At 44.5% G+C, this 72089-nt stretch overlaps 2 protein-coding genes across 3 annotated transcripts; one reads left to right on the top strand and one right to left on the bottom strand.

Moving 5' to 3' along the window:
* Nucleotides 1-27811: 27811 nt before the first annotated feature.
* Nucleotides 27812-64123, bottom strand: LOC118791296 (RAS guanyl-releasing protein 2-like). Of its 2 annotated transcripts, none has more exons than XM_036548604.1 (17): nt 64100-64123; nt 48371-48532; nt 47737-47839; nt 47083-47139; nt 46809-46940; nt 45749-45899; nt 45036-45209; nt 41652-41768; nt 40895-41176; nt 37706-37786; nt 35758-35877; nt 34027-34142; nt 33027-33168; nt 31407-31443; nt 30100-30258; nt 29651-29713; nt 27812-28786 (listed from the first exon to the last, which is right to left on the bottom strand). In XM_036548604.1, the coding sequence occupies exons 2-16, from the start codon at nt 48438-48440 to the stop codon at nt 29655-29657; spliced, it is 1800 nt and encodes a 599-aa protein (XP_036404497.1). In that variant the 5' UTR covers nt 48441-48532; nt 64100-64123; the 3' UTR covers nt 27812-28786; nt 29651-29654. The 2 variants fall into 2 exon arrangements, with proteins under 2 accessions (XP_036404497.1, XP_036404498.1); XM_036548605.1 differs by lacking the exon at nt 64100-64123 and adding an exon at nt 63629-63992.
* A 3229-nt stretch (nt 64124-67352) lies between these two features.
* On the top strand, nt 67353-71431 carry rbm4.3 (RNA binding motif protein 4.3). Its single transcript, XM_036548055.1, has 4 exons — nt 67353-67428; nt 69148-69575; nt 70073-70771; nt 71280-71431. The coding sequence occupies exons 2-3, from the start codon at nt 69167-69169 to the stop codon at nt 70744-70746; spliced, it is 1083 nt and encodes a 360-aa protein (XP_036403948.1). The 5' UTR covers nt 67353-67428; nt 69148-69166; the 3' UTR covers nt 70747-70771; nt 71280-71431.
* Nucleotides 71432-72089: the final 658 nt, after the last annotated feature.

Below are 72089 nucleotides of genomic sequence, written 5' to 3'. Positions count from 1 at the left end.
GCCTTTGAACATTGCCTTTTAATATGAAAAGTCTTAAGCAGATTTGATATTTTTCAGATTAACTACAATGAATTAATTACAGTGAATAGACTAGTAAAGAGGTTGACAAAGGAGGGGAAACAACACACACAATACAGATCCCAGAAAATGCAACACAACTAGCAACATTTCTAAAAACACTACATAATTAGCACCACACTAAACACGTGGCATCTCCCATAATCCCCTGTGTTCCTTTACAGCAAGCCTACAGGCTAATGGCAATGGCAATCGTTAGACTACGCTTTGAATGAAATCCATTCGTGCATTCACTCCCGAAGCTTCGATGAATAATGAAAACAAACCATGGTCCAAGAAATATAATCGTTTTCTTTGGGTCCACATGCGCATAGAAGCCACTGAAGATTATTTTAAGATTTGACAGATGGATTACACTGGCAACATACTGTTAGAGACTATTTGTTCATAACTCTTTTCTCTCTTATCGTAGATACACTGTTTCGTGTCAGGGATCTGAGAGAAGGATCCAGACGCAGACCAGACTAGTGAAAAGTCTGTGTTTAGTGACAGTCCGGAGCCAAAATTGAGGTCTCAAACAGTCCAAGGGCAAAAGCAAAGAGGGTCGTAACAAACACAACCAATCCAAAAAACACGAGGTAAACATCAGAATCCTGGTACAGGCAGAGTTCATCAACAGGGGAATCAGATAGGTAGACAGGACCAAAGGCTCGAACGAAACAGACAAAAACACTGAGACAATCTGACAAAGAACTGGGAAAACAGGGGGGTTTAAATACACAGACTAATGATGACAAAACTGGAGACAGGTGAATGGAATGAGCTTCGGGTGGTGGGTGTGGCAGGAGGGCAGACCGGCAGGACAGGAGACGGGATGATGGAACACATGACGTCCGTAAATAAAAGCACACGCACGACAACAACAAAAACAGAAACTAAAATACACCCACAAAGGCATAGAACAGGAGGACCTGGCAGTTTAGTCTTTTATTGTGACAGCTTTTCTGGAGAGGTGCTGCATACACCGGGTCAGGTTTGATAAAGTACATATGGAAACCGGGCAGGAACTATGCCTGGAGGTCTGAGTACACCCATCACACTCTTTATCACCTGCCTGCTTAAATGCTGAGAGTCAAAACCACCTTTGGCTAGTGAGCTTATAAGCACTCGCAAACATGTCTTATGTGTACCTTTTTTTCATAGCTCACTAGAAATTTGAGAATGTTAACATTGGATGGGAAAGGCACTGTTTTAGATGTTATCACCTTTATTATTTTGTGGATACAGCCTCTAGATTAAACTAGATTAAAGATTATGCTAATTCTTTAAAAGCACTGGAACACAAATGCCTTCTTTAATAATAATTTATAAATCTCTTTAAGAGAGGAATTTAATATAAAGATTGTCACTGAGAGTAGAACGTGCTACAGGGACCCGCTTTAATAAATTGCTACATGTACATGTGAAAACTTCCACAAAACAGTCGCAACACGTGAAGTAAAATGATGCAGCTTTCTGATTTCAGCTGAGAACAGAAAAAAAATAATTGACAGTGATATGTTTCAGGTTGAAATTAAGTGGTTTTACTTAAGTGGTTTTTGCGAGGGTGTAGACCTGCTAATCGTCACAGATAATAGATTTTTTTGTGGCTGCGAAGGAAAGGAAAAATGAAAGGAAAGGGAAACTTACTCAATTATATGTGTGAATGTAACAGTGAGAATATATGTCTATGTGTTAGCCTTCATTATTCAATCTGAAAACCCTTCTGCACCAGACCAAAGGAGATTTAAGATGATGATTCACTTTAGTCTTTGTGTGGGGAGTGACAATGGGCGTTGTGTTAAACAAAATCGGAGCAGGTTCACCGACCTTTAAATCATCTGAATGAATCATTACACCCACTGCGCCCACTACAGCGGCTGATCCAAGTGCGATAGTGATCAATGAATCACTCCTGGATCTGCACGGCATGACACTCTAAAACACAAAGATTGTGTTTTTTTCTGGATCAATGCTATGTGGATGCAATGCACATTCATTGATCTTATTATGATCTGGGTGGCTCATCCTCTTCACTAAGTGCACTGTATGAACTGAGCTATATGCCACAAAAATCAATGAATTTGTTGTTTATGCTCAGCATCAATCCAAAAAAATCAAGCCTATGACCTGTGTACTGCAGGACTTCAACAGGCCATTGAGTTTTTTGGCCAGCTCTTATTTGTAATTAGACACTGATGAGTGAGAGTATACGCTTCTGGTGATGATGGAAGAAGAAACTCTGCTAGTGTCATGAGACACATTGTATAAAGGGTCTTCATAAGCCTGTATGAGTACCACCTATCACCTTCATAAAAGCAACCCTAAATAACTAAACGCTTATGTCAGTCAATACAGTACAATAGGGTGTTCCCTGCTTATAGCAGCCATAAGTGGCATTGCTGCAAACTACAAAAACAGAATAAAACAGAATATCATGTCAATGCCACTTATGATATTGATGGGGACATAACATGTACCAACGCCCTATAACAGTGTATGTCAGCTAGCATAAGTGTTTATGAATGTTTAGCTGTCATGCAATGCTTAAGAAGGCCTTATGTATTTCCTAAGTAGGACCCTTCAGCCTGAACACTTTTTGTTCCATTTCTTGTGTGACTGCTTGTGACATGCCTGTTTTATTGTTTTTACAACAAATATTAATCCTGTATATATGATCCATTCCAGGTCTTGTTTAAGGAATTATTTTCATCTGCAGAGCTGTTGGCTACAGATTGTGGGACAACGTTATCTGAGTATCTTCCTCCAGTTTTAACATCCGAGGCTGAACTTAACTGACCGCGGAGCTTGTCCGCCTTGTTTGTCCTGTAAGCGTGGATTACTCGCTGGCGTTTGCCTTGTGGGCTCAACACGCTTGGCTCCAGATGAGCCCAATATTGAAATTCCATCAGAGCGAAAAATAAATAAATAAATAAAAAAGAGAAAAATGGAAAAAAGAGATCAATATTTAATTTTCTCCCCAGGTGATGTGTTTGAGAGTTAATCAGCAGAGACTGGGAAGATGACACCTGGAATGTCAATTAGGTGGAGAAATCTTCGTGCGGTTATTAGGTTTTTTTTTTTTGCACGTTTATTTGCTCGATCGTTCCCACACGTCAGTGCGGCATGCGTTGCTACATGTGCACACACAACATGTCCGCGTGCGTGTGCGGGAGCCACAGTGGTGAAATTCCGTTTGAGGTGCACAACGCTCCACCTTCCCACTGGCGGTCCGACTCGTTATCCTCATGTGCTGTGTCAGGGATATCACTCCTTTCACAGAATGAATTCAGCCTCTTCCATATCAATGAGATTGGCAGGTCTCTGAAAGATCGATAGCTCTGGCTAAAAAAATATCCTGACATAAATGGGTCACAGAATGTCTAATTGCATGGGCATGTAGTAAGCAGCTTAACAGCAGAGCAGTGTAGTCTGGAGAAATAAAATAAAGAAGATGACACTAAGAGAAAGTTAACTGCTCATTTTGATCTGTAAACAAATGTAAATGAAAATGGGTATGTATCTGTAAATTTGTCTTTCCCAGAACTAACCCACACTTTGTTGAGAATTCAACATTATCCAAGTATAAAAAGCTACCACATTTGAACCCCTGTATTCAGTTTCTCAGTAACTGCTTTTTAAATCCAAACAGAGCAGTGAAATTCCTATTTCTTTTGGTTCATTTCTAGTCATATATTCAAAACACACACAGAGTGCAGCTCGACCATCTTCTTAAACCTTGCTCGGGAGCCTTTTCAGTGGAACGTTTGGAGGTTTGGATTGGGAGAGAACGCGTGTGTCCAGTTGTGTGGCTCTGACCCCGCAGGCTGGAGAAACACTTTATCTTCCCTCGGCTGCCGTGTCTGCAGGCGCGTGGGTGGTCAGACGGCGGATTGCCATTTCCAGACACCGCGCTTGGCACCTGTCAAAACGCGGCATCCGGCTCGACCCGGGCGGTGACCCCAATTGTCACCGGGCTGTTGCGCGCGCGCGCGCACACACACACACACACACACACACACACACAAGGTAGATGAGAATGCCGGCGGTCCGCAACGTTATAATCTCCACATTATGAATGTGGGCATATTGCATCTGTTTGGATTTAATGCGCTTGACTGTATAATGCAAACTTTTTTTTTTCAAGCCAGTTTGCATTATTCAGAAGAAGGGCATATTTAGGTGAGTTGCCCTACTTTTAATATACTCGGCGATGGGAGAGAGCAGCTGTTTTCTAGCATTGCGGGGGTGTTGACGCGTGTGTTTGTGTTTGTGTGTGTGTGTGTGTGTGTGTGTGTGAGACCGTGTTGACATTGCTGTCCCGTCCTCTCAACACCCCTCCTGACAGGGGTCACGCTGCAGCTGGTACCTGTCTTTCCAGGCTAGGAACCTGCTGCCGACACCTGTGGGACCTGAGGGAATATACAGTCGGAACATCAGCGCCACACAGTGGGGTGGAGGCTAAACAACAATGTTATGATGATATGTACAGGATTGACAATCCCCCCTGTACTGAACAGTTGAGGTTAAGCATCCTGTTACCCTGCTTTCAGAGTGTACGGGTACAGCGGACAGCACCTCTTCACCAAGGCCATTAAGGGCAGCAGTTTTAATTAATACTGACACGTTTTCTGTGGCTGGGATGATGGGACCTAAAATGAGATGCAAAGCCCATGCCTACTCAATGTCACCCACAAAGTTTTAACGAGCCCTCATTAAGCCATTAGCAAACCTGTAACGCTTAGAAAAGATAGTGACTGAGATCGTGGGCGACGGTGGGGGACTGGATGGAGAACAGGTTCAGACCCGGAGCCCGGAGCTGAGGTCTGCCGCCTCCGTTAACATGCCTTTTGAAGGCTCTCGTGCATGCAGCAGTCACACTGGAGGGGCTACCCATAGAGCGCAGAGCTGCCCCCCCCCCCCCCCCCCCCCCCCGTATTAGTCCATACGTGCCCCTGCATTCATCACAACGCTTAGATCGATCTCGCCCCTGCTAGTCCCACCTCCAACACATGAAATAACTGGAGATCACGTTATTTTCTGACTGAAGCACTGCAAACCGCAAAACCAACCTGACGAGTAAATTACGCAGTGGGGCCTGCGGTCACTCACACATCATCATTAGGGATTAGACTGCCATCCTCACCAAAACCCACCATTTTAGACAACACGCCTGACGCTGAAAATAGCAAGTGTGTGTGTGTGTGTGTTTGTAAAAAATATATGTGTGTGTATATTTTTTTCCACATAAATCCTGTGCTTCCACATCAGGAATATGTCAACAGCTGCCTGAGGTTGCTCAGTTATTCTGATAGATCAAAGCAATGCTTGTTTTATCCCTGAATACAGGTGATTAAATTCTACATCATGGGATCCCTGTCATATCATCATTCTCCCTGATGCATGCGCAGCCTCTTGAAATTATGGCTGCTGTTTGTGTTTTTGTGATACGGGAAGCCCCTCCTCATACACATACACACACACACACACACACTCCCTTACATGTCAGCTTGTATCAGACTCTGTTGTAGTACTGTAATCACATGCAAATTAATCTGCTAATTTGGGCTGATTAACACAACTATAATTTACTTCTCATCGTGCCACATCTCTACTTCCAAACACACTGATACTTCATCAACTGCAGCATTGGATTCTGGGAAAGACCTTCCATGTTGGGGAGCCAGCAAGAGGGCTGCAAAATGTACAGAGGCCTCTCTCTCCCTCTCTCCCTGTCTCATCCTCCCCTCTCTCTGTCTCTTTGCCTCACTCTTTTTCCCTCCCTCCCTCTCTCTCTCTCCTCCTCGGACAGAAACATCTGCACAAAGTGATGCGATGGCTTTAATTGGCTGGCCTCGGAGGCATGATGCTGCTGGAAAAAGGCGGGGTGGGAGGGGGGAGGCCGGGGCTGTGGGGGGGGGATTACTGGGGCATTCTGATTGGGGCCACTTTTGGGAGAAAAAGAAATAACAAAGGAAAAGGTTACAAAAAATTAGAACATACTAATTCTGGCCATTCCGGCTAATTTTGCCCACCCCAGAGCTCATCGGCCCTGTGCGTTCACCGAGGCACCCCCCCACTAATGCTCAGCCTCCACATGGGCGCTGGACGCAGGGGGCAGAGAACAAAAGGCGACTGTCTCACGGAAGCACATGGAAGCCGCGTGGCAGTGACCACTCCGGCTCTCTCTCTCTTGCCCCGCATGCCCTTGTCGGACCGTGCGGCTCCGGCCCCTGACTCCGTCGTGACTCAAGTGGCCCGACGCTGTTCTCGGATCAGTGAGCAATCAAGCAAGGCTGTGGGCACAGGGGGTCTCCAATCGCTGAACTGCCGGTCGGGGGGAGACTGGACGACGCTCCTTAATGCAAATTAGGCCCGTACATGTTTCGCTTCTTCATTATTTTGGGGTCATGACGCGTTTCCATTAAAAGGCCTTGGAGAAAAGGAAGGGCCCCCCCAATTAAAGGGACAGAGTGGGAGGAGGCAAGGGCGGGGGGTGGGTGGGGCAGCTTCACACCACAACAGCAGGGCAGAGGATGACGTGGTAAAAAATGTGCAGCTGACAGCACCCTGGAATGGCACACAGCAGCTCCCATAAGGCCGAGGGCCTTAGCCAGTTGTAATGGGAATATTGAATTTTCAGGGTCCTAGCCAATCACAGGCAGACAATGATCAAAATCATGTCAGAAAGGGGAAGCCCAGGTCTTAGGAATGGAGTCTGGAGAAAAACCGTTTGATGGATTCATTCCACGGGCCCTCCTCATCACCGCAGTCCGTCTTCAGACGCCTGCAAGGCTGTATGGACCGATTTATGCGGCAATTACATTAGCACTGACCCATCCATTCCTGAGTGAATTCAAGAGTCAGGCAGGTATTTGATGAGAAATTTTGCCCGACTTCTAATGAGAAACTCGGGTGGCTGTAGTTAAGAGTTACAGAGGCATTGGGGCAAAAGCATCGCGTTCACACTAAATACATTGATGTCTTTGCAGAGACACACATGCTGAAGCTGGCCAGAGTTGTGGTTGTAATGCATGTGGACCATAAGTATCAAAACCCACAGAAAAAAATGATGATTATTTGTCTGTTTTCTTGATGCGTTTGAAACATCCATGTATTTCAAGTTTAATCTGCTGAAGGAATTTGTCTTAAGCATCCTCCCTTAAGGACATAACAGTAGTGCCCGACATGGCATTCAAAACTTCAACCTTTGGATCATTTACATGGAGGTAGGTAGGGGCTGTCCTGTTGATTGCAGAGAGGGCAAGGGTCAGGGTCTTGAATCTGATCCTGGCAGCGACAGGAAGCCAGTGGAGGGATTTAAGCAGCCTTAACACCTTAAGCTGGCCACCATACCCCCATTCTCTCCTCCTTTTCTGCGTTATGCAAACAGGGAGCAGGCCATGGGCCTGGACGGACAAAATGTTAGAGATGAACTGTAAATATATGGCCCCCGTTGCTATTGTGGTGTTTGTGTGTGCACAGTTGAAATAAGCCGCGTTCTTGAAATATTATACATAAATCATGTACGGTACAGCCTATACATTTTGCATGTGAAATAAAAATATCTGCACTGCTATGTATTTTTCAAATATTTGCTTTTGCATTATTAATGCCTTTCAGTGAAATGCTTATTAATGTGCAGCCAAAATCAACAGGTGCAGGCCACATGGGTGCCTGCTAAACTTTTCTCCAGCTATGGATTTCTGTATCTCATGCATTGTGGCCTCCATAGAAGTAGCCCACCTTATTGACTAAGGTTTTGTTTGCCATATGGTGTGCAGTTTGTGAAGTCTGAGTCATTGCAAAAATATTATCATTTAGATGTTATCTCTAAATAACAGGATTTTTTGATAATAATGATTTTCCATATTCTTTCTCCTTGATCAGCAGGCAGGTATTGATCAAGTTACAAGTTGGCAGGGTATACTCCATACCAATACAGCAGCAAGAGTTAAGCTCTTTTTAAAGGCCTACAAACATTGACTTCTGTAAGGTACCTCCATTTAGAGATGAAATTTGGAAACGTCTTGATATGATAATAATAATGATTGTCCATTTCTCTCTTCTTGCCAGGGCGTATCTTACTGCATGAAAAACTGTATTGAATTATGGGGCATATACTGGGTTGGCAGGTATGTATTCATCAAAGTACAAGTTGGCAGGGTATACCCCAAACCAATACCGCTGCCAGAGCTAAGCTCCATCAGTGTGTCTGTGATTGGCTCAGCCTACAGCAACATCTGTTCATTGTAGCCAGTTGCACGTAAGCCTGCTCTTGTGGCACACAGAGGTAGTATCACCTGAGCAGGTAAGTGTGGATGCGATAGTAAGGTCACAATGTACACCATTCTGTCTTTCTTTAATGGGGAAAGACAAGCAGTGAGTCCTTCTGAGGGCGTTGAAATTGAGTATCGTAATCATTAGGCTGGGGCTTACCCAGCTAATCATCATCGATATTTCTCAGTTGTTCAGACTTCTTCATGAATCATAAATACAGCAGTATAATACCTAGTCAATATGGATAGTGTGTGTGCCTCAGCTGCAGTACCATCGTCTGCCAGAAGGAAGCTGGCGCGACTCTTTCATGCTGAAGATCTGTACCATAATTAATTGAGCAGTCAGGGGAGCACCATGCTGGCTGTGTAGGATCTAATTCTCCCTGCACTTTTGCTGCATTGATTACAGAGCCCTGTACAGCGTCCGCCTGCTTTACAGCCGTCGTGGCATGTAAGCTAAAGCCGTCCTTGACGGTAACGCCTCGCTCATATCTGAATCGTAGTCTGAATCGTAGCCCCCCCCCCCCCCCCCCCCCGTGGATTGCAAGTACACTTCTCACGCTTCACGCTTCTCTTATTCCCACTCCCATGAAGTTCACAGTTCACATATATATTTGAATATATGATTTATATGTGTGAGTAACTGTGAGTCATAAGTCATTAGTTGTAATTTTTTTTTATCAATCAGCCATCATTTCAATCAAATTTTAATTATTACCATTTTTACAATCAGATTTTTCACAAAGCATTGATCATGTGACATTTTGTGACAGTGTATTTTTGTACACTGAAATGAATTTTCAGTGGCGTATCCAGTTCTGCAGTTGTGTATACACTGACATACAGAGATTATATGATGTGAAGTTTGTGAACATCAGTAAAGACTGAATGAGCTGTCCCCAGTGGTACAGTCTCTGTAGCTTGTGCCCCTGATAGACGTTTTCTATCCATTACAACTGGTATCAGGATGGAAGAAAACAAGCCTTCTCAGTTTTGCCCTGGTGTGGCACGTCTTTTTCACCGCAAGGCTCTGTCAGATCTCCTCCTTTGCCTCCGTGAAGCCTCACTGACTCATTCCCTGAAGAGGACCCTCTCAGTCCTCACTGTGTCTCCCTGGATGTCAGGACGGCCTGGTCTTTTAAAAAAGGCGCTTGTAATCCAATAATTGATAATCTGCATCTGCTAAATATTTTTAAGAAACACACACACACACATACACACACACGCACACACAGCCATGAGAATGTCCGCCTCGTGCATGTTGAGTGCATTGACCTTTCCCCTGTCTGGGATGGCAGGCGAGGCAAGGCGACTCACTTATAAGGATTTAATTAGTTATGCTGGAGGGTAGAGGAAGAAGCAGAGGGAGAGAGGGAGAGACAGAGAGAGAGGGAGAGACAGACAGAGAGAGAGAGAGAGCAGCAGACACGATACCGCCGGCTGACGTAAGGCGTTTCTCTTTTCCTCTCAACCGCATCAGAGACAAGATGATGTTCTTCTGCTCCCCGATGTTAAATTTATCGCACACGGCTTTGAGGGAGAAAAAAAATGTAATGTGAAAGTCGGATGACTCTGGGGCTTTACTGTTGTTTTTTCGAGTACAAACTGTGCTGTCTAGTTGGGTCAGAGGTAGACCTTTCTGCTTCAGAAGCGGGGAGCCACGGTGTTCTGTGGGGGTGACTCAGAGCGACTGGCTAATTTATGTACTTCTGCTGTTTCTGCATTGCACCACAAAAAAGCTCCTAAAGTGACATTTGGGTACAGAAGACCGTACGCCCTTCAGAAAAATAAATTCTCAATTTGCTTCTTAAACTTTGTTGAGGTCAATTGTTTGAACTGTGTATCTGTCACAAGGCTGCATCAGTGGCCAAGTTGGAGGTTTGGGGAAATGAACCACCTCTACACAGCCAGTGTTGCAACTCAGGCACTGATCCAGGGTCAGTGAAAAACTTGTTACATGAAACAAAAGGCAAGGACAGGTCAGTTGGCCGCGGCAGAGTACCTATAACTATTTGTTATAGGTTCTGGTTTGTATCAGCAAGTCATTTTGCCAGGAACTTTCACAACCAACCAAAAAGAATGGATGTCCAAACATTCAGATCTTACACATCTTGGATGCAAACAGTGAAAAGGTAATACAAGTGGTGGAAAATGCTGGCAATCCAGGAAGTCTGGCCGTGAAAACGCTCATCCCAAAATACATCCGGCATACATATACTTCCTACCATCCTCCCTGCAGTCGGTAAAAGTGTAACAACGCAACCAATCACACAACAGCAAATAGTGTCCATGTGCATTTTCATAAATGAGTAATTAACAAACTGATCCCAAATGAAGTGGCATTTTAACGAGAGAGTACACTGCCATCATGTTGGTGATTCCACAGAATATACCGGTACTAACCACGGTCCCTGCTCCTCTCAGGGACCTTTTATCATACCAGACTGTTATGTACTCCTCGTTATTGTAGATATAGTTATTACACCCCATAAATACACTGTATTGCCTGCACAATTAATACATCTTTTCATTACATGACACTGATAATCAGTACATCATTATGTTACATTACTTTGCAATAAACAATCATGATTTCCACAGGCATCACAGTATATTACTCAGGAATGCTACACAACAATTACGTCTTTAATAGACTCATAAAGTCGCGCTGTCACTAACAATTATCTTTCCTCTCCTCATGCGGACTTGGCCCTCTTCAGATCTAATCACTCCTCGACGACTAAGTGAGTGCAGATGTTAACTTTTTTTCTCCCTTCGCTGACACTAACTTCCTTTTATGAGCCATGTCAAAAAGGGCATGACAGGGGTGGTGCCGGTGTCACACTGTTGGGCCTGGTTTTAACCAATCAGAGCTGCCAATGTGTGAAGGCAGTGAGTAGCACTCCACTAGGGATTCACGGGCTTAAATCAGAGGTGGCAAACTGCACCCCTGAGCAAAGTACTTTTGACCGCAATCATTGCACTGAAAGTACAGCGGTAGAAATGAACAGCAGAATGTGTCGGCTGAAGAATGCACCCGTCAAATTGCAGTAAAGTTCAGCACCTCCTCCATAATCTTAAGAGAGTATTCACAGCACCGTGCTTTGACAGGGGAAAAATTACATTTATTATTTTCATGGCAGCCACCTTTGTGGAAGATAACATATACAGCTTCCATTTATACATATCTGTACATCTAAATACATTTACTGGGGCAGTCTAAATTGAGTATCTTACCAAGGGACGTGACGGCTGTGACACTGCTAGGATTTGAACCGGCAAGCCCCTGATTGAAAATTCAGTTCCGATGTGCTGTGTCACAGTGCCACCCAGAGTGGGACGCGCCTCCAGCGTGGCACTGCTCTGTGCTGTTGAGCAGATGGAATCTCATCAGGAGGCCTTAGCCAAAACCCAACCACCCCCCCGTCACCCCCGATTCATGGCTGGAAAAACGCCGGCGTATTTATGCAGCCTGCTCCCCCATTCGTTTGTTCCCGGGCAGCCGTCTGTGACAGATCAATGGGGATCAATTACCTGTACATGCGGCCCGCTCTCTACCTCCGCGCTATCAGAGCAAACGTTAGCGCAGGCAATTTGCTCACCTGTTTTACCTCTCTTAGCCCTCGCACGTCTGGGGTATACCACTTCCTGCACCCCCCGTCCCCCACCCCCCGTCCCCCACAATGCATAATCCTTGTCCTCCGTTGCTTAACCTCGGCTGCCTCTTCTGCTGTGTTGCATCCTTACTTTATCAAATATCCTCAACCTCATATCGCAGAAACGCAGTTTGCAGACCTGACCTGGCCGCCAGCTAATGCTTAAAATAGGGTGGTAACAGCGGCCGCAGTACAGATTTTGCTAAAGTTTCAAAAAGATTTCCACCTCGAACTGGATACTTTTTTTAAAAACATTAGCAGATCTGAGCTGCTGTAGCTTCCACCCACGTTTTTCTTTCCGCTGGCTTTGGCCCAAGTCAGAAGGCAGCGACTTGCCAATACCTTAAAGCATGGGGGCCATCCTGGGTCAGCGTTTGCCACTAGACATGAGTACTCACTTTAACACTCGGCTGTGCCTCTCGTTACCCCCGCCCCTGGGCTCATATCTGAGGAGGTTTTTTTTTCTGTCCCAATTTACCTCGGGTGGGGGGATGGGGGGTGGGGGGAGGGCTCAACCCCTTCTATTTTTCTACATCCAAACTCACAGTCTGGAGGAACAAAATTTTTACAATTTGAATAAAATCTTGGATTAGCTATTTTCATTACATCCTAATTTTTCTTACCAATATTCAATAATAGGGTCTCAATTTTCTTATTAATAATCAATAATTACATGTTGTTTCTGTCTATTTATTAATATGATTAGGCCATGATTGTCAAGGACTTATTACATTATTTCTGTAGGTGAACTGACTGCAGATAATTAGCACTGACTGCTGATGGTGATGTCATAGGTGAAACAGGGTCAGCAAACAGCAATGGGTCCCCACCACTCTGACAGATATCATGCAGGAAATCAGCGTAAAGTTATGTATGCAAATTTGGGTGAAGCACCATTTTTGCAGTACAAGTGGAACCAAGAGTGGAAGCTTGTGAAGAACGGGCGTTTGTTTCAATGGCTCCGTGCGAGCGCTGAAACCTTACCGTCGTTGCAAAAATAACAAAGCCTCCAAATTAATTCGTAACGGCTCCTTCATATATGAGGGAAGGAGCAGGTAGATAATGATCAGCTAATTCCCACAAGCACTCTGAATCACAGTAATCTGCAGAGCTCGGAAAATTAAAACTTCTCCAGTTTGAAAAAAAATTGTGCAAGTACACCTTTTGATTCAGCTCAGAGGGAAAATTAGTCCAAATCATGTTTCAGAAGACGAAAGATTGCATTTTACTTCTCTCCCACACTGTGTAATTAAGCAAGGTTCTAAACTAATCAGTACACCATTTCAGACAGAAACCTACAAAGACTCTAAGATTTATTGCACACAATAGCCCCCAACCACCACCCCCCGCCAAAAAAAGGGTTTCATATTTGATTCCGAGAGTACAAAGGGAACCCATTTTTACCTGGTCTTCATCAGTGCATGAAAAGCATCTGATCCAGGATCAGCTGGTTTACCCCTTAGCATGACCCTATTGACTTTTTCATGAAAAAAGTCTGATCCAGGATCAACACTTGAGGACAGAGTTCATCTACACCATGCACTGAGGTTGCTGGGATCCTCCTCGTCTCTCAGAGGGGTCAGAGAGAGAGTGAGGAATCAATAGATCGATGGTTGGAGAGTGTCATTCACACATTAGGCTCAAAAAACAGGGAGATCACATCATCAGGGTCCTTTTGCTGTCGCTCTGGATAAGAGCATCTGTAAAATGACGATAATGCAATGTGATGTAATGTACTGTCTTCCTCTCTTTCCCTCCCACTCTCCCACCCACACTTCCTGCCCAGCTCCCTCTGCTTGCCTTTTCCCTTCTTTTCTTCATTCACCCCACTTTTCCTCTCCCCTCCCTCCGCCTCTCTTTCCACTCCCTCCTTCCTCTCCTGCCTCGCTCCACCTCTCCCCTCTCCTCCTCTCCTTTTGTTCTTCTCTGTTGCAGTACCACAGGGCACCAGCAGGGGGCTCCGTCAGCGCTCAGTCTTCTCTTTACATGCAGGCTCGCCATAGGTCCACGGCAATGGTTTTCTCTGTAGCCCGGGGCGGAGAGCGGCGCTCTGTGCTCGCACCCCGACGCTCAGCAGGCTGTTGGCGCGGCGGTTTGTGTGTGCATGTGTTTGTGCGCGTCAGTAAACCGGTCAGAGGCGGCGCTACGCGCTAGCGACAACACGTTTCACCGCCGCGTGAATTACCACCTGTTCGCAGTCGGTCTTCCGCTCAGTGTGTGTGTGCATGTGTGTCTGTGTCTGTGTGTTTGAGTGATGGTTGGCGTGCTGGTGAGTCACCAAAGCCCCCCGACCGAGAAAAGATGCTGTATGGTTTTTAGTATCATCTTTCCCATGCAGTTTCATACTTACCCACAGACAGATCGAATGTGTCTGCTGTAATCACAGTGTCCCTGGGGCTACCGTTCATGGCATAAATATTTAATACTCCTGCCCCACTCTCTACTCATACGATACTGCCAGACTGCGCACACCGGCTCCTGGACGGTCAACACTGCCCTGTAATCCCCACCACTAATAACTTAATTCACTCAATTTGTGGAGCTCACAGCTCTAAAGAACCACATATCCAAGGTGCCGTGTGACTTCAGATCACGTGACTCTGCAGGAATAAGTCTTATCTGCTTTTGATTAAGTTTCATGCGGGAAGTCACCAGTGCTAGAAGATTCATATTCTGTCCTTCCTACTGATAGTGGCATCACAGGTCAAATAGGGGTGAGTTCCATAAGGAAGTGTACAAGACAGATTTAGGTCACAAATTCTTTATATATGTATATATATATATATATATATATATGTATATGTGACATGTGACATGTGTACATATATATCTACAGTATAGTCACATGTCATATTAAAAATCCTATCTCTGCTGTCGTTAACATTAAAGTGTTCTGGATTGCTGGCTCATTATGAACACTCTTGAAAGGGCAAATGTGATGTCAGCAGGGGCGGAGCCTCCGGGACAGCAGCGGCTTCACAGACAGGTACCTGTGCAGCCGGAGCCGATAGCTCATCAGTCCAGGTGTAGCTTGTTGTCTTCGTTCGGCCTGTGATAAATCCAGCCTGGAAGCAGCATGAGGTGCTGGTAGTTGGGGGGTGTTCGCCTGTTTGTGAACGTACACTGAGCCAGATGTGGTGACTTTGTTTCATTTGTATTAAGTCTTTTTCTTCTTTTAGTTATTTTTTGGTAACACCTTACATCTTACAGGCAAACCGACTCGGTGGTAATAGGGTTTTTAAGTCTCAGCACTCTGCCACAGCATGGTCTAAAACAGAACATCTGTAGCTAACAGAGGAATGCACACAGCGTAGGAACCTCCTGTTACTAAGGGGAACCTCCCAGATGGGGGATGGAAGGAATAATGGTCAAAATAGAACATCTGTGTTTGGAATTTGGTTTTATCCAAATGATTGACCTTTGACTTCAGATGTATTGCATGACAGGTTCTAGAACTCACAGTAATCCTTCACGTCAAGGGGCTGTCACCCAGCAAGCTCTGTAATACATGCAGGATCCTGGGGCAGGGTGATGGGAGCGACCACCATGCCAAGCACGGATTGGACAAAACTTAACTACCAAAGCCGTAGAGTTGGCCAGCAGCCATTTAATTTTCCCCTCTCTGGGGCAACAGAAAACATTAACAAAAATGGCAGAAACAGCGCCAGAATAGGTAGGGTGAAACCAAGCAAAATCAGCACAGGGCTCATAACAGGATACAAGAAAAGGCCCCCATCTAGTGATGAGAGAGTTGTCCTCAAGGTTCAGATCAGTGCCAAATCTATCAAAGCTGGAGGTTCGAGCAATAAAGCACATTATTTATATTATGTTTTAGCATGCATTCTTTAGCATGTTTTAGCACGTATCCCGTATGCAAGTTTGCCATATCTCAGCACTGGGAATTTCTGAGTGTCACCTGACTAAATGATGTGATTGAAACTGCTGACTGCTTTGCCAGCTTAGCCAGGGCATGCCAAATGAACTTTACATTTTACATGTGCAAAATTGTGATAGAGTAAATTAACCAGCTAACAAAAAGAGTGACGTTATTACTGCCCAACATTGCCCTTCCAAATATTTGAAATTTCCCCAAGACTGTCTTTTATCTCCAGCTACGAGGTAATAAAGTCATTGCTGTGCTGTTATTAAGAGAAACGCACAAACAAAAAACATCACTCCCAGGTTAGCATATAAATACATTACCTTGACACTTTCCTGGCAATTTCCTGAAAGAGAGAGTTTCACATTAGTAGAGAACAATGCATTAATATTAAATCTACATGTTTAAAATAATTTATATAGTTGAGAGCTGTTTGTATCACATCTGTTTCTTGTTTTATGAGCATTAGTAGGATCAATACTAAATGCACTGTTATTTTCCCAGATAGTCATTCATTTTCTTTGTCATCAGTCATTACTGTACTGTCTTCCTTGAATCTTCTTATGATCAGATCACATCAGCATTAAAGACAAGCGCAGTCTCATTTGTGGTCACTAGGTCAGAGGGCATTTTGCACACTCATAATTCACAATGCTAATGTGCTTCCCTCCTTTATGAGAGGAGTCGTTATTCATGACAAACATGATCGGGCGCAATCAATTCCTCTATTATTTAGGGCTCTGATCTATCACCACCCCCACCACCACCATCACCACCCCCCCCCCCCCACGCTGTTTTATTCAATCATTACACCCAACCGAGGCACACACAGCCCACATCTACATTTGTGAAGGAGCCTTTATGTAAGTAACAAAGAACTGAAGGAAAAAAAAAAATACCGTGATCTTTTTTTTTCCCCCACAAGTTTCAATTAAAACGGTAATTAGACTTGTCGTTTTGATCATTAGCAATTAAGCGAGAGCGGTCGGGACAGCGTGAAGCCGAGACTGCGGAGTGACAACGGCACCCGGTCAGGTGGCCGGAGTATTCCGGAATGATATGCATTGCACGTTTTTTTGAAAAATTAAGCCTGTTAAAGGTTGAATTGGACTCTACTTAGGCAATTATATTAATTTCATGGATGATATACAGTCTGGCTAAGTGCACTACAAAGGGCATTGAAACTAATGACCTAAACTCTTACTCTTCTCATTACCAGGAAGGTAATAAACTGTTGAATAGCAGGAGAGTGGGTAGATATTGTTTGGTAGAACAAAATCATGTAAAATTCACATAACCAAATTACATACTGTAGATCACTATTATGTGCGACATCCCTACTGTCTGCTGTCTTAGATGTGAACACATACGCTGCTGTGATCGCTCGTGTTTTCTGTGTTAATGGGTTGAAGGACCCATGACTTTCACGTGTGAACAGGTTGATGGAACCATTGCTTTCGAAATGGTCACAGGTGAACTGCTGGAGCGAGGCGTCCATTTTCGCTTTTCGCGCTGGGAAAGGGGTTAAAGCCAGGAAATTGCGCAGAGAAGATTATTTATTTATCAGAGAGCACTAGCAGCCCCGTGAAGCACCATGTGCACCTCTGACAGCAGGCCCTGAGCCTGGGTGGGAGGGGTGGCCATTGGGGGGGTTTACACCTGGGCAGGTAGTACCCAATTAAAACAATGCATGTGAATGCAGGTATATACATTGTACAGTGCCCTCAGAAATTATGCACATTCCTGATTAAGTAGGAACAAAAATATACACATTGATCATTTTTTTCTGCTCATAAAATGTAAAAAAAAGAAATACTTTAATCTTGACATTGTTGCACAGAATAAAGTCATGTCCATTTTTCCCTAAAGACAAGTTTCAAATTTACACACCTGTGTTGTTGGTATTTTGGAAGTCCTCTGGCATGGATTATACCAATTAGATGCTTCCTGTAGTGTTTTATGAGGCGTCACTTCTGTGGGGGGATTGTTGGCCATTTCTTCTGCCTCAGTTGATCTAGCTCCTTCAGATCTTCCTTCAGATTCATTTGCTGATATCATTGTTTTTGCATTGCTTTGTTGAGTTTGAACAAATTTTTGATTGAAGTCTGAAGATTAATATATCGAGCTGAGAGCATTTATTTTGTGCCCAGTTAACCATTTTCTTTTTTAGATGAATGCTTCAGATTGTTGTCCTGCTGGAATGTTCAGTTTTGGCCAAGCTGAGCTTCGCTTCTTGGCAGAGGAAACCAGAACTTTGTATTAAATTTCCTTGTGTGCTTTGGAGTTCATGCCTCCTCTATCTCAACAAAGGCTCCAGGACATGTAGATACAAAAGAGAGATACAAAACAACCGCTAAACATAACCGACCCCTGCTGTGTTTCGCAGAGGGATGCCGTATGTTCTCAATGTACCTTTGAATGGGACTTTCTGACATTTTGTATGCTAAAGATCTCCCACTGTTGCCGTTGAATTTACATTTGTCTCATAGCCCATGGTGGCAACATACACTTCTATGGCAGTATTTTCACTGTGCCACTAGCCTTAATTTAACAATGAACAATGCAGTATAAAGGGGCAAATCTTGCTTTTCCTATAGCCGTCTCCCAAATTGTGGACCTTATATCATTTGTCTGCAGTCTTTGAAGACCCCTCTGACCTTAACCATGATAATCGATGCTACTAATGAACTTTTTCTGTGCATTACCTCCCTTTATACTTCAGGGGAACCAGGAAGCTTGTGGATGCCTCTGTATAGTTTCAGAAGGTTCCACTGAGCTTCAAAAATAGCAGAGTGTGGGTGCTGGCTGCCAAGAAGGGCAACTTATCATAATCAAAGCATCTACCTGGAGGCACACCTGTATGTGGATCTGGCACCTCAGCCAGGATATTCTGCCATTCCTGCCTCACAATAGCTATAGAGAGAGGAGGAGAGCAGGGCAGAATAAGGAGAGGCACATGGGCATGGAGAGGATAGCCTCCAAAATGGATTTAAACCCATTTATTATGGTTTCTTTTAATCAGTATTATGCTACTTCGAACAATCAGTAAAATGTCAAAATTCAAATTGGGTGAGGTATAGCATAGCAGTAAGGAGCAGGACTCCTAACTGAAAGGTTGCTAGTTCGATTCCCTACTGGGGCACTGCTGTGGTACTGTTGGCCAAGGTACTTAACCCAGAATTGCCTTAGTAAATATCCAGCTGTATAAATGGATAACGTGAAAATTGTAACCCATGTAAGTTACTCTGGACAAGAGTATCTCCTAAATGCCAATAATGTAAAGTGTTTTTGAATGAAACATTAGCGGTAATGCATTAAACATACATAATCCCATACCACAAACAGGAAGGCAGGACTGGGAAGAGAATGTTGCAGACTGAGAGTCTCCTCTTCCCTCCACAGAAATCAAATGGGATTTCTCCTTCTCTCTGGCAGAGTGAGAAAAATGAAACCAAGACATACCAATAAGTCAATGCACATACAAAGGGGCTCTTTTCTGTGTCAGTAAATGGGCTTTCAGCGCCGTACAAAGCGGGCCGCGCCGGCTCTGTCTGGGCTCTGCACAATGCCTGTCCCTTCATGGAGCCTGTTTCCGATCTGCACCAGCGGCCCATGCTGATTTGTATGGGTGACGTGATCCACGCTGAGAACTGTTCGGACCAAAGATTATATATAGGCTGACATCTTGGAAAGAAAAAAAAGAAAACAACTCCGCAGTTGTAATTCGAAATAGCGGATGTGTCACAGTTTGCTTTCCGTCACATTCCACCAAACGGCATGTGGCAAAGTGGATTGTGAAATTAAGGTTCGTGATATTTCGTGAATGCTTTCCCCCCCCCCAGCAGCTGGCAACACTTAACAGGCAAGCTCATTCTCCAGACGCCACAACCTTTAATTACACTTGTCAGCGCGGTCAGTGTGTTGTGATGCATCACACGACAGCTAGCGATTACACACGCACTCAACACATGAAGCCCCTCCTCCACCGAGGCTGAGAAAATAAGACATCAGAGATGGAATAAACAAATAATCTCATGTATGCAGAAGTTGACGTTTTCTCTCTCTAATTTTCATAAACAGTGCTCCTGGCATCTGGTCTGAGCACGGTGACTGTAGTAGAGCAGCAAATAGCCGAGTTAGACGTAGTATCTGTAACGCTACGATCCTCCATTCGCTGCGCTCGAACCCAGCCACGTTCACTGGCTCCCTATAGGTTTTTAAGAAGCATTAACCATGCAGGCCGTCCTAGTTGTAGTAGTAGTAGTTGTGTATATCTCTGTGGAGGTCTTATGTGGAAATGTGGGATGGTGCAGGTTTGACTCCAAAGTGAGGCACTGCTGTTGTACCCTTGAGTGTGATACTGAATGCAAAATGGCCACAGTAAATATCCAGTTGCATAGATGGATAGTATGGCGGGGGCTCTGGGTAAGGGTGTCTTCTGAGAATAATATAATATATAGTAATAATATAAGTAAATGTGTGCCTTTCTGTAGAAAAAAAAAATGTACTGTGATATATTGAGAATATAGGTTGTTTAGCCCAAGAATATATTTCAAATGCATGTAAGATACACTCATGCAGGTATATATATATATATATATATATATATATATATATATATATATATATATATTGCAATGTACCAAAATGGCAATAATTTAGATATTTTCTGTACATAGATTGATCTTAAAATTATATTCTCTGAAATATATTTTCAATATATTATTTTTTGAATGGGCTCCTACAGTTCTGGTGTGGCCTTCCCTTTTGTATATTGGGATGAGTCTTAAACCCATGGGCAAAAGGCAGACAGACATGAAGATCAGGCACAGAGTACCTTCCCCAAGATGCCTCTGCTCTGTGCTGCTCTGTTGGGTGGTGGAAAGGCCGTGGCGATCCACAGTGACAGAGCAAGGGGGTGGGCAGAAAACCGGAGCCTGGCTCCGTCCAGTCTTCCCCCCCCCCCCATCTGATCCTCTCCACGGCCTCATCAAATGGGTGCATGTCGCCCAGAGGCCGCCGCAAAGCAAACACACGTGGCCTCGCCATTGTAGCAGCGCCGGGGTGATGCGCTCACCTGGTGTTAATATTTAATCCCCGCGCTCAGCGGGTCTGCGGGTTCAATGGTAGCCGGCGGGCACAATTACGACCCGTTTCACACAGAGGCTTCCTGACAGAGGTTTACGAGACAGTGGAGCGGCGCTTTGAACATCTCAGCAGCCATCTCCCTCACCCTCTGACATCACCACCCAAGGACCCCAGCGCTGTGATCACCAGGGCAGTGCGGACTGTCAGTTTCTTACTCAGTTTTACCTGTCTATAATGCCTTACCTAATTGCTTTGAAGCTACAATCGCAAAGTTGAATTAAAATGATGCGGGGATACACCTTTATATTTGTATGCAAGTCATTATGAGAGATAAGGAATGTAGCTCTAATTATCCTCATTAATTACACCCACTCATGTGAGCCCCTCACTTCACACAAAATGCTGATCACTTAACAGCTGTTTGTAACTTCGCTTGTACAGGTCCACAATGCTCCTCTCCATGCTTCTTTCTGAAGTTCTGAGCTACAGAACATGTAGAAAGGTGACAGAGGATGTGTGTCTGTCCATGAACCTGTTCAGGCACACTGTGAAAAAGTGTGCCTTTTAAAATAAAAACTACATTCAGACACAGTAAAAAAAGAGGCAGAATTCATGCATACACTAGAATGCATACAATAGGATGAATGCAGATCAGTTTTTTTGAGTCTGCCATATTTTAAAAACCCCTCCCCACATTATCTGAAGCATTATTGCAGTACACATCCAGTGTTGCCATTGGAGACCTTTTGCTCTATAATCTTGTTACAAACCAAATCAAGCTCTATGTCAGACCGGAGGAGTCCGGAGAAGATTTCAGAGAAGTGGGACACGCGTGGTAAATGGGTTATGTGGAAGATGCCAGCTATAACTAAAGCCCTTTCCTTTTATCTGTCCATCCCTGCCGAGGCCTCACACAGCCATCGCAGGAAGAGGAAGACTCCAAAATCATTTGGAAAAAAAAAGTAGGAGTTCTCAGCTAGAAGGCATTTTGTATACGCACCAAATATGGTATTGATAATTAGAAGATCTCGTTTTTTTTTTTCAGTCAAAGATTCTGGAATTGGAACAGAAAATTTGTACAATGTATCTGGCAGCTGAAGCCAGATATTCAGTAGGAACTTAAGGTTTGCAGAAATTCTTATTTTAGAAATGTTTTATGAAAACCTATGTAACCTACTGTATAATCTTAAATGGAAGCCATAACATGCTTTGATATTTTTCTGTTTGGCTGAGTAAGTTTTGCATCCAACATTCTGAAAAAAAAATATACTGATATTATTTGTTAACATATATCTTGGATGTTATACCCATGTATTGTATTCATCTGGAGTTTTCTACAGTATTTAAGGCAGAGTGTTCTGACGACAACACCGATATCCCACCAAACACAGCTCTCAAACCAACATCTGCCTGCAAGCGTGTCTATCCTCACATCACATTACAGATACATTATTGTGTCATTTAGCAGATGCTCCAGAGCAACTTACATGCAGTAGGTTACAATTCTATCCATTTACACACCTGGATGATTACTGAGGCAATTGTATCCTTGGGCAAGGTATTTAACCCACAGCAACAGTACAATAGCAGGGAATCGAACCAGCAACCATTCAATTACAAGCCTAGCTCCTTACCACTATGCTACGCCGCTGGTCCACGTTTTACTGCCATTGAAGTGCCCTTACAGCCATGTGTGTGACTAAAAAAATAAGTGTCATACCAGCAAGCTATTTCAGAGGTGGGTGCATGGGTTTGTCCGTAAGCACTAACAGGTTTCCACCCTAGTGAGGCTTAAATTGGCCAGCAGTGATGCAGGTATCAAACGTGGCTGAGCTGTTGTGTGACAGGTAACAAGGAGGAAATGATACGGCAACACTGGTGATGAAAACACCACTGACCTTAATGGAATGCAACTTTTTTTTAAATTAACCCAGTGAAAATCATCCGTTGGTCTGGAAGCTCTGTGAGACTCAAGACAATATTCAGTGCTGTAGGCATCACACTATTCACACCAAATGCACCCCCCCCCCCCGGCCTTCTTCCCCCTTCCCCCTTCCCCAAGCAGCTGTTTTCCAACGCAAAGCGCGTGCTTTGGAGAGCGTAATGGAGCGGCGCCGGGAGGTAAACGCATTAAAGGGGCATTCCTGTCCGTCCGTTACCGGAGCGTCGACGCCGCACGGCCCATTAAAGGCGATCTCATTAATCTTCACTCGCTCACTTCGCAGGGGCAGAGAGGCGAGAGCGCAGACGCGCAGGAGACTGACAAGCTGCCAATGCGGGGATTACCGCGGCTCTGCGGACGGATCTGCCGGCTTTCTTCTCCGGCACACCGGACCTCGAGGAGCCGCACTTCAAGAGCTGGATAACGTCAGTGCCCACGAAGGACAAGGATTCGCCGCGCAGCCGCTGCAGCTGTAATGACATCATTAAAACAGGTGTTTTAGCTCGCCTCGGTCTATCACTGCGAACGCTGCATCTGTGAACCCGAGATAATGTCGCACATTCTGGAAAGCTATATATGTCGTCACTGCGAAGATGTTTTGTTTTTTTTATTGCCCAAAGGGTAGTTGCGAAAATGTGATCTTCAATCCTTTTTTTAATGACTGGTTGTCAATGTTTGCAAAATTGGAATTGAATTGAATTCTTGAACTAAATTATATAGTAATGCTGCTTTCGTTGAACACGATTCCTGTTTGTAAATCAAACAAAGATACAAGATACAACATGTGTAGACTGGGTATTAGTTACATGACAATGTGTAACAACGTGTGTTTTGTTTGCTTTTTCTAAAGGTGAAACTGTACTATAGAATGCAGCGCATTCAACTACCTAATTGCAGTACTCCCGTATGTAATCAGCTTTAGATGAAAAACAGGTGTGTTTACAGGAGTCATGACGTTTACATGGTCACTGTAGTGTAGGAGGAAAAGGAAAGTCTTGATTTGGGTCGTCTCCTGAAATAATTGAGTCTTTCCTGACATGTGTAACCTAACATGAAATAAATATTGTGCGATATTTATATTCTTTTTATATACCTGTATGTATTTATATACCATATACCTCCATTTTTTGACATTAAAAACCATTTTTGATGTGAGGTGAGAATCTAGTTTGCCTTGCACCATGTACCCTCGTCAGTGGCTGATTGTAAACAACTGTGTCCACTAAAGATGACCTTGGGCAAATACATGACAAACACATGAGAAGAATGAATAATGACTTCCAATGCTTGTCAAAACAATGGTGGGTGTTCATGTTCAGTGATTATCTAATTAGTTAGTCACTGCCTGCAAATCACCCGTTACTGCTTAACTGTGCGGGTACTTGAATATTCCTGTCCAGAGGTAGAGGGTAAATGGGCGCATCGTTGTGCTGGTTTCATGGGAGGGTGCAATAAGATGCTGCTTAAGGGTTATTGGCTCTCCTGGCCGATGGTTGAAAGGAGATTGGAAATAGCTCTCAGTCAGACTGCACCAGTTGTCCGGCCCAGAACACAGAAACTGAGTTGTAGACAGGCTCAGTGCCAGGAGAAAATACAGAGGGGTGCAATTGCAATCCGCGGGGGTGCACAGAAATTGGGATATAAGGACACAACTGGGGGTGCACTGAGGTCCATCTGGAGGTTCAATGCATCACCCCAAGCACCCCAATAGCACCGGGACTGATTGTAGGCCAGTGGTGAGTTCATCAGAATATTTGCTCTGGATCACTACAGTGCAGCTTGTGTGTGAATTCACTGATCTTTTCCACCAATCTTGTTAAAGCACTGCCCTGCACCAGCACCACCGCATCTGGTTGGCACATCATTTCCACTGATACCACTATGAGCAGGCCATCATATGCCATATTGTCCAAATTTATGCCATGCCATTTATTTTTTCCATTTATTACTTATTCAGTATGACAGGAAAAACTAACCAGGAGGTAGAGCTCTAAACTGAAATATTTGTGCGAAGCAGCCAAAATCAGTGGGTGATTCACCCATTGCAATCAGTGCGTTGTAGGCATTTCACTTAAGACACAAGTGGGTAACAAGCAGCACACTTAGGGTGCAATTAGGGCCAGTCCACATGTGCTTATCTGCGTTAACTACACGGCTATCACCAGATGTACAGCATGCAAATCTGTCTGAAAGTGCTGTGACTGACAGACACTCACTGTATGGAGCTGGTGACAGCCAGGCACTGCACCACGTGATTCCGCTTATTGAGAGATGGGCAGGTTTACTCTTAAGGGGCCACATTGTCTACTGATTTTAGTTCTGCCTCGGTTATTGTCTAATTGATGCCATTGTTTTCCCAGGAATTAGCCACACCTGGTGCCCCGCATGCTCATTGGTTGCTAATTTAAAGGTAACGGTAAATCCCGCGGAGACCTCCAGGACCGAAGCCGCTGGTTCCTGCACTAATCATTGTCTTCATTCAGCCAGCTCGCTCCCTCCCTCCCTGAGAGCGTCACAGGAGAAAGGAGAGCTGAGGAACTTGCAGGATTGCAGCAGTCAAGAACCAGCTGGACAGCCCTGCTGTTGACAATCCAACAGCGCCATCTAGTGAAACTAGAGATATTTCTGGTGTGCAATTATTTTTTTAAATGCAAGAGGAGCAAGGTTCATTGTGAGTACAGCATAATCACACAGTAGAATATCTAAACTAGACCAGTGATGTCCTATAGGTAGGTAGGTCCTTTAGGTATTTCAGGTGAAGAACAAAAAAAAACCTGGAGGGAAAATCACTAAATGTGACTCGTGATAAAAGGACAAATTAAAACTCTCAAGTGAGAATAATCTACTTTTACTGTAAGTCTTCTAGGTACTTGGTGCTCTTTTGTCTTCTTTACTGACAGTTATGTCCCTGTGGATCAGTTTCACAGGGTTTTCTGGTTCTCTGCGTAGTAGCACAATAAATATGAAAAAATGACATTACATTAAACCTCCCCTAGGTGGCAACATTTCCCCTCTAGAATATAATTAGTCTTCCTGTTTGAGAGTTGGGGAGATCCAGGACCCCTTCCATCTATGAAAGGTTTTTTTTGTTGTTGTTTGTTTTGCTTTTTTACACCAGTGTCTTCATCAGCTGAGGTGATTGAAATGTCTTTAAATGTACATTTAAATTTTGACAGAAAAAAGGTCTCTCTGGCATTTGCATTTTGCCATGGCTTTTTCTTTTCTGAACTTGTGATTCTACCTTCTGTTGTGATTCTACCTATCGCCTTTTGAATCAATCAAGCAAGCAAGCAAGCGAGCAGTGAAGCAGGTGAACTCAGTCTCTCTAGAATGCACCATTTTCCACAGGGCGTTATGTAGAAAATAAATGCATTGGTTGTCTGAGAACTTCCATGACTCCATTAGCAGGCCCTTAAATGACTTGTGAGATATTTACTCTTCACAGCACGCATGGATATTTCTGACATGTAGCCTTAAAGAACACATTTTTATATACGGTAAAGGTGTAAGCCAGATGAGTGACCATCTCATTATAGTGGAGGCTTTGCAATTTAGGTTGGAAACATTCATCAGGTCACACAGAGCAGCCTCAGGTTCGAGTTTGGGGATCCATGCTCACGGAGCACGTAACCACAGGGTTACAGGTAGGAGTCAAACTGCCAATCGGCTCCAAAATGACCTTTGTGCAGTCTCAGAGTGGTTCGCTGTGCAGGAGCGCACACATCACTGTTCCATGCCCGGACACTTCCTGGCTGCCATTATTACGCAATTAACTCAAATTAAATTGATCCTTTTCATTTCCTGGATTTCCAATCGATTCCATTTGCAGGAACAGCTAATGACTGTCAGGGGTTGATTGCTGGGTGGAAGCCATCAGTTTTCATTGTGAATGTCCATATCCCCCAGTCCACTGGCCTCATGGAGAGTGACACTGAATAGGGAATTTTTAACCCTCTGCTTGTCTGGGTAACTAATGCCAAATGCACAAATTAGTTTTTTCACAACTTCTTTGCAGAAATCACAGCAAGGAAGAAAGATGCCCAAAACGCTCTCTTGACCAATTGTTATGTTAAAATCGTGACTGAAGGAACTCCTCGCCCATGGACAACATAACTGTAAAAGCCATAGATTCAAATCCCTCGCAACACTCAGAAATGTCAGATGTGACTAAATATGACACAGTGATCAAAGCCTATTCTACTGTCTTAGTCAAACTGCATGCCATCTACAACTGCATCATACCCGAATTGCAGGGTGGGGACATGATTCACAGATGTATAACTTGAGGGCTCCAGGTTTGATCCCCAGATGTGGCAATAGTGTAACCTTGAGCAACGCTTAAAAAAGATGAAATGTGAGTTATGTATTTGTACCATGATATGTTCAAATAAATGAAGTGATGTCGGAAAAAAAGGTACACCCTGCACATCGGATTACTCATAAATCTCTTTTTATTCACTTGTCATTTGTGAAACTAGTCTCATTCCAAACAGATAACATATAAAGCATTTTAAGGATAAGAAGCTTTCAGAAGGACAACGTGTACGCAGAGGCAAACTGTATTTAAGGAAAACATGTATTTTTACAACTGGCAACTTTTTAAAGAATACTTTTTTAAACACAGCTTGGAGGAAGTACAGTTTTTTAACACTGGGAAAGAACAGCACTTAAGTCACTAAATATTTTTTTTTTTCCTCAACCAAGCATTTGAGTGACATACTTACAACACGTCCCACCTATCTCCTATGTACAACATGGTTAGATAGAAGATAGATAGATAGATAGAAGCTGCTGGGCTCCAACCACCCCACTGCTCAATACACCAAATACAATCTCAGCCACAGACCCTCTCACCACAGTCAAAGTTCTCAGCACAAATTAATCATTAGTACAGAAGTACGAGGTGGGGGGGGGGGGGGGGGGTATAATGCAGCAGAACACTCAAACACTTAGCATATTGCACCACAGTTTCAGAGATCAATATCAAGGTAAACCGAACAAAAGTAGTTTGACAGCGTAAAATGTGTTAAGTCTTAAAGTGACGGGGTTGGAGATGCACGGATTCCTGCTACTGTTGTTTTCTCTTTTGTGGAAACAATCTTTCCATTGAACATCAAACTGCCGTACAGACAAATCTGGCCAGGACCAATGTCTCTTTTGACTTGTGGCACAGGAAACTACCTGACTGCTCCCTCCCAGCATGAGCAACAGACAGTTTTTATGATGAGGGCAGCCTGACTGTTAATGCAAAGCCTAAACCTGTGTCAAGGCTAAGGCAGTCAGGAAGGACTCCAGGACTTGATAGCACCTTTTATTTTGGTTTGGGGGAAAAAAAAATCTGGTCTTCAGGAGGCTGGCTTGTAATGCAAAGAGCATGGCCTACAATTCCTTTACAGTGGAAGCCTTGTCTCAGTGGTACACTGAACTTAATCGCCCCGCTAGGACTGTCCTCTCTCTTTGACTTTACCACCTTTGTCTGTTTTCAAAGGCCGCACTGTCGATGAACTTTCAACAGAGACAGGAATAAGAGGGAATGAAACAGAGACATTGCTGTAAATACAGATAATATAAATACACTAAACTGGCGAACTGTAATATATACATGCTCAGATCAAGTACAAATGCAGGAAGGAGCAGGTATCGACCAAACACAGGAAAGGGAGAATGCTAGAACACATGTAGTTGCAGAATTGTTCCACAGGGTGGCAGCCTTCAGGTGTCTTGCTTTTCTCAGTGCGATTTCCCTCACTTGGTAAAAAGTTCCACTGGTAGCTGCCAGACAAAACAGACTCCTTCCCTCAGCTCGTTAACTTTGCCATTGTGTCCCTGCAGATGTTCCAGGTGCATACATGCATGCTGGGCTGCCTTGCAGTGAAAATTCAGTCTGGGAGGTAAAAAAAAAACAAGAAATGTTCTTTTTTTCTCAATATTTCTAGCAGTTTTCTATGTTATATCCACCAGCAAAACATAGAAAGCTCATGAAATTTAGTTAAACAACAGGTCAGATTAAATGATGGGTTCCATGAAAATGTATATTTTGCTTCTTACTTTGTCATTTATGTCTGTATGGAAAAAGCAAATATATATATAAATATTATATTATATTATATGTTATATAAAATATAACAAAGAGCTAGCTTTTCAGTGTGTACACCTTCTATTATGATGGCAAGGAAAAACATTACATTTGAAATCTAAGACTGAGTGTCCCTTGCAAATAAACCCGTGGTACAATGATAAATGCGCTGCCCACTCAATTGCAGGTTTATGTATTGTGCTAGAAAATCAGCCCTCTGAAATTTAAAACATCTGCTAACAGCCCCCCAATTTGTGAGTAGTGTGTGACTCAAAGTTTTGAATTCATGCCAACTCGGTCTGGCAACTGATTTGGAGTGTGTGTGTGTGTGTGTGTCTATACGTGCGTGTGTGTTGCAAGTGTATACTTTTCAGAGCTTATCAATATTCCATTTAATAGAAACATTCATCAAATGACAAGATAGCTCTGCCTCATAGCAAATCCCTAATCAAATATTATACTGGCCACATTCCAACCAATTCGGGTGAATCGATATGAGCAGCTCAATTTACAGGGTTTCAAAATAGACCACATTAGCTCAGAGATACTCTGAACAAAATCATAAACTGTAACAGGACTCCAGTAATACTGCATATACAATATGAATAAAGTCCATTCAAACAATTCTTAATTCCTGTTGTCGATAGTTTTGAGGGTCTGTCCTAGTCTTACCTGGTTATAGGTGCACATCAAAGACTCCCTCCTCTACTGACTCAATCTCCTCCTCGGCGATCACTAAAAAAGACAGGGCAGAACGCTATCAGAGCAATGCATCCAACGCGCTAATCTATATCCATTTTACTGCCTGTCTTCGTAACTATTGTGCTGTTAATCCAATTTGCAGCATCTTTGCCAATGCTGTGAAGGTAAGCATTGAAAGAACCACACACAAGCAAGGCAAGACAATATGCTTGTTTTTTTTTTTTTACATTAATACAAATACAGCATGTATCCACGGATCCCTCTCGCATGCGGATCAGCTCATATAGTGTGCTCAAAGAATAGGATGAGAAATCTAGTTCATATAAGGGTCGATTTAATGTGCACTGCATCTGGCACACGGCATTAATCCTGCCAGACAGGCCCACAGTGTCCGCCCTTCAGGAGCAGGATGGGGGTACCTGTGTTCTGTAGGCTGGGCGGGGGGTTGGCTGGGGGGGGAAAGCTGTAGGAACGGGCGTGGAGGGAGGGGGGCGGCTCGTGGCTGATGCTTTTGGTCCGCTTGCGGCACTCCACGGCTAGCCGATTCCGGCACGCTTTGTGGCAGTTCACTCCACACGCTGACGAGAGGGAGGAGAGGGAGATGGAGAGAGAGAGAGGGAGAGAGAGAGTCAGATGGAGGAAGAGAAGGAGAGGGGGAGAGAGAAAGGAGGGGAAAGGAGACGTCAGACAGTAGTTAGATGACTGAAGAGCTCTACACACATCACACATTGTGCACACACACATACTGCTCTGCACACATACTATGCACACACATGAACACATATAAACACACACATACACACTATATCACTTTTATTGATCTTTCCCCTCTATAAATCCTTTCTCATAAATCAGCTTTGACTGTTTTCTTCCAGTCAGAGTGAGCCAGCTCTGTTTACAGATGGACAGCTTTTCCCTGCCCTGACAGCCATTCATTTCCACTATGCCTGCTTCCTCTGCCTTCTCAATGAGAGGTGGCAACTGCAAATCAAATGAATGACTTTCCAATGCATGGGCCCTCTACTGCCTTCCACAGACCTCACTGCAGTGAGAATCAGACAGAAGAGCTCACACAGAGACCAGAGTTACATACCCTTCAGCGAGGGTGTGGACCTCAGGTACAGTCGTCAATGAGAATTTGAATCATCCCAAAGCATGTTCTGACAGATAACTGAAATGGTGGGTGTTAGTGTTGGTGGTGCCCCTGGGCATTTGGGTCCAAATCATTTTCACCCTCTTCCTCACACAACGGTTGAGGTTAAGATAACAGTTTGATAAGATGATCCTGAATCGGGCCTAAATGCTGTTTCCAGAGGGCATGTCTTTCAGTTTCACCCCATAGGATTGCAGCCTGTAAGGATTTGCAATACTAGGTACACAGGCACAAACACTCAGTGTACTTTTGGGATATCAGCCAGGTAACTGACAGATAGCAGCATGTTGGTAATGAGGTGGCATGCAGCACACATATTTCTACAGTGAGTCTCAGAATTGTACTCATAAAGGCAGTGATTCATTTCCTTACCTTTGCACTCCCTCTACAGTGTATTTCAGAGTTATAAGACTTGTGCTTTGAGGTTGGCTCTTTGTAACGGATAAAGAGGAAGGAAACTGAAACAGTCTGTTTTTCAGTATTGGGTTCAGCGTAGGCATGGGTATCGGAAATCCCAGGGTTTTATAGAAAACATTAGATGTTAAGGTGCCTTTTTTTCAATGGCCTTCTTACCTTTACACTTGTATCCCTGTTTGTAAAACCCCCATATCTGGAAAAAGAGAGGGGTTTTCTGTTATAAATTTGTCAAATTGTTAAATCTCAGATTTCTGTTTCTTAAAAAAAAAGTAACAGGAAGGAGGGAACAAGACAGAGAGAAAAAGAGACAATGAAAATGACACAGCGGAGAAAACCTGTGGGCAGACAGGGAGCAAGAGAGAAAGAGAGGTACAACAAGAAAGGATGAGAGAGAGAGAAAGAGAGAGAGAGAGAAAAAGAGAGAGGGAGAGAGGGAGAAAGCAAGTGAGAAAGAGAGGTAGAATAAGAAAGAATGAGACAGAGACAGAGAGCGGGAGAGAGGGGGGAAGAGAGAGAAAGCGAGCGAGAGGGAGAAAAAGAAAGAGGGAGAGAGGGAGAAAGCAACTGAGAAAGAGAGGTAGAATAAGAAAGAATGAGACAGAGAGAGAGAGAGAGAAAGAGGGAGAGAGGGGGGAAGAGAGAGAAAGAGAGCGAGAGGGAGAGATAGAAGGGGAAAGAGAGAGCAAGAAAGGGAGAGAAAGAGAGAGAGCGAGGGAGAGCATGTGAGGGTATAAAATCAAAGGGAAAAATAGCTGTGAGAGGTGCTGCAGGAGGAACAATGACATGAAAGGGATGGCCAGGAGATCACACGTCGGCCAGAGATCTGAGGCCACAGAGAACATCCTGACCCCAGAGCATGCTGGGACAGATGAGAGGGCAGGAACGTGGGCTGCCGCACTGTCAGGACAGCGACCCCGGGCCGCAGCTGTGCCCGATGGGCGTCCCGAACCGCCCGACGCCCGGGCGCGTGTCTGTGCCAGGCATTGGCTCCTTGTTTCCTTTGGCCCTTGTTGCTCATTCATGTTCTGTAACCTTTCAACTTTCAGCACCGTGGAGAAACGGCGCTCGCTTTGGGCTCGGCTTTATCCGATTCCTCCTAACCGCGCAATAAGGGGCGGCCGTCTCTCATCGTGCAGCGGAATAAAGGTGCACATTTTAAAAATGGGTTCGGATGACCAGCGGAGGAGGCCGTGACGCCTGACGTGGGTGCAGTGTTTTTTTAAGCTGTTGCAAAACAAAAACATTGAAAAAAGGGAAGCGGCCATGTTGTTTTTGTCCCACAGCCAACAGGAAATGAACGAAAAAGGAAGTGGTGGGTTCTCTGCCATACGCAGTTAGGAGGCTTATCTCTGGTTGTTTTTTTTCCATCTTAGCCTATGAAAATTCCACATTCATGCTCCTCCATTTCCGCTGCAGTGAGACGGGAGCCTACACCCCTTCTACTGCACTGCACCTGCCCTGAGCAGTGTCTAGCTCCAGCGTTTACCTGGAGCTTCTTCTGTGAAAAGGCTCCGTTCTCCTAAGGCTATGATTCTGAACTAGGATGAGGAACAAGAAAACTAGAACTTTTCCTTCTGAGTTCCATTCTATAAAGTGCAACCAGGTGGCAGCTCAATTGATCTGTCAGACAATCAACCAATCAGTCTATTAGAGGAGTCCAATGTCGACAAATTGACCGAAAATGAGACAGTGCGTCTGGTTTCAGTAATCTCTATGTGGCATCACAGGGCATTGTGGGATAGTCCAGGGGGAGAAAACACTGAGGTCAGTACTCACAAAGCCTGCACAGTGCTCACAGAAAGTGGGCTTCACGTAGGTGGTCTCTGCAAAGCTGTGTATGAAGCCCATCTTGCAATTGAGCAGAGAGCTGGCCTTCATGAAGTACTCCACCATTTCCTCTCGACTGATTCTGCCATCCCTGGATGGGATGGGACAAGAGAGAGTGGGAGAGGGATAGGGAGAAGGAGGGGGAGGGGGGAGGGGAAGTGGAGGAAGAGAAAGAGATTAGTCTAAATGTCATATTTTTCTCATAATATCGTTTCGGCTATCTTCATCTAAAATCTGAATTAAAAAAAAATATTGCACAGTTATCGTGTTCTTTATAATGACAATGACACTGTCTCCTCCTTCCAATTCAAATTCTAAAGCACTTATCAGCTGATGCTTTAGAATGCCAATGGGAAGGAGAAGAAGAGAGGTATTTTAACAACGAGAGCGGGGGGGAAAAGTTCTGGGATATAAACCATTAGATCTGATCTCTGAGCTGGTACCATCTGAGTTGTTAGCAGTGCATTGAGGGGGAGAAGCTGTGCAAATATACAATTTTACGTCACAGCCTATAGGCTGTGAGATTTCAGGAGACATTTCAACCATTACGGTGATGGTATGCGAGAGACTCATTTTCCTGCGAGTTTGCGTGAGTGCCGATCTTTCCCTCACCTTAAACTGGGAGATATTTATTTCTGATTTTCCCTGTAGGCACATTTGCACAGGGAAGCATTCAGAACAGCCATTACTACATATTATCCGCTTCATGCATACAGATGGATGCATTGATTGGATTTACTGAAGTACAGAAGCAACGAAAGTTAAGCACCCGGCAATCCAATGGCACTGCACCCCTGGGACTTAAACCAACAACCCCCTGGCTGTAGGCCAAGTTTCTTAATGCTAATACACTCCTGCCAGGCATTTCACACAAAGAAGTGCTAAAAAGAAGTACAACGTGCATGTATGAAGCAGCATGTTAGGTAGAGGCCGATGCTGTTTCACTCACTGGTTTGTGTCCAGCTCGCCAAACTTGCTGAGGTACGGGAAGTTATTTCTAATGATCTCGAACTCCTCCCGCGAGATATGCCCATCGCCGTCTGTGTCGAAGTTCTTGAACACAGACTGTGCAACACAGACAGAAACACAACTCACACTGCTTTTCACATTCATAACTAAACACCAACACATTTGAATGAGACAATATACTGAAATATGATTGATCAAAATGCTGCTACAAACATAAATGTGTTTATCATTATAGTGTTCAGACAACACCAAAACCAAACTCACCACATTCATATCATTTAATATGTATATAAATTAAAGTATGCTTATAAATGTTCTTGAAATTAATTTGTTTCAAAAAAATTATCAATACATGTTTTTGGGCAAGCTGGATGCACCAAACATACACTAAGTCAATGTTGTCATGTATACTTGGTGCAGTCACCAAGTCCTTATTCTCTAGGTTTGGTTTTCTTTTTTGTTTAAGGAGCACCTTGGGTGCCACTTTCCCTAGAGCCGTGTTTCCCAACCCTGCTCCTGGAGGCACACTGTCCTGCATATCTTCTATGTATCCTTCCTGCTTGACTAAATCAGGTGTGCTCAGCTAATCAAAAGTGCCACTGATGAGTTCAGTCAGGTAGGTAGAGCAGGGATAGATAGAAGATATGCAGGACGGTGTGCCTTCAGGAGCAGGGTTGGGAAACGCTGCCCTAGAGGATCACATGGGTATTGTGGCCAGTAAAGACCCACAGAATATAATGGGATACACCAACCAGTGGAAAAGTGGAATTAGGAACTGTCACTCAGTGATAGCAACACAGTTCTCTTTTGCTTTTGATCCATATGCAGTTGGTATCAATGCATATGTATAACAGGGATGAATGCGCTGAAACTGGGTGAGAATTTCGCTACCTGGGGTCCACAAAGCACCTCAAAGAGCCTAAATGAATCTTCACTTTGAAAGTATAATGTTGTAATAGCTTTGGTTCAACTACATCCATAATTCATACGCTGTTTTGAGTTGCGAAAAACAAAACCATTATTTTCAGATGCTCCATTGGGCTTCACACAACCAGTCTGTCAATATACCTTATAACTTTCCTCCATTTGCTTACTGAAGATGAGACAATACTATTTCCTCAGCTGGACTACTACCTGTATTTCCTGCCTCCACCACATTAGACTCTTTTTCCCAGAGTGTACCTCTGACTATTGAGCACTCTTTGTTTTTTCAGCTGTTTCTTTTTGTAAAAAAGAGCAACTATCATTCACACATGATGTGTTTTGAAGCTCCGCTCTCATACAGTATTTCAGCATTGTGATGCTTCTCTAATTACCCTCAGAAAAACGTTTTTATGGCTGTTCCCATGACCTGCACCAGGCTAAGTGCAGTCCATTGCATTCTGTGATGTGCGTAGTGTTATTGAAACAAATGAGCATGACTGCATAGTAACTTCAGACCTACCTGCTCTCCATAACTATTCTTATTAAATGCTGACTGTGTTGGTGTTGAGTAGCATATGCTTTTTGTGTTAAGCTGATAGACACAATAAATCCACAGGCCTTTTAAGTTAACCATTAGATTAAATAAAGTTAACCATTCAATGATCGTTGCACTATTTGGTTCATTTAGTAGGCCCAACTTTGAAATCCGCTCCACATCTTAATGAAATTGCTACCATGGTGTAAACCTGAAGTGGACTCTCAACGCTGGGGTTTTAGCTTATCTTACCTCTACCATTTTTTCAATATGTTTGGTGATGACAGCAGGGTCCGCTTTGGGTTTCACAGACGCTGCCCACTCGTCAATCATAGTGGGTTTGGGGGCGGGGGACGGAGTGGGGTTAGAGGCCTTGTAAAGAAATTTTCAAAATATTTAAAAGCAACACACAGTGCATCGCTCATCTCAGTTTATCAGAGCTGTGGCCGATTCAGCGTTTCATGAAAGGGTCACAAACAGAGTGCTTTTTATGCACAATCTATTACAGACACATCCCATTTATATGGGCATATGAATAAACACATCCATACAATAATCACTTTCTAAAAGAGGTTTAAAACTGAGAACAATCACGTATCAATATGCAATACGCAACAATATGTGCATTCTCTTCTCATGCATACACACCCAGACAGAAATGCTGAAGATGCAGAATAAGTAAAGGCTAAATAATCAATCCCAGACACATAATGTTTCCTAAAAAAGAAGCGTACAAATAGCCGATTACCCACACAGTTGCCCCAGAGTTCCATCTGAACTGTGAGGTGGGTGGAAAGCAGTTTAGCCCTCCCTGAGGGGACGTCAGGTTCCCATTAATAGATAAAATGAAACACTGGGAGCCCTATTTCTTCGCTGCACATTTTCATAGCCAACATTATGGCATATTATCTATTTTATGCTTACAGATGGATGCATTGATTGGATTTACTGAAGCAATTCAAGTTAAGTACCTGAAAGTCCAATGGCACTGTCTTCCCTGGGGATTCACACCAATAACCGTCTGGCTGTAGGCCCAGCTCTTTAATGACAGCACACTACTGCCAACTATTTCACACATCTCCTGCACCATCTTAGCTAAAGAAGCTAAAACAGTGCAGAGGTGCAAATCTTCTGTTCTTTCACTGTAAAGAACACACCTACAAGTTCAAACGATCTCTATGTGGTCCCCGAGGGGTCGTTACGAGGATTGTAAAGTTTTTTCTAGATCTTGCTTCTCAACTGTATTTTCACCCTCTAGCTCAGCAGTGCTGACTGAGGCAGCTTTACAATTCACACCCCGATTCACACCGTTGTTGAGTCAGTTTCAGTTTCAGCGACTCGGTCTGTTCACTTATACATGACAGTGCTTGTGTTACGTTACTTCCTGTCAGCAGCCCATCTCTGTTGGCTTATCTAGCCAGACGAACGTGGCGATGCATCAAAGAGAACTGTCTCATCTTGAACCACATAATAAAATTAGATCAGACCACCATCAAATGTAACTGTACTGCCAAAAACCCCAGTTTCTGGCAGTGCAACAGCTAGCTGAAACACACAGTAATATAATGCACAGCGAAAACAGCTGTTCTGTAACATACTGTAACTTACTTATATTGTTGAACTGGTTATTGTAATCAGTACACTTGTTCATAGCAACCAAGTTAGAGTTAATTCCAAACTGAATAAGTCAGACTTTGAGGAAGTAAAGAGCAGGCCTCATAACCAAAAGGTTGCTGGCTCAATTCCCCACTGGGGCACTGTTGTTGTGAACTTGGGCGCGGTACTTAACCTAAAATTGCCTCTGTAAATATCCAGCTGTATGGATGACATGTAAAATTGAAATTAAAAGAGCATCTACTAAATGACAATTAATAAAAACTTGTAAGGTTGTAAAGTAGTAAAACTCGCCTCTTCTTGGCATAAATGGAAAACAGAAGGCACTGTACGGAATTAAAATACACTTCACAAAAAACACATGAACCACTCACTACGCTAGTCATTATAGAAAGAGTTGCAATTTCTGAGATTTTGGTACGGGAGAAGGGAGGGCTTTTTGATAATATGCCTTTTTGCCCCTTGGCAGCCACAGCTGGAATACTGGAATGTGGAGTCACATGACAATAACCCACAATCTCGTTTCCTATTGGCTCCTTGTGTCCCCAGGCAGCCTATAGAAAAGAGTCCTTCGGTTGCTGCTCACCGCTGGCTTCGAGCTGCGAGGCTCCCGCTGCAGGGACAGCTGATAGATCTCCTCCTCAGTGTGGTACTGATCCAACGACACCTGGAGGGGTACGAACACAGCACAGGTGAGGGTCCAGTCCCACGCCAGACCCTGCCCTCTTCATCACCATCATCACCCTCCCACACACACACACACACAAAACCACGCACCCTTTCCATTCTGTGCAAAATCGAATAAAACATGTCTCTGCGTGATTGAATGAGTGAACGCCCCCCATCCAAGTGACGTTATGTATTATCAGTTTACATAGAGATTTACTGAAGCAACAACAAGCGAACAAAGCGAGTGTTCTCCACAGTTATCTGAGCCTGCTACCTCCTGGATACAAGCCCTCTTCCTTAACCACCACTCCCACGTACTCCCACACACTCCCACACACACCTTGGCTCAGATCCAGCATGGTGGGAAAAATAATCTACACCTTCACCTCTATTGATGGCACTGTGACAGAGGTGTGGTGTCAGATAATTTCAGAAAATAATATTTATTTATTTATTTATTTAATTTATTATTATTATTATTTAGGGGTGTTGAGATGAAATTTAGGTGTGCTTGAGCACCCTAAAATTGCCAATGCCACACACCTATCAGCTTTTTGCAGAAAAATTAATTTAAAGCTGCAATCTGACAGCTAAGGATGAGAGTAACGGCAGGTGCAGGACAGGTGCAGGTGCCCTTGAACACAAACCTGTAAGATGATGCCCTGTTTTGGACTGCACCCCCCATGTCCCTCTAACATTCAGAGAATCTCAGAGCGGCTGCATACTGCGTTTCGCCTTGCTAAATAAAACACTTGCAGTCAATATCAATCGGTGGGAAACGTGCACTGATTAAAGTAATTGATTTTAACTTTGTTAAATTAAGTAATGCATTGAGAATTAAAAAAAAAAAACTGAAACAGGCTAGTCATGCTCATAACAGAGATAAATTGCCAGATGAACAATTTGGCAGTAGTCAGCTACAGACAGAGCCCTTTTTTCTCCAAACTTTAATGTCTTTGTAGGTCATCGTTAAAAGTGCAGGCAAGCTTTTGTGACCTTTTCAGTGCAGTTTAATTGCTTCAGCCTACCTCACATGTCACAAACCAATCCCTACTTTGGTGCCAATAAAGCCTTTCCCAGACTATTGGTTGCAAGCAGCAACAAAGCAGATGTGAAAGTGGATGAGTGTGACAGTATCGGCAAACAATGGTTTAGTATGTAAGCGCTGGCTGCTTAGAACCACATTGTCACCATGATTACTTCTGGTTCTGTTTCCTGAAAACAGCTCACAAGGCAAAATCAAAACCAAATCATCATCAAATCATAACTCCCTCCTTCCTTGCCTCCTTGAAATGGGAAGATGCCAAACTGGGTCAGTTTGTCCATGTGCTGGAAAAAGTGATATGAAGCTGCTGTATTGGACAGGTCCCAGGAAAGAAAAGGCCACATGGTCACCCTTTTCAATTTGTCAAATGCCCGAGGCACATTACAGTACCTGTATTCATTCTGCACTGGCTCCCGACTGGGACGAATTTTAAAACAACATCTCACTTTCAAACATACTCGGAAGCTTAAAACTGACACAAGTTTGTTTGGCACTAATGATGTGCACAGTGTATCACCTGAGACAAGGTTAGGCAGCACTGTACTGACAAAACCACTCTCCCTCAGGACACACACAAACACGGAACAAAGAAGGCTGCCGTAGGAAAAAAAACAACCTTTATCACAACCAAATATAGAAACACCTCCTTAACACCTCCCTTCAATGAGCTGAAAAATGTGTTTGTTTATTATTCAATAGGGAGAGGGACTATAAGGTGCTTCACAACATCAGAAACACAGACTCTGCTAGAACTTAGGAAAGCTACTGCTATCAAATTTGAGACCACTGACAAAGGGCGAGCTTTTGTCATTCAGAACCAAACCAATTATGAGTGGAAAGTACCACTGTGCTTTTCAACATAAACCTAAACATTTCTTTTATAGTTGGTTACAAAGAATATGAATATGATTTTGTGAAGTTTAACTTCCCCACAACTGCAGTGATTTCTGCCCTCCCCACAAATCCATAAAGGTTATCATCCTCCATCTGACAGGTGTATTGTCTACGGGACTTTGACTTCTACAGAGAAAAATCCTGCCTTTGTTCATGTCTTTCTTTAGCTTTGTGTGACAGCCTTTCCCTCTTATACACATGTCACCAGTGGCTTTAATTAGGCTTTGAAGCCAGAGTGGCTGAAAGCCAATTGTCAAGGTCCTTTTCTTTCTTGCCTTACTCCTGTGTTCTTCCTTGCATAACTCTTGAACAATTTTGTGCAGAGATTGCACATATTTTGACCAGAGTTCCCAGGTGTGGTTAAAATACTTTCTATGTCTGAGGACGCATTCAATATGGTGGCTTTTCCCATGCATTCTCTTTGCTGTGCATGAGCACAGACTGCTCATTAGGCTCCTGAGTTCCCATGAATGGGTACAAAGGATATTGTTGGAAGTGTCATAATGTGTGTAAAATTACTTACTCATCTCAGATTTTACAAAATTATCAGGCATGGTCTCTAGATTTGCATACATCTGTTAGCACAGTTAAGACATGCCCATAAGCGGATTAATACGATGGTAAAACCTGTCAGTGTGCATAAAGTCATTTTCTAAACCACATTTTAGCATGATTGTTATGAGAACTCTTACGAGAACTGTTATGAGAACTGTTTAACAAATATTAGCCCTACTGCTCAAGTGGTGTCTCTTGCTGTACTCTCAACCATAGTTCAAAGTCACCATCCAATTGATCTGAAAGCCTGTGTTTGCCTGCAGCCTCATTCAGTTTTCACCAATAATGAATTAGGCTGCTTTCCATCTGGACGTGTAAAAGGCCTTTTACTACACAGAAGCCGTACCGTCACGGCTAACGTCACGGCTAACGTCACGGTCCCCTTGTTTTGCAAGCCAGCGCAGTGAAAATGTTGTGTTTGGCTTCTGTAACGTGCGCTTGGGAGAACCCCGCCAGTACACGAATATACGCGCTCATTCGCGGCAGCGTTGACCTTTCCCACCCTGTGCCTGTGAAAACGCGAGGATGTGTGCACATTCCCGCTCGCAGCCCCGCCCACCCGCTGTTAAAACGAGGCCGAGACGGGGGGGGCGGCCGGCTAGGGGGACTGACCGTCAGCAGGTTGAGCAGATCGGTGTTGGCGTCGACGCTGGGGGGCGTGGTCTGGATCAGCGCCAGCTCCTGCAGGATGGCGTAGAGCTGCTGGGTCTTCACCAGGTTGACCCGCGTCTTCCCCGGGTCGGCCCAGTCGGGCAGCGCCACGTGCACGGCGATCAGGTCCTTCAGGTGGACCCCGAGGATGGGGAAGCGGAAGCCCACACACTCGGAGAAGCGCCGGCGGTACTGGCTGTAGTTCCCGCACGACGTCACCAGCTCTGTCAGGTTGTTGAACACCTGGGTGACAGGAGCATGGAAGAGGCGTTACAGCACGCTATTCGCATTATGGAAATGGGCTATAGGATGATCCTTCTAAGCATGTTTGCTAAGCTAACACATACAGTAACATATTAGTGTCTGATTAATGTTTTGACTGCCTTTCCTGACATCAGGGAACAATTTTCCATTTATTTTCCCAATTAGCCTGGCTTTTCTGTTTTGTTTTTCTATTTTGTGATTCTCTTTGGAAAATGCACTATGTACAGCACTTTGTGGCATTCTTGCCTGTAAAATGTGCTACAACAAATACAATCAGATTGATTGATCAACATTTTAAATTAAAGTATGAATTTCAGGCCAAAGAAACTGAGAGATAGCATAACCATGTAACCAGTGATGTAACACAAGTGAAAGGATTATGCTGGCGATGATGAAGATAATGATGATGGTGGTGGTGGTGATGACGGCGATTGCGATCCAGCGCTGCTGATACCTTGTTCGTCTCGCTGCTGATGTGCGACTGCGTGTCTTTGAGTCTGGAGATGGAACTGTTGCTCAGGCCCCCCACCACAGCCATCAGTGTGTTAAAGTTCTGCAGTTGCAGCAGTTTCTGCAGGGGAGAGAGAGGAGGGAGAGGGAGTGAGAGGGGAGGTGGGAGAGGGAGTGAGAGAGGGGAGAGACGGAGGAGGGGGGGCAGGTTGACAGGGGGAGATGGAATAAGTGGAGGGATTAGGGGAGAGACAGAGAGGGGACAGGGAAAGGGAGCAAGAGAGAGAGGAGGGAGAGGGAGTGAGAGAGAGGGAGGGAGAGAAGGAAGGTGGGGGGTGCAGAAGAGGGAGTGGAAGAGAGTGGAAGAGGCGAGGGGAGAGATGGAGTGAGAGAAGGGAGAAGGGAAAGAGAATGACAGAGAGGAGGAGAGAGAGGAGAGGGAGAGGCAGTGAGAGAGGAGATGTGGGAGAAAAGGGTGGGTAGAAAAGAGGGAGAGTAGAGAGAGAGAGAAGGAGGAGAGAGAGAGGATGGGCACAGTGAATATAAGAGAGAGAGGAGGGGGAGAGAGAAAGGATGAAGAGGGGGCAAGAAATGGAGAGAGTGAGAGAAAGACGGTGAGGAAGAGAGTGAGGAAAAGGAAGGTTGTGGGTGAGGAGGGAATGAAGGAGAGAGACTACAAAGTCAGTATCACACATAGAAACAGAGGAAAGGTAACACAGTCAGTATGACACCCAGAGTCACAGACAGAGGAACAGCTGACAGGCAGACACAGACAGATACACCAGCAAACTCACAGCAACAAGCAGACACAGACATAGACACAAGCAGATGGACAAAAAAAACAGTCCATTCAGAGACACACATACACACACAAATCATAACCGAACCCACATAAAGTGAGATTAATAGACACGTCGCCATATTTTTTCTAATAATCACGTCAACCTTGTAATGAATCCTTCTGTGAGCAACGCCATAGGGGCACTGTTTGCCCTTCAGCCCGCACGGCGTTCAGGGAAAATCAATGTGATTGCAGCTGTTTCTGCAGACTGCTGGGGGGCTGTCGCGCTGTTAACCACACAGTCCCGCTACAACCAGCGGGAATGGACTACAGTCGGAGCGTCGGCACACATGCTACTCCCGAGAACACTCTACCGCTTATCATTCAAGCACAGCTAATGAAGAACATCAGTAAACCCACATCATTTGAATAAGATGTGCAAATCCCAGCTTAGTGACAAAAGAAACTTACGGCTTTCATTTAATGGAAAAGATAAATCTCTTAAGTGCATTTAACTGTTAGAGCAAAAAAGGTGACATTAAACAAACACATATTATATACAGTTATGGTTGTTTTTGTATATGCTTTTTCATATCACCAAACTGCTGAAAAGCTCCCTTGAGAGCTTCTTAGAGAATGTGTATGGACTATACAAGACTGCTAAAGCTATGTGCCCTGTTTGATGATACTTTCAAATAAAAGCAGTCTACACAGGGAAGGGTTGTACCAAATATCAACCTTTCAGAAGCAGTCAGAGCAGACTATACCCACAGGCAGCAGACCATCACTTTTATACCTGAGTTCAAACTGTCAAGCTTGGTTATTCTTTTTTAAGTTGATCAAACAGCAGTTTTACAAAAACCCGCCTGAATAGGAAAATACAGTGACAGAGGGTCATGCTGACTGAGAGATCCAGGCGCAAATCCGCTGATCGAGGACATCTGAATCAGTACAGGGATGCATCATGGGAACTATCAGTGTGGCGTCCTTGTTTGGGAACAGGACAGGCAACCTGAGGCTTGCCGGCTCGTATCAGTCATCTCGGACAGAGCAATGCTGTGGTAGTGCTTTTTACTGGAGGTGCTTCTGCGAATGTCTGCAAAGTATTACACAATCACCCAAGCGACTCAGCTAAAGGGTGCTTCTCAGGGGCACCACTGCAGGGTCCTATCTAAGACGACTGACAAAACATAAGATATGTAAGTTGCCATGCACTAAGGCATCCTTGAGGATAAAGGCTATTTACGTAAATAATTAGACAAGAGCTGTGAGGAGAGGGCACTGATATTTGAGAAGACAAGGATGCAGAAGATCAAAACTGCATGAGGCAGAAAGGGATGGGAGAGGGTGTACAAACACGATAGAGGCAAAGACAAAAACAAATCACTGCAGGAAACAGAGAGAAAAGGGAAGTGGGGAGGAGGAGGAGGAGAAATGAGAGAAAGAGAGTAAATGAGACTGGAGAAAGCGCAAAGAAATAAAGCAAATGTCATTTACAAGGGAGGATTAAGATAAAGGACAAACAAGGAAGTGACACAGAGGGAGAGAGGAGGGGAGGGGTGAGGGCGAGGAACAGGAAAGAGAGAAGCAGGGGGTGGCAGTTCCCTGGGAAGCACTGGGGGATGGGGGTGCCAACGTCAGAGGGCTGAGATAACCCACACAAACACAGACATGCTCTATTCGGAAAACAATACCACAGAGAGCGGCCCTGTATCACATCGTCTGACATCGCCCTAAGGAACTGCTGTTAAGTGGGACCTAGGGTAGGATAAAACGCAACTCTGGGAAAGTTTTTAGTTCTGTGAAATGAGCGTTTATTACATAGCCCTGTCTGGGCTGGGCATGAAATTGTTATTATTATATTAACTTTATATTTTCCCAAGAGTTCATTCTTTTCCACCTACTTATTGACTTTCTTCCAGTAAAACCGAGGTTCATGTTCCTAATAACTCAAATTCCAAATGGATGCATGCTTTAAATGATAACTGAGATGTATTTTTCAGCGAGTGGGTGTCCGTTTAATTTTAAAAACGTCTTTTTTTTTCATTTTTTATCTCGTTTTGAAAGCAGCACATGTGCGCGTCTGCAGCTCTTGAATGGCGGCCCGTTTGGCATGAAGAGGGTGAAGCCCGCGCCCGCGCTCACAGGGAGTGAATCACCGAGGGCCCGTTTTGGATGCAAGAGTCTGAGGAGCTGGTCTTTGTCAGGGCTGAGGAGGAGGCATGAGGCTGGACACTGCAACATCTGAGGGCAGGTCCCGTGACTGAGACGTGATACTGATGACCATCTCTGCTTCAGGGGGGGATTGGAGGCAGACTGTGACACCACACGACATCCTGTGACAGACCACAGGATCCTGTGACACAGTGCACTATGGTCAGGCTGCTCGAGACTCTACCTGCCCACACACACACACACACACACACACAGAAAGACAGACAATGGGACAGACATCACAGACAAACGGAAACATGGGCTGACTGATAAGTTGATTGACTGATTAGACACAGCGCAGAGAAACAGACAGAAACACAGACAGATGGAAACATGTACTGATTGCTCAGCTGATTGGTTGGTCAGACCGACTGAGGTGTGGCCCGCACCGACCTGCGCCACCCGGATGAAGTGGGAAATGACGGCGGCTCTCTGGGGGGCGGTGGGCTTGCTGAGCACCATCAGCTGGATCCACTGCGACACGCTGTTGAACAGGGTGATGAAACGCTCCAGGATGGGGTTATCCACAGTGCAGCCATGCATCACAAAGCTGTGGTAGTCCTGGAACTGAGGGAGAGACAGGGGTCAGCCGGAGGGACATGTTATTACCCAGAGAACACAGCCAGAGGATACACGCTCATCCACTCACTCACTCACTCACACACATACACATACTCACACACACATACACACACAGAATACACACTCACACACACATACATACACACACACACACACACACACACACACACACACATACACACTCACACACACAGAATACACACATACATACACATACACATACTCACACACACATACACACACAGAATACACACTCACACACACAGAATACACACATACATACACACACACACACACACACTCACATACTCACAAATATACACACATATTCATACACAAATGCACATACACACACACACACACACACACACACACACACACACAAACTCATACTTAGAGAAACACCAGCATATTTACACATATCACTAAATTACACAGAGGCAGAAAGAGGGGAAGCAGGAACAGACAGACACACACACACACAGGGACAGACAGGCAAGGTCCTTCATTGCTGTGATTCTCACCAGGATCTTGCAGAAGGACTTGTACTCCAGGTAGGTGAGGTGCTCCGCCAGCTCACAGGCGTCCAGGTGATCGAAGAGCAGAGACATCTTCCTCTTTTTGGAGACAGACGGGACTCGCTGTGTCACCTGTCGTTTCCACTCGTACGAGGGCCTGAAGACATCGATACCATGCATTCGTTCAAAAATCACTGGTCCCCAAAAAAACAGTGATGCAAAAACACTACTGCTGTCTAAGATTTCCGCCCCCCACTTTCAGGGTTTAATCATTTCGTATCTCAGTGCCAGTGAATGAATGACACTTTTTTATCAATCTTCTAATCACTCAGCTTGTGTCAGTCAGTTGTATGTGTTAAAGAGAGTATGCCCATTACATTATTGTCATTTAGCAGATGCTCTTATCCAGAGTTACTTACATAGCTTTCAGTTTTCTACATGTAATCCATTTATACAGCTGGATATTTACTGATCCAATTGTGGATGAAGTACCTTGCCCAGTAGTACAACAGCAGTGCCCCAGGGGGTGATCAAACCAGCAACCTTTCAGTTACAAGCCCTGCTCCTTACCAATATGCTACACTGCTGCCTAAAAGAGAGACACCTAAACACTCGGCTTTCCCTCACAGCAGAAAGACAGCACCAACCTGAAAATCACTGTGCAGGTCTGTGTGTCAGTGAAAATATTATTCATTACATCATTATTGCCATTTAGTGGACGCTCTTATCCAGAGCAAACACAATTTTATCCATTTACACAGTGGTCAAGTCCTGCGCCTTACCCTTACACAATGCTACCAATCCAATATCACTCCACTCTAAAACAGAACCAATCACTTCATCACTCCATTTTCGGTTCCAAGCATCACAAAAACGACACCAGGAATGTTAGACAACAGTCTGTGTGCTGCGCTGAGCACGGGCGGTGAAGCGTGGCTTATAGATGTCCGCGCCGCGAATGAGCGATCCCTCGAGGGGATCTACAATCTGTCATTCGCACTCGGGGGACTGCGCTCAGGGGACCGCGCTCGACGGGGGGGGGGGGTAATTTCCGGCCGTCACTTACACGCTCTCGACGTCTATCAGCCGGCTCTGTCGCTCGTTGCCCTCGGTGGTTAGCAGGTCCCTCAGGCCCTTTATCTGCTCCGCCAGCTCCGGGTTCAGGTTGAACTCAGCCGGAAACTCAGATATCCAGTACCTGCGGGGGGGGGGGGGGGGGGGGGGGGGCGGACAGAGAATTGAGTCTGAGAGTATTGAGTCTGCATTGTTCATTCTTACAAAAGTTTGCACAGTCACAGCGGCAATATCACAGAGTTGGATTCTGGGGGATCCCGTCTTACTTGACCAGGTGGCAGATTCTTGTCCTGACCTCGGCAGTGCAACCATCCTCCTGGGATCTGCGGATCTGTTAAGGAGGAACGCATCTGTCCTCTCGCCTTTTTCACAGCATTGCTGGTTTCTGCTTTTACCGCTGTCTGATCTTAATGAACAGGGGAGCAGTTTTTTGTAGCTGCAGGTCAACGGTGCTCCTTTGCACTGAGCCTGGATAAGCTGTTGCAGTTGTCACACAATGGTTGGGGTTATGATTAAGGCTGGATAAGCTTATCCTGGATCAGTGGTTGGGGCAGATGTAGATGAAATCTGGACAATGTAAGTCAGATTGCCAGTATAGTTTGGAGGAAAACTCAGTCTAGGTTTGAAATTTATCAGATGCCCAAGTGAAAACCCACAGCAAAGGTTACAGCCAGAACAGCAATGCTTACAACGTGCAAATATGCTTACAGCCATTGCCAGAGGTTTTAATCTTTGAATAGTGAAACTATGGCTTTGTAAAAAAAAAAAAAACACGGTGTGCATGTGATTCTCACCCCTGACAAGGAATGCATTTGTGAGATCCTCGCCAATGAGGAAGTCATTGCCTGCGCTGAGCAAGTGACAGACCTGTGCACGAAGCGGGAGTTACGGGTCGGCCCCGCTCTCACGGCAAAGGATACTTGAGCAGGAGTTTGTGGGCGAGGTCTGTGGAGGGGAGGTACCAGGGATGCATCATGAGGAACATGCGTACCAGTGAGGCGTCCTTCAGAGTGCCCGTTTCGTCTGAGAGAGAAGAACAAACGCTAGCTCGCTGCACATCAAAGTGTGGGCGCTGACCAAGTAATGGGGGACACAGAAGCGTGTACAAGTACCCCACCAAAAAAACAAAAAACCTGCTAAAATAAATCATAATGATAATCCATGCAATATTCTTAGATGTATGCAATTTAAGTTTTGTTTTGTTTGGTTTTCTTGGGTGGTGGGCAGCAGGCTGGCACCATGCTGAGGCTCATGCAGATTGAGGTGGGGGTCAGGGGCAACTGCAAGTGTAACGGATGTGAAACCGGTTCACACCCTCAGGAGTGAGCTCCAAACCCCTGTTCTCATCCCACAACTAGAGTTTTCTCGTGGCTGACGTTGTTACCAATTGCGCTAAAGGCAATTTGGCCCTAGCTCCAATGGCAACGACAGTTAGCTAACCAAGTCTCAGGGAGTGACGTCACTGCTGAAACCGCTCTGCTACCCGCTACCCCACTGGCTTTACGCAGGACTCGCACAAGCTACTAATTTCAGCTCTGCTGCTCAAGCACTCACCAAAGGCTTGGATGCAGGCCTCCACCAGCTCGTCCACCGTGGCGGACTGGTCCAGGGACGAGGGCTCCATCGTCCTCCACCTCTCCCCTGCCACAGCCCTTCTCTTCTGATAGACTCTCTGTCCCTCCTGCTGGGCCTCTGCTCTTCAGTCGCCTTCCCTCTCTGTGCGCACAGAAAGGCAGAAATGACAAAGAGGAAAGAGATCAAGGGAAATGCGTCCGCGCTCACTCCCGTGAGTGACAGCTGAAAATGGCAGGAAGTCTGTCACTACCCAATGGCCTTGGCATCACCGTGACCCCAATGACTTGCACACGCATTTTTTTTTTTTTTTTTTTACATACAACTTTCACATTTAGACAATCCTATCTCTGGAGGGCAGCACAGCAGCGTATAGCAATGTCATCCTCTCGGTTCCGAAATTCAATTCATCCAATGAATCGACCAACAAAAGATGACAAAAACGATCTCAAAAGCTAGGAAAGGTCTGGAGATTACACTGCAAGAAGCAGAAGCATATTTTGAATACTTTCAAGATGATGACAATGATCTCTGTTATCTTTTGTGGTTTACTTCATTTCAGGTACAGCCAGACAAACAGGAAGACTTTGGAATGCATTCAACACTAAGCTCTTCCATCCTAGGAGCAACATGTCTCACTGGGGAAACTACATATTACGCTGTACTTTTCAAACACATACACTATTGTCTCCAGCATATTTTTGATGATGTTAAGTTGCAGATGCCAGCACTATAAATAATGACAATATAGTTTTGCCATGTCCTGGGTGCTCAGTTCCAAGCAGAGTGATTAAAAATGAGGGGCACGCAATGTCAAAACATGACAGTCGTTACTGCAGTGGAACTTGATTTCCATGCTTTTTATCAAGACACTTTTTATCGCAATAGTCTGTCAGTCTTTTGTCAATGCATGATGAAGTATCAATTCTATAAAAGGCATGTCTTTTATTGTTCAGAGAAAAAAAAAGACTTCAGCCAAGAAAAAGTAGTTCGGATTCCAATTGACTGGGCAGAGAAAAGCCATTCCATTGCCACTTCGCTGACTTAAATAGAATGCTTTTTACACAAAGGAATACTTGTTATAGATGTGGGCTTCAGATATCACACGTTTTGCCACCAACCACCAAGGCCACATGTCTGCCTCTCAAAAGTTACACGTTAAGCATAGTCTTGTAGAGTTTTGGAGGTAGCATTGCTGCATTTTTTGGCACCTTTTCCAGCTTTTGATTGGAGCTCCTCAGTGTGGATCTCTTTACCTTATTATGACATCATTTATGTAAGAAAGGTGCATACATTATAGTTTTACATATTATCGATTTATACAGTTTAGTATTTACTGTGGTAAATCAGGATTAAAATCAGGAGTACGACAGCAGTTCACAAACCAGGACCTGAACCTGCAGCCTTCCAATTAAAAGGCCAGATCCATGATGATATATCAACAGCAGTACAGTCCACGCTTGAATTGCGGAAAGGCCACAAAAAAGACAGATCAAGCTTAATGCATGTGCTATTTTCTTGGTCTTCTTTCTTCTTAAGTTAAGTTTAGCACCTGCGATAAGCAGCTGGAGCTGGAGATACACTTTCCAAATGACATAACCTTACAGACACCACGATCGTACGTATTTATTAATAGTGTAGCATGCTTCTACTAGACTGAAGCCTGGATTATATTCATACCATTTGCACAAATAAGCGTAAATCCACGTATGATAAATGCATTATGGGTAAATAAATCTACTGTTATCGTTACTGCTACTTTTGCCATTTTTGTACATGTCAATGTATGTATTCATATCATATGCTGTAAGTTACTGCAAATGTGGGCAATCAAGCTGAAGACTGTCACTATGTTTTGACTGTCAAGGCTGTCTGTCCAGTTTGTAAGAATAAAATACACTTCAACATGACAAACTAATCTGTGGAATAAGAATGTGCACTGAGAAAAAAGATACAGAATTTCAATAACCTGCTTTCACCCGGAAACCACAATTTATCACTTCCTGGAACAACGGTAACTAACAAAGCATGTCACTACCACTTCCTGTAAAAAAACAAGATACAAAAAATGGGTGTGTCAGTTCACACACACTGCAGTACCCCCTCCAAACAGAATCCTTGCTGCTCTTCTACTCTATGGTATACTAATAAAGTACTTTTCCAAGGGGAACCATGGCAACACATCCCAACCCCCCACCCTCCACACCATGCATACACACATACACGGGCACACACGGGTGCACACACACACACACACAGATACCCCTTCAAATAAACACAGAGCCCACAGCAAACACATTTCTAGTGCTCATTTGCAATTCACTGTTTCGTGGAGTAGAATATTAGGTGTTATGTGATTTTCGGTACAAAATGTACCTTTGCCACATAAGCATTGAGGAGTTACAGTAGATCACCTTTAATAATGACATTGTTTCCTCTGGGTGGTTACTATAATATCTATATTAGCCTCTGCGGCTCCACCACTCTCACATGCAGAGTTATTTGTATCTGATCTCTGCTGCATTAAAAGAAACAGAGGAGGAGGAAGATGGGGACAAAAAAATGCAAGTAATACTGAGAGAGGAGAGGGGGGAGAAGAGAGAGGGGAGAGAGGGGGAGAGGAGACAGAGGGGAGAGGGAAAAAAGAGGAGGGGGGAGAGGAGAGAGAGGGAGAGTAGAGAGATGGGAGAGGGGAGAGGGGAGAGAGAGAAGAGGGGGGGAGGGGAGAGAGGGGAGTGGGGGAGAGGGGAGAGAGAGGATGGAGGGGAGAGAAGGGAGACGGGAGAGAGGAGGGGGGAGAGGAGAGAGGGGAGAGAGGAGAGAGGGGGGAGAGGAGAGGGGGGAGAGAGGAGAGAGGGGGGAGAGGAGAGAGGAGAGAGAGGAGAGAGGATAGCGGGGAGAGAGGAGAGAGGGGGGAGAGGAGAGGAGGGAAGAGGAGAGAGGAGAGAGGAGAGAGGGGGGAGAGAGGAGAGAGGGGGAGAGGAGAGAGGGGGGAGAGGGCTTCTGCATTGTCTGGCTGCGTGGGAAGGAAGTGGAGGCAATGCAGCAGAAAGATGTCAGAGGGCCCTGTCTCCCCCCCGCCACTGCAGCAGAGAGGTAGGCGGACACACTCAATTACGGGCTTCACAGACAGTCTGAGACACACACACAGGCGCGGCGAGGGCTCTCCACAACCCTTCCTCTCAGGCATGGAGACGAGGCAGAGCACGGTGCTCACGTGTGAACACGCGGCACGTCAGCGACCCTCCCCTCCTCAGCGACCCTCCCCTCACCAATTTAAGTGCCTGCCAAAAAAAGAAACCTAAGAAAAGTGTTTGGTTGGACTTACCAAACGTTTATTTTCAGCCTTTCAAAGACCATCCGCTTAGACTTTTTTCCCCACCCCCAACAGTCCATCCAGGATGAGTTTTTGTTGCCCTAAATCCTAAACCCAACATTTAGGTGAAAAAAGGTTTAAGCTGATCCAGGGTCAGCATCTAGGGGAAGAATCTATCCAAACAAACAATTTTCCAGGATGTTCACGCCCCGATGAAAATATTCGAATTCTCATCTGCACATGTGTTACCCGGCTTCCGGAGCACAGTCCTAGGTGCTCGTAGGTGCTCCTAGGCGCTCATGAGCTTGTGGTTTCACTTCCTTTCATGTTCCCATGCATGTTTTTCGCTTGTCTTGCACCTTACTTGTGTCTCCATTTAACAGAGGAGTGGCAATGTGGTCGCAAGGTTTCTCACAAACACCCCACACCCAGCTGATAGTAACCTCTGGCATTCTGAATTGTTATTGATGCCATCCGATGAGATTTTTTTGGTGTGTCTGTGGAGAGTAGAGAATGGAGGTTGACTGCAATCCAGTTTATTAGTGATGAACCATTTCAACCTTGACCTGCAAGCCAGTTAGACCCCAAACACATTACATTATTACCCTTTAGCAGACGTTCTTACCCAGAGCGATTTACATGGGTTAAAGTTTTTACATGGATATTTACTGAGGCAATTCTGGGTTAAGTACCAAGTATCAAGTACCAAGTACCAAGGGTCCAACAGCAGTGCCCCTGTGGGGAATCAAACCAGCAACAAGCTCTGTTACAAGGTTACAAGCTCTGCTCTATATCACTATGCCACAGTGCCACCTTCAATACCTTCATACACCACTTACTCCCTCAGAACAGGGGAGGAAAGGCGAAATGGCTAAGTGAGGACAGTGATTGGTTGCATGAAGCGGTTAGGAGCCTGCTAGGAATATGGGCCTGCAGACACTCTGAGTTTCCACGACCAAGACTGATTAGCCCGGGATTAAACTAATGTGTCTTAGACTGGAGTCCTTAAACTCTAAGAGCGTCTGCACTGTCCTGTCCTCTCCCGGACCTCACAGACTCTGTGGCTGCAGAGGAGGTTATTCTTGGGGCCAAACTGACACTCACACCACGGGTCATGCATATATTCACAAGTGGAGGGTGGATTTTCCCTCAGAGTGACGTGACTGACGCTACTGTGAAACAGACCCTGGTTCTGTGAGCCTCATTTCTCTTCCTCTAATTTGTCTCTTTGTCTCATGCTCTGCCACTTAACCCCCTTGTCCTGCTCCTTGCGGCATTTTTAGGGTGCGCTGAGGTCCCCTCGTTCAACGGGCTTTCAGACTGGCATTGGTGGCAGATTGTCGTGTGTCCCGCTATGCCAAAGATTCTCTCCTGTTGCCTGGTGACACTGGACTGGGCTTATTGATTGGGTAGCATCCTGTGGATTTGTCTTTTCTATTTCACAGAAGGGGAGGAGGGGTTTTTTTTGGGGGGGGGGGGGGGCATCAGAGGTGCTCATCCGCAGCCTGTCTCCCCTGCCTCTCCAGTGCTTCAAACGGCAGTCTGCTCTGACTGCAGCCTGTGTTTCATCAGTGCGAATGCATCACCCATCCAACGGTCTGCGATCGGTCTGCCTGTCTGGAATGTCCTGTTCCCGATCGCTCTTCACCCGTAAAATAGCGGACAAAAGGTGATCAATCCCGCAGAAAAAAAACAACAACAACAACAACTGCAAAATACTCCCTGACTAAACTCCCCCCTCCCAAAGGGAAACAAAAATATGCGCTTCATCCTCGGGTAGAGTGAACAGCCCTTCCCATCCTAACAATGGTCTCTGGTGGCTTGCAGCTAAAACTGTGGTTTAAATAAACCGGGAGCAGCAGCAAATTTAACCAGGCACTCAAGATCAAATCAAACAACCTCCACCGATATGCATATTGAAGTGACAGTGATCCTGCACGCCTGTTTTGGTAACCTTTCCTCGGGTACTGCGCAAATGCAGTCATTCCTCATTTGTAAATGTGGTCATTTGCACACAATTTATAAAAACACGCCGTGCAAGAGGTCAGATTAAGCACAGAGATTGGCATTCAGGGCATTCACAAAGGACAGGAGGAATACAGGGGAGGGGTGTAGCTTTTGTTTGTCGCTGTGTTGTTTGTTAATGCCCGGATGATCTCAATGGCTATCTCATACAGAAGCTCATTGACAAAAGAACTGGCTGTCCTCCTTCACCACACAGGGTGCTCCACTCACAAAGAGGACACACATACCACACACACAAACACAGATACACACACACACACACACTCACACACATACAGATACACACACACACACACTCACACTCACACACACACACACTCACACACATACAGATACACACACACACACACACACACACACTCACACACACACAGATACACACACACACACACACACACACACACTCACACACATACAGATACATACACACACACACACACACACACTCACACACATACAGATACACACACACACACATACAGATACACACACACACACACACACACACACACACACACTCAGTGTTGTGAGGACAGGGTAGACATGATATCTTAACCCTTCTATATCAATTGGTAAGATTAAAAAAACAGCTACTGCTACAGCTACCACTGCTAATTTGTATTCTCACATCCCTGGACAAGTGCTAACCCCTACAGACTTCATAATTACTATTTTTATCCTTGCAGCTATAACTCAGTTTGAGACTTCTTTTAAAACAAGCCCGCCCGAGAAAATTATCACAAGAGTGCTCCATGTCCCACTGTGTTCCATTCCCGATCGTGATCACATTCATCGATCGCCCTGTACGGAATCGTCAATGGCTTCTGCATGTAATCACCGCTAATGGCGTGAGCTGTCGTGCATTGTGAGCAGGGGGCTAAAGGAAGGTCTGCGTGGTGACAAAGCCCGTGGCTGAGGGGAAGCCGGGAAGCGTGGGACAGCGTACGCTATATTTCTGCCTTCAGAGCAGCTTCCCTCCTTTGAGGAAACAGTGGGGGTTTGATGCCTGACTCCTGCTCGGGACAGATATAGACCTCCGCTGAGGCTGATGTCTGACAGCTTCTATTTTAAACACAGCGCCCAGGGAGAGCAGTGTTTCCTGCCCTCAGAGCATAGAGAGAGGGGCATCTGGGGGGCAGAGTGGCTACTGCACAGGGAGATTAGGGGAGGGAGAGAGGAGGAGGGAGGGAGAGACAGGCAGAGACAGACAGAGGGAGAGAGGTAGAGAGTCACAGGCCCAAAGAGAGGGAGAGAGGAGGAGGGAGGAGAGACAGCCACAGAGAGAGAGAGGGGGGGGGGGGGGGACCCAGGAACAGCAAGACGGAGGGAGATGGAGGGAGAGAGAGACAGGCAGAGAGAGGGGCATCTGGGACAGAGTGGCTATTGCATGGTGAGATTAGGGGAAGGAGAGAGAAGGAGAAAGATGGAGAGAGAAAAGGAAGAGACACATAGAAGGAGGGAGATGGAGGTTTGGAGAGACAGGCACAGAGAGGGAGAGGGAGGGAGAGACAGGCGCAAAGAGGAGAGAAACAGGCGCAGAGAGAGGGGCATCTGTGGGGCAGAGTTGTTACTGCACAGGTAGATTAGGGGAGGTAGAGAGGGGGAGAGAGAGACAGGGAGAGAGAGGGAGGGAGAGTGAGAGAGAAAGAGACACCGGCACATCAGAGACAGGCAGAGAGGCGCAAAGAAACACATACAGAGAAAGGAAGAGAGAGACAGGCACAGAGAGAAGGAGAAAGAGAGGGAGAGACAAAAGGCAGATTGTGTCAAAATATCGCCTGAGTGACCATTGAAAAAGAACGACACCTGGCAGGGAAGACAGATTCTGCAACACAAGAGAGGTTGAGATAGAAAAAGAGGAAAGAGTCACAGCAAGAAGGGGAGAAGTAAACAGAGACAGAGACAGAGGCGGAGAGAGAGAGATCATGACTCATAACCCCCATTTTCAAGACTGTAGACAAATTTGACCTTAACAGCTTGACGCCCTAACAACATTCATTTTGGGAAGATTCTCTGTGGTACTATAAACACGAATGACTTCTGCCCCTGCTCAATGAACAGAATGTCTTGAGCAAAAGACTGTGTTTTTAACAAATCAGCATATAGCTGACCATACTAACAACCTTTACGCACGTTAATCAAAAGAGCAGCAAAAATTAGATTTGATTAGAGCTGCAAAAAGCTCCCAATTCAATTTGACAACCTGCTGTACTGTACAAAAAAATAGAAAGTTATGTAGAAGAGTAAAATCTACACTGTGGTTAAAACAATGTCCATGAGAAAAAATGTGCAATTAAGAAAAAAAAATTGAGAAAAAATGTAACGAAGGGTGAACCCAGGCCGTGTGGAGTGACTGCTCTTGCCCTTTGCTACAAGAAAACATAAATTAAGAAAGATAAACATAAAGTTCTTCAATCAAGGGCAAGGAGAGAGACAGGGTTTGAGCGCAATACTATTCAGGACGTCCATTTGAACTGGCCACAATTTTCCCTGAGAAGACACAGATTTTTATTCTAGGGATAATAATTGTAGAATAAACCTCAAACCATACACACACGGGATTAAAGACCATCTCAACAGTGAGCTGTAAAAGAACTGAAAACACTATGGCCATTTCTCATAGTGTTTGCACTCAGGGCATTTCATTAAGCAAGTCATTAAGAGACCATTATAAATGTATCAGATGTAGGTATTGCAGAAGATGGCGGTGAAGTATAGGGTCCACTCAGCAAGCTTTTGACAAATGGAACAAACACCCTCCAGAGACCCTGCATGCTGGCTGCTGTGAAGGATCCCTCCATATACCCAGGAAAGCACCACAACAAGACACGAAGGACAGAAGTACGCCTATTTCCATTAATAACTGACATTCACCAAGTGGGCCATTCAATTCCAGAGACACCAACAAATTAGCGAACCCCGCTCTTATCACAACAGGGCTCTGACATGCCAAGAGCTGGGTCAGAGAAGCCCTTCAGTCAGGTGGTCCTGCGGCTCAAAGCACCGACATCTACCAACATCTAGCAACGTCACAGAAACGAAACAAGTACAGTCAGCCATGCTACAGCAAAACTACACCTGGAGACACAAACGAAAGCGCGAAGCAATGTGGCGTGGTACCTGTCACTAAAAAGAAAATATACTGTGGCAGAGCACTCGAGCTCCGCAAAAAATGTAAAACTAAGAAATATATTAACGCAGTAAAGACTATGCACAACAGCCAAGCCGTACAGACAGACAGTCACAGGCAGCCACGGCAGCCCAGAAAGGACAGGCTGTGCTCACACCACCACCAGCAAGAGACAGAGCCACATTTTCTGATTAGGTATGAGACATGAGGGAGGCCTTTATAGCTGTTGTTTGTTTAGGTATGAGCCTAAATGTTTTATGTAATTGCACCACCAACTTTAACATTATCCCCGACGGGCTTTAGATTCCGTTTCACTGCCTCTTTCTAGACTGTTCTTTGCTGTTTCGTTGGCAGTATTTACTGCATTGTGTTTCATGCCAATTAAGCATTTGTGAATTTGAGTTTGACGGAGAGCGAGGGAGAGGGAGAGAGAGGAACAGAGAGAGGGCGGTAGAGAGAGAGCCACGGGGTGAGAGATAGAGACGGAGAGAAACAGAGAGACGGGGGAGGGTAGAGAAAGAAGGCGGAAAGAGAAAGAAACCAAGGAGACAGAAACAGAGACAGAACGAGGGACAGAGAGATGAAGGGAGAGCCATCCTAAGGAAAATTCATAGAGGTACAGAGAAGGAGACAGAGACAGAGGGAGGGAATGAAGTGAGCAAGAGGAACAGAAATAGTAAGACAGAAAAAAAAAACAGAAAGCAGACAGTAGAGAAGAACAAAGAAAAAGACTAAAAGGAAACAGCCAACACAAAGAATTCATGAATACATCTGCAAGATTAATTAAAATGTAATAGCGCTTTAGATTACAAGCAAAAAGCCTTTGAATAAAAACGACAATACATTCATATTACAACCTATTGATAAAAGGGAAGAAAACATGTTTTAAAGTGTAACAACCTTTACGACTCATAGAACAATGAGAGCTAGAGACACGGAGACATGGGCAACCCTAATCACGTTGCACCACGCATGTTCAGCTTTGACATTCATTAAATGATCCAGTTAATTTTGCTTAGTTTAAGTGCCATTGAAAAAATCAGGATGAAACTGACTAGTTGTGGTAAATACAGTAAAAGAGCAGTTCTTTCAATGAGCTACACTCCAGCTTAGCGTTGATGGTTGACAGCATGATCACACAACTCCTGTTCCAACTGTCTGGCTGCATATCCATTATTGCTGTCCAACTCTGTGGAAGTCACTCTGTTTTCCTATCTTTGTACAGATGCTTCCTGTTCAACTTGTGTCCTTTACCAGATGTGCAAACCCTGCTTCATAACAAGTACCGGAAGTCTGTCTGAGTGTGTGTGTGTGTGTGTGTGTGTGTGTGTTTGTGTGTGTGTGTGTGTATGTGTGTGTTTGTGTGTGCGTGCGTGTGTGTATGTGTGTGTTTGTGTGTGTGTGTGTGTGTGTGTGTGTGTGTGTGTGTGTGTGTGTATGTGTTTGTGTGTGTTTGTGTGTGTGTATGTGTGTGTGTGCGTGTGCCTGTATTGTCGCCATGTTTGCATTTCAACCCACGTCTAATGATTCCTCCTCCCGAAAATCATAAACACAAACGACAAATACTCTGCATTTTGTTTACTGTATTTAGCAAGCTGTGGCCAAAGCTCAAAGGGATAAACATCCTTGATTCTTTTCAAAATGTGACCATAGGCCCTTGTTCCAGTGGTCTACACCAAACAAAGACCACTGTGATTCTCTCTGTGTCTCTCTCCTCCTTGTCCCCCCCCCCTTACTCTCTCTCTCTCTCTCTCTCTCTCAGCTCGATTCATGAACGTTGTATCAACCGACCACTAAGTTAGAGGAGGGGCTGCTCTCTGAAAGTTGCTGCCTGACATAACTGTGGTTAACATTTCTGAATTGAAACTCAAACACAGCAGGTAATTGCCTGTCAAATGAGAGAGAGAGAGAGAGAGAGAGAGACGTTTCACCGTTTCTGTGACTGTTTTCAGCTGAAACCTCTTTCTGAATCATTAAAAGACATTTTCACGGCTTTTAACAAAACGTTCAGCCAAACTCTCTTTTGATAATGGGTTTTCAATGTGAGGAACACAAGAGGTGCCAGGGTCAGCCTATTTAGCATAGCGGAAAAAAAAAACAATCAAGCCCAGAATGAATCCTGGGTGATTAGATGCCTGATAAAAGGCAAGAGGGAGAATCTCTTTCCACTTTTACAAGCTGTCCCTGAACCTTAATTATGCAGTTTGCCATAGAAATGCTATGTGTAGTAACAGAACATCTAAATTTGTGCTTGCAGGCTTGTAGAGGGTTTGGGGTTGGGGCTGATTGGTGTGGGTTCCAGAAGGAGGTTCGTGCAAAGAATAACATGGGATTTGTTTTCATGCAACGGAAAAAATTTCTAATGCAAAAAAGGTTTTGCTAACACATAAAACCCATAGTTCTCTCTTTACTTTCTCTCTCCCTCTCTCTCTATCTCTCTCTGCCTCTCAGTCTTTCTTCCTCTCTCTCTCTCTCTTTCTCTCTCTCTCTCTCTCCCTCTTTCTCTCTCTCTGAAAATGAGAAGTATGAAATGTAACTTCCATGTTACAAACTCTCCATAAGTTCTTTGAGTTGTTTTCTCTGCAGTGACCATTGTCGCCACATCCATTTTGACTTCCTACTAACAGCTCACTTTTGTTTTCTGCAATGATTAAACCCCACAATGCAAATACTCCACTTTTATTTCCTTATGAGTACAGCAGTGTGTGAGTGTGACCACGGCGCACACCATGGCCTGACTATGATTGCAAAACTTGAGTGGACAGAGACGTAGTTCCCCTTTCAACTTCAGCCACCTTTCTACAGAGTCAGCTTTTCATTCATTTTTACAGACAGAATACTCAAAAAAAAAAAAACAGTAGTTAATGAGTTCTAGAACACAGCCTCAGCTCAGGACAGCAGAAGGCTCCAAGAGCAATGCTATCTGTGCCTGGTAACTTTAGAGATCAGGTTACATCACAAACACCTGCTTCTGCATCCTCCAGACGAGTCTGGGGAAAGCTGCGACAGAGCCATCGAAGTAGGCTGCCTTCAGAGAAGGAACTGAAACAACGTGGACTCTTTTAATCATGCCGCATGCTGAGGTGCTGAGTACCTGCGACACCTCCTCTCACAGCACCCTGTGTGGAGTCTTTGCCATTGAATAAATATCACTATCAATATCAATGTGAAGAGGACAATACTTTTTTTAACAGCAGAGCTGGGTTTAATGCTTCCACAGGCCTGAGCTAACCACATATGTAATGTGGACCTGTTTGGAGGGGCAATGAGAAGCACTGCTTTTGTGCTGTTCCTTACCTTACGCTTTCCTCACTACAAACTGACACAGAGCCGTCCCCTTGGTTTCTGCATTTACACTTGTGATGTGCCAGTACATGATATTTCGCCACTCTAGGAAGAGAGAAGTCAGTGGACACTCGAGTACTGACTCCCTGCAATGACTCAGTGTTTTTTTAACTTATCTTCATATGACCCCCCCCCCCCCGCGGCATGTTCCAGTGGCTGCTGATGACCCCACTGATGCTTCCGCAGGGATGTTATTATTTTGTAAAATTTCAGTTGACACAGACGTGGATCTCTTCAAAACTGTGGTGTAGCATGAGCCTCTTCTCTCCATTTCAGTGAAAAACACTCAGAGATTTGTTCAACACTTTACCATAGACCTGGTCACAAAACCATGATAAAACGACCTCCTTTCATTGCTCCATGATAAGAGGCTCTTCAGTGTGGACTCCTAATATTGCAAAGGTGAGAAACACCACATGCATTTATAAAATCGTGGGTGAATTACTCTTCAAAATATAAGTAATGTATCCCACCATAGTTTTGTTTACTTTATTCCACATGCTTAATGTACTGAAAGTTTGGCACTTCTGAAGAAATCATCAATCTAAATTAATTTACTATAATGAATCCTGCAAGGGAGTCAGACTCATTTTGCAGAAAGGATATGGATGGGGACATTTGTCTGGATCCAGGTTAATCCCCATAAGGGACCTGTTACATGCAGTTGCACTTTAGCATCCAAAGCAAAACTAAGAAACTCAGGACTTCAGCTTTGCAAAGGAAGCAGGCACTGAAGTTTGGAATTCTTTTTCTGTATAGCCTTTAGGTGTGAAACCAACCCCCCTTACAGTAGACACTAAACAAAAATGCTCCCAAATAGATATGACTCTTCTGTTTTAATCTGCAACAGAGAGACAAGGAGTTAATTTCTTTTCATTATAAAACAGCCATAAATCTTACTTGGCTCAGCCCACATAAGAGTGCCAGGCAGAATCATGCCCAAAATATCCACACAACGCACAGCAAAAGTCACTCGAAAACGGGTCCCGAAATGTCACTTTGCAAAAGCTCAGGTCCTGAAGACGTGTCACTTTTGGAACGGTGCACTGTGCGCGGCTGGCTTGTGGCTCAGCTCGGCATCTCTGCCCAACGTTTGGACTCTTGGCCAAATGAAAAAATAACGGTGACTGAAATTGCGGAGGTGTCGTGAGTCCTTGGTGGAGCAGTGGAGCATGGAGGTGGCCTCCCAAGCCCCTGCCTGTGGGTCACGGACCGCTGTAATTACTGTCTTTGTCCGTTTGCTTTTCTCTCAGGGATCGATTTTCCCGTGTTTTCACCCATCTGCCTGTTCGTTTCTCTATGAGACCTGGAGAACTCCGTTGGCTAGCATCGATCCTGACTAAGGAACTAATTAAAAAGCAGTTCACTAACAAGGTAAGGTAATAGAGCAATGATTATAGGTTGGTTTTTCTTCGATTGTGTAAAAAACAAATGTTATTTCGCTCATAGGTATAATATCCCTTCAGGGATGCAAAGTAGACACCCCGCTACACTGCTTTATTTGACACTGTGTCTGCAGGATTCAAATCAAAGTGACCAAAATGGCACATAACCTGCAACAGATAAATAATAAATGATCAACAGCACAGGTGACATCACTGTCTACGACAGACTTGATGAGCCTTGTCACTCTTTACACCCTAAACATCCCCATGGACCTAACCTGCCACTACCCATGAGTCAGAGTGACTCAAGCCCCCATACACCTTTCATGAAAATATATGTCTGCAAGTTCACATAGTATGTACACAACATATATTCTCACAGCGTGAAATTCAGTCATAATTTAACCCCTGGAAAGGTTAGTGGATGGAAATTACTTCAAATAAAGACTGCAATGGGGTATTCCAAGTGGACAAGGTAAGGCAGACAAAGGTTCTGTCCAAGGCTGTGAGAATAAACAGGAATCTGTAAATGATGGCAGAGAAATTGTAACCATGGCATCATCTCAAACTGTAAGTAGCAAAATGCATGTCACAACAGCAATAGCCAGTGTGATGTCACCTTTAGTCACCACAACCTCTGTTGTGTTGTACTGAGAGGGGTGCTGAGCTCTTCCACCAGCAGAATCACATCCTCCACCACTCAAGGTGGTGAAAACACCCATTGTGTGGATAGAGATTCAACTGCAAGCATCCCCTGCAAAAAAAGGACCTACAGCTGATGGCATCCATGCGTGAAGACGTTTTCTGTCTGAGCAATAAAACAGCAGATATGGAGGAAGAGTTTGGCCCCTGTGAAAAAGGGCAGCAGTCTGCACGGTGCTAAAAATCCCAGCCAGCCTTAATCCCTACTGCGCCCGTGGGCGTGTGGCGCGAGGAGCCTCCGCTCCGGCCACGCAGGGGCCTTCCAAACACAACGCACTGAGATCCGCTAATCGATACAAAGCGAAATGAGGCGCGTTTGACCTGCCACCTCTATTATTTATGACTCTCCGGAAACACGCAGCCTGTGCGGTAATCCGGTATTCATCCCTGATCTATAGGTATAGGCGTACTGGTGTGACTTTGAAATGATCTACCCGTATTTAGACTCAGTGGACAGATGACTACAAAGTCACGTCTGAATTTAGAATACACTTGCCACAGCAATGTTTATCTTTCTTTGCTTATTTGTCGCATTTTGTTATGTGATCTGATTAGAGATTACATAAAAATAAAGACTCTTTATAAAAATGCAGAAAAGTAGAAATCCTATCGGGTAATTCGGATAAAAGCCAATCTAAAATATACTCATTGACTTTTTTTTTCATTAAAGACTAAGTTCATTTACGAAGAACGGGAAATATCTGACCGAAACTATTAATTGCCACATAAGTTATAAGATATTCTTTTATATCAGCTTCATTCTAAAACGGTGACACAGAAGTGGGTGAGACACAGTGGAAACATGCGCGCTGTGATGTCAGCAGAACTGCTCTCTTCGCCTAAGCCTGCGTTCTGTGAAAATAGACTTGTCACCCTCGCATTGCCCAACATTAAACTACGATTATGGTTTGCAGCAGGCGTGTGATGACCTGAGAAAATTTTTTTTCATTCAGATCATGTATGCGGTGTTGAGAAGCGTGGTGGTTTCGCATGGTGCGAACACAAGCGCTGAATGAGTTTTAACATTCACAGCTTTATGCGCATTATAGAATCTGCGCTGTAGTTTTTTTTCCGCGTCTTGTAGCCCTATGACAAAAACGTACATGCAAGCACACAGAATTTGATACACTCTTGAGTTATGTTACCGTTTGCTAATTCAAAATGAATGCACGTGTAGATCTGGATACAGAAACATGCTGTTAACAGCTAGAAAAAATGCATTCAGATAATGAGCATTCAATCATGCGTAAAGGCACATCCAAGAGAATTTGCAGCGGTTGGCGCTGCACCATCGGCGCAATTCGCCATATGCTACTTTAAGTGAATAAAACCCTTACCTTCAAAGTTTGCGCAGCCCCATCCGAACACTAAAGGAAACTGCAGACTCGGGCGCGTAAGAATGCAAATCTGAAGTTGAAAATGTAGGCTACTACCGATCAGACGACTCTGCTGCTCAAAAGTAGCCCGTATATCTAATACGCGATGAGGCTGGTACGAAACAGATTCCAGATGTTTCAGCCGAAGTCCTTTTGATCTGCTTATTTTTCAGGCTACTAAAGAAAATATACGCTTTTTTTAACACATTACCTACACATATATCCAGTTAAAAGGAGTGCTGTCGGTATTAAGCTGCTTCATGTAACGTTAGCTACAGGTTGAGAAACCATACTTTAGAAATCAAAACCCCTGCATTAACCCGTTAACCCTTGTTAACAAGGGAATACCAAACAGAGGCATAACTTCAGTAGCCTGTTGCTGGTTTGGTTTGCTCTTTTTAGACAGGCTACGCTCGAGTCGCTTTAACTCACCTGCCATTGCTGTCCGTATCTCACTGCAATGTGACAGACCACGCTATCGCAGTCCCGCCTATTAGCGCTGCCTCACGGTAACACAGCGCCGGCCAGCTGAAACAGTTGTAGAGAAATATGCTTTTAAATCACTGTCTTATGGTTCATCGTTGTAAACATTACATGCTTGTTTCCCCTTTGTTTATACTCGGGAGAAACACTACCCAAAACTGTATATGCAGGCATCAGTACGTCAACACACATTTTACCAGCATATCAATAACAACGAGTAAGTGCAAAATTATTTCAGGAAGCATTCGCTGGGGACCTTTTTTTTACCGAAAGAGATGGCAGTTATGGTATGCAAAATGCCTAAGTGGTATACCGCATGACATTCTAGCAATCCTATTTTCTGTAGGCTGGCCGTGTTCGGGCGATGTAGCCTGGAGACGCTTCAGTCTAACTTCATTTCAAACATGTTACCCGGAGAAATGGAGAAACCTTCATAAGGGTTTTCCGTAGTGTCAACATAAATGAGACTACTGTACTGTGGAGACATCCAACCAAGCACATTCTATGAGAAATGCGCTCTATGATGTGTCAAATCACATGCTGCGACAAAACTCATCCATATTAAGAGTGCTCAAAGTACTGTGTGGTGCACTTAAATCTAGGGCATAGAAGAGACTGTTGTGCTTCTAAGTGTTCTGAAATCCTATATCAATACCATCAGTGGGGTTTAGAAATGACAGTGAAACTTGACTGCGTAATGTAAGGTAAGTAGTAGGTAAGTAGACGTAGCAATGTAATGTAAGGAACGGTTCGTTCAGTAACAAGATGAGGTGTGTTCCCAACGCACTCCGCGTGTTTACCTGTAGGTATGTTAACTACCACCCGCAGAAAAGGCATTCTGTCAGCAAGAGTTCATTAATTAATAACACTGAATTGCTGTAACACGCATCTACAGTAATTTCCATCGTTATCTCGTGTCAACCTACACTCTTCCGATTTTCTTTTTGCTGCTCGCTAATTCCCTCCATGCCAAGCGATGTTCAAATAACTCTCTAATGTTTAGGGTTTGTATCACTGATATGTGGTCACCTGTTCAGATTCTGAAGTACCCAGATGTCTTTCCTCTTTTACAGGCATATACATGTAACTCATACATGATTATATTCACTTGGTAATCAAACATCCAATTATATGTGTATGAGTTTTTCATACCAGAGCACGAACATAATCCAGACCAACAAATCCTGCCAACAAAAACTGGCAGTCTTGTAACACTTTCACTTTGTCACCAATGGAAAGCTGAAAGAATTGTCCACAGAATTGCAGCTGCTTATTATCAGAACTTCCTCATCTGTTCTGTCAGACTGTGGCCTCATTTGAATTTCACACTGTCAACATGGCCTGCCTGTTGAAACCATGTTCTTGCCAGTTACAGCCTCCAAGCTCTCCAGGCAACTTCCCTGATGTTCTGAATTTACCCAGCCTGTTAGGTTTTTCCTTCTACTTCACCTTTGGAGCACATATCAAAACTCAAGATTCTTTGTCCTTACATTTAAAGCACTGTGTGGTTTTCCTCCCCTCTATATTTCAGATCCTACAACCTCTTACATTCCCAACCACAGTATCTGATCTCTCAGTTCTGATTACAAATTGTCCTTTGTACAAAGCATCAACAGGTCAGTAGTGGAACGTTTTTGGTCTTTCCTCCACCTTTTCTTAAATGGGTTGTCATGGCCATCAGAAATTGTACATTGATACACAGTTTTAAGCATAATCTGGAGACAGGTTGCTATTATAATCCCTGTAATAGTTAAAAGAAAATTACTATTACTAAACTACTTACTTATATGACTTATTCATCTTGATGCCCTCCAGCACCCAAAGCCGGCAGCTGGGCACCTGGACCGTGTCATTCACTTCTGACTGGCTTCCCTTTAGCTTGTCCATGACCCCTTGACCTTTCTGGAGCTCTTTTGTCTTCTTCCTTCTGTAAGCAATGGATCTCAGGCGCCGCTCTGACTGGGTTGTCTTTCAGCACCAAAACAGGGTTGTAAACGTAATGCTAATTTCCTCTGTCACCTCGCATATTTGGTGTTCCATTACACCAAAATGGGAGAAAATGAAACCTTTTTGTCTTTTATCACTGTGGAGCTAGGCAAATTCACCACCCACCAAAAGCCACCTAGGCTCAAGGAGATCTTTTTAAAATCTATTTTAAAGATTGGATGGGACATTTGACAATATGCCACTTAGCAATATGATGGAAATAGTGCACAGTGAATGAAAAGTTTTAGAAATTGTAAAAAATCTAAGGATTGATTTTTTTTTTTTTTTTTTTTTTTTGATGTTTCAGTATGATATGACAGAGTCAGTGTTTTATAGTTTGGTATAGTGCTGCATTAAATCAGTCAATCAATCAATCAATCAAATTTTATTTGTTATAATGCATTTTCATAATCAAAGTTGTCGGAAAGCAGTGTACATGTAACTTTAAGCATTGTATGGAGGTTTGCAAATATATCTCCTTTGTGTCAAATACCATTTTCCTCCCAAATTATTATATCGATTTAAAAGAGGTTATTTTTTGATCAACCAGGCTATTTTATAAATAAAATCACTCAATCCTGCGGCACAGCACTTCGACTTAATAAAAACAACAGGAGACCATACACGGCAAAATTCAAGGGAGAAGAATTTGCCATACAACAAGTCAGTCAATATTTAACGTAGTATTATGAGTGTAAAGATAATACTCCAGTATTAAATATTGATTGAATTATCTTTTTCAGCCCCGGTAACATGCTGTGTATTTGTCGCCAAAAAGATTTAGCAACCATAATACAAACGGTTCACTAGATGGCAGCATAATCAAACATCTTTATCTTGCCACCATCTCGCTACCCATTGTCCTAATACTCTTTTGTCCAAGATCTCATAGGTGGGAAAATGCGTTCCGCAACTAACCTGTAATTATGTTTAATAACGTAACAATAATTGCAGTTGCGGGTTTAATCGTCACGAACTGTTTGTTTAACATAAAAAACCATCCAGGAACAGTTGCCCGTGGCAACGCGGAATCGACAGAAGGCAAGTTACAGGCGATTCTGATTGGTTTGTTTTGAACGCGTGCATGAAAGTACATACGTTGACCAATCACTTTTTCAGCGCGAGTGTACTGCTTACCGGTTGGTGAATATTCTGGATAGACAACACGATTGTCCAATTGATGATTGTTAATGGAGTTGCGCCGCTTTTGAGTGGGCGGGAATAATAGGATTAACTGAAGTAAGGAGAAGCAGTGCAGCCATTTTCTCTACCGTGTGACTTCTAACGTTGAGGTAAGATAAACAAGGAAATATAATAGTAGCTGTGAGCGAACATACGTTTGCCTCGTCATTTTTAAAATTTTGTGTATCATTTTGTTGAATCGAAATAACGCAAACGGCTAAAACATTGGCGGCGTTTACTTGGCTAATGGCTAATGCTACCTTTGCTTTGGCTATGAAGTCCGCTGCAGGGAAAGCCGGCTCGCTGGCTAGAAAACGAATAGAGGAAGTACCATAAGAAGGGTAGTTATTTTGTTGATACTAAATATCAAATTTGGTAGTCCTTGCGTACAGTAATTTATATGTATTTCTGTTCAATTTATGTCGGTTAGCAAACTTTGTAAACGACAAACATAATGTTACACACAGTATAACCTGATGGATGCGGCCTTCTCTCCAGCAATCTAGTGACCGCGATGTTCGTTTATTGCTGATGTTTCCTTTACATTTTGCCTAATATTTTCAGTGAGATGGGGTAGCGGTAAAAAATGTTGTAAAAAGTGTATTAATTCTTACATCCTAAAATGGGTGACGTAAATTAAGGCAGCTTGCCGTGTATGTTAGTAACCGTGCACGTTGTGTAGTGATAGCTCACTACGCAACATGGATTGGTTTACTTTCGTTTTGATGACAGAAATGTAGTTTTCGTGCAAGTAGCAAACCCCTTGGATCTGACCAAGTGTTCGTTTACCTAATGTTTCTGATAAATGTAGCTACCTAATCTTAACCATACTGTATTCAAATCACAGGCAGAAGAGTTTTGTATGTTCGATGACTTGATTTCATAGATTGGCTAGCCAGGGGCCAACCACTGCTTTTCGGTTATAACACTAGTATATTACAAGTATAATAGTTTCAGTGCCGTTGCCTAATAATGTGCAAATATTTGCTGGCGGATCGGATCGGGTTTGTCTGGTTCCGTGTGGGAGGGGTGAAAGTTAGCTAACAATACCCAGCGTTGTCAAACACCTTGTGTGAAAGAAATGGCTTGCATTAGTCATTTAGCAGACACTCTTATACAGAGCGACTTACATAGGTTGCAGTATTCACGTGTTATCCATTTATTCAGTTGGATATTTACTGAGGCACTTCTGGGCTGATTAAGTACCTTGCCCAAGGGTGTAGCAGTGGTGTCCCAGCAGGGAATTGAACCAGCAACCTATAAGTTATGAGCCCTGCTCCTTACCACTATGCTACACTACTGTCTATAAAATTACACCTAACCCTAACCGATTATCCCTTGATAATGTTTCATGTAAGATAAAGTAGCTACGGAAAGGGCCTACTTGTACCAACATGTATTTTTGTGTGTGTTTAAGCAGAAAGCATTTAGGGATGCAGACAGAAGCATATTTTAATAGGATGCATAAGAAAAGATACTGTTGTTGTATCAGCAGTTATGGTTTTAGACATTTTAAAATTTGGGGTCTGTGAACAACGCACGTGGTCCTGTTCAGGAGAGTGGATACAGTTTTTCTGTCAGTTAAAAAATCTGTTTTACTGATAATTGCAGAGTACCGTGGCCAGTAGTTACGTTACTCCACTGTGGTTATTCTATGAGACATTGAAACGGCTTTGCCTGAATGAGTGTCGGGATACACTCCAGTATAGGACAGACTTGAGTCCATGCGTGTGTTTGACCAAAAGTACTCTCTTTCTCAGCACCCAATTGGTGAGTATTATGTAATGGTTCCATGAAGCAGCCACTTACTGTTACATGTCCTGTGTCAGGCTCAGAGATACGGTAAAGATGGTGAAGATCTTCATCGGGAACCTCCCGCAGGAGGCGGACACAGACGAGCTGCAGGCGCTCTTCTCGCAGTACGGGGCGGTCACGGAGTGCGCCATCATCAAAAACTTTGCCTTTGTGCACATGGAAGACCGCAAATGCGCCACCAAAGCCATCCGCAACCTGCACCTCTACAAGCTGCACGGCACCCCCATAAACGTGGAGGCCAGCCACGGCAAAAACCAGGGCCCGGTCAAGCTCCACGTGGCCAACGTGGAGAAGGGCGCCGATGACGAGCTCCGGGCCCTGTTCGAGGAGTACGGCACGGTCACGGAGTGTGCCGTCATCAAGAATTTTGCCTTTGTGCACATGGCCAATTCTGAAGAGGCTATGGATGCCATCAAGGGCTTAGACAATACAGACTTCCAGGGTAAGGAAGAGTACGGCGAATGTGTTGGCAAAGCTGCTTATTGCTCATGTTTGGGAAGTGGTCCGTTGTAACCTTTCTGTGAGGTGGCGTTCTTTGTGCTGTGATTCAGGTGTTCCAGGAAGTTCTTTGAAATGAGGTTTGAGCAGTAGGAGCTAGTCATGAACTTAGTCTGAACATCATGGAAGGTCCGTAGGACTGAGGTCTTGAAAGACACAAGGGTGACGTAGACATGCCAGGGTAGATTAGTTTTACTCAGTTTGGCTGCTTACTCCATATGTGGTGCATCTCCCTGTCTTGCTGATTTAACTTCCGGGTTTGATGAGGTGGCAAGTAACATGCAGATACTCATCACAGCTGCGCGTTTCACAAGGGTGTGTTTCGTGTATGTTGCAGGGTGGGCAGTGTGGTACTTTTTTTTTTTTTTTTTTTTTTTTTTTTTTTTGGTTGTGTTTTTTGGTTCTGGTTTTTGTCATTGGTAACATTGGTTTCTTTTAAAGGCAAACGGATTCATGTGCAAATCTCAAAGAGCCGACCTAGAGGTGAGGAGGAGGACGGGTATGCACAGCCACCCCCAGACAGAGCAGGGTATTGGGCCCCACGCTTTCCGGGGGACAGGCCCGAGCCTGGCCCACCGGGTTACTTCAGGGGTCGCTTCAGTCACCCGCCTGTCTCCCACGGGCACGGCTACCCCCCGGCCCCGCCGCCCCCGCCCCCTCCTCCCCCGAGGCGAGCCCCCTACCCCGACCGCTCCTCTTCCTACGACCGGGACCGGGATCGCGATAGCTACGGGGTGGTGGATTATTATGAGAAATACCGCGCCCGTCCCTACAGCATCACCTCATACGAGGAGCGGCGTGTCACTTCCATCCCTCCCCCTCCCCCGCCTCCCTCCTCCGCCATCATGAGGGAGCGCCTAGCGTCCTCCGCCCTCGACCCCTACGAGCGTCGCCCCCTGCCGCCCCCGCCCTCCCCGTACTACTCCCGAGACCGCAGTCCCATCCGGAGGGCGCCGCCTGCGGCTGTCGCTCCCGCTGGGAACGGCTACTCGTACGAGCGCTCCCGCCTCTCTCCGCTGTCCATGACCAGGACCCCGCTGTACGGAATGCCACGCACCCGAGACCCCTACGCCGAGCGGGTGCCGCCCCCGCCGCCTGCACGCTACTCTTACTAACCGAACGCCGGCGCGTATGTTCAAGGTGAGGATAGGTCCGTGCTGCGCCAGCTATGCTGGGGAGGGGTGGGGGGGTAGCACAAGCCCAAGTTTCCAAAAATTCCTATGGGAATGTGAGCAGGTCAAGGCCTGACTTGGGTTGTCCATGAATACAAATATCTTTTTAAAGGGGCAAAGCGCAGAGCTTACAGCTTGTCACTGATTCGCAAGCTATCTTAGACGTCAGTAACGAGCATATTTTACGTGTGACGTTCCAACTACGATACATTAACATGGTGTGCGATCTTCAAACCTACTCCAATAATTGCATTTAATCAAATAAAATCAGCTATAAGCAGAATGTGTAACTATAAACTGACTTGACGTCCTTCATGGTTGTTAAAGCCGACCTTTACAGCAGCTGAGATTTTAAATAAAAAAAAAACCATCGTTAAGGTGCCTTTCTACAAACCCGAAGCGGCTTGCTAAGCGCGTGCTGAGTTCCCACTGAGTGGAAAAAGGCAGTTGACCTGTGTGATTTGCTCTCTTTCCAGGTTTAAATTATCTGACAAGATCGTCGTCTCCTGATGCACGCGGCGCAATACCACCTCGTCTGTGGCGGATCGCGTTTCGTTCGACAGCGGCTCTTACAGAAGGAATTCTAGCGCGGACCCTCCCGTCCCCATAAAAACGCTTTTATACTCGTTTCGTTTTCGTCCTCCTGCATAAACTGTTGACCATTGATTTTTTTTTTTTTTACTGCTTGTTTTTATTGTCCAAACTCTGACGTATCAAGCAGAAGGCTGCAATGTAATTTAGAATATACAACTGTACAAATTTGAAATATAATATTGAGGTGATTGCTCTAAATAAGCCGTTCAATATTTTTATGATTAGTCTTCTGAAAATGTATAACCGAAATTCAGTTTTTTTTTCTCTCGGAGCATTCGGAAGTGTAATGGGAAGCTAAACCTGTAATGATCCTCAAAGAAGAGGTAATTTCAAATACTTTTGATACTGTATATTCAGCTAAAATAAACCAATACGTTGGCATTCTTGTATAAAAAAAATCAGCCAAACACGTTTCATTTTGTAGTTACTACAGTGACATGCTACATCCTGTTAAACAAAGGTACTTAATTGCGCTTTGCGACTCAGTGTTAGCATAGCAGTTAAACTTTATTCCAATGCCACTGTGGTTTGTTGCAGTTGTGTGAACCTGAGGCTGGAGATCGTAGTACCATGAAGGGAGAACATGTACGTTTTTATTTCCTTCACTGCAGACCTTTAATTTCCAAGGCTTTTAATAAAACTGGTTTGAACTGAATCGTCATTTTGAACTTTATTCAACTTTCCCCGTTTCT

Source organism: Megalops cyprinoides, chromosome 16 (genome assembly GCF_013368585.1).
Source record: "Megalops cyprinoides isolate fMegCyp1 chromosome 16, fMegCyp1.pri, whole genome shotgun sequence".
Classification (NCBI taxonomy): Eukaryota; Metazoa; Chordata; class Actinopteri; order Elopiformes; family Megalopidae; genus Megalops; species Megalops cyprinoides.
The sequence above is the reverse complement of the archived record's forward strand: the minus strand, read 5'-3'. Positions and strand labels throughout refer to the sequence as shown.

Bases quoted from the DNA above. Each gene is read 5' to 3' on its own strand.
- LOC118791296 (XM_036548604.1), bottom strand. From the start codon at position 48,440: ATGGAGCCCTCGTCCCTGGACCAGTCCGCCACGGTGGACGAGCTGGTG. The intron at 33,169-34,026 runs GTGAGTGAAACA...CATCCCATCCAG, and splicing joins GGCGAGCTGGACACAAACCA to GGATGGCAGAATCAGTCGAG. The intron at 31,444-33,026 runs GTGAGTACTGAC...CTCTTTTTCCAG, and splicing joins GTGAGCACTGTGCAGGCTTT to ATATGGGGGTTTTACAAACA.
- rbm4.3 (XM_036548055.1), top strand. From the start codon at position 69,167: ATGGTGAAGATCTTCATCGGGAACCTCCCGCAGGAGGCGGACACAGAC. The intron at 69,576-70,072 runs GTAAGGAAGAGT...TTTCTTTTAAAG, and splicing joins AGACAATACAGACTTCCAGG to GCAAACGGATTCATGTGCAA.